The 72,089-nt window shown below is 38.4% G+C and overlaps 1 long non-coding RNA gene across 1 annotated transcript; it reads right to left on the bottom strand.

Annotated features, from left to right (window-relative positions):
• Window positions 1-22,044: 22,044 nt before the first annotated feature.
• Window positions 22,045-42,047, bottom strand: LOC144324387 (uncharacterized). The gene is made up of 5 exons (XR_013389937.1): window positions 41,948-42,047; window positions 35,052-35,273; window positions 34,104-34,170; window positions 23,803-23,937; window positions 22,045-23,657 (listed from the first exon to the last, which is right to left on the bottom strand). It is a non-coding gene; the product is annotated as an uncharacterized LOC144324387 (long non-coding RNA).
• Between the last annotated feature and the right edge of the window lie 30,042 nt (window positions 42,048-72,089).

The raw sequence follows: 72,089 nt of genomic DNA, 5'->3' as shown, positions 1-72,089 counted from the left end.
CCGTGCAAAGACAATTTTCTTTTAATTAGTTTTCTTTTTCAGAGGAGACTTATGCTTCCGATTTCATATTTTCTGTCTCAGAGAGGTGGCTTACACTATTCTATTCCCAAATTAACCCATGATGGCTTACATCGCATCCTCTTCAGAGTTTGGGGGGTCTTCAGGTCTGGAATGCATATCCTGCCCCCTTTGAATTGTTTCCATTACCACTTTGCATTAAGAAATGGTCCCTTGAGATAGCCATCTCAGGGAGAAGGAATTTGTTTCCTTCTCTGAAGAAACTTCAGAGTGCAAATTCAAGGCAAGTTACAGGTATGGAATATGGGAATTTGGGAGCAGTTTCTAGAAAAATCTAAGTTTATTTTTGTCCTTCCAATTTTCTTTTTTTCTCCAAGCAAGTCATATTGCTTCTGTGTTAGTCCCATCCTCACTTGATCTTGGCATTCACAGCATTCAGAGAAAAGTGCATATTGAATCTTGACCCCTACTGGATTCCAAGGTCTATGAAGGCAGAGAGGATGCTGTTTTTCTTGTTTATCATTCTCAGATACTATATCCAGCACATTTTAAAGTGGTCAGTAAATAATTTCCTGAATCTCATGGAAGCAAGCACTCTTTCTCATAGACTATTAGAACTAGATGTGTTTTTTTTTAAGATTTTATTTTATTATTTATTAGAGACAGAAAGAGAGAGAGAGGCAGAGACACAGGCAGAGGGAGAAGCAGGCTCCATGCAGGGAGCCCGACATAGGACTTGATCCCAGGTCTCCAGGATCAGGCCCTGGGCTGAAGGTGGCGCCAAACTGCTGAGCCACCCGGGCTGCCCTGGATGTTTTATTTTTTAAAAAAGTATTCATTCTGCTGTTTTAAAGTCTGTGTATGCTAATTTCAACATCTCTAACATGTCTGGTTTATTTCTATTGACTTTTTCTCCCTCCTCAACTAATGGATCATATTGTTTTGTTGCTTGTTTGTAATTTTTGATTGTGTGCTGGACTCTGGAGCCCAGGCTGGGTTTTGTTTTCTTCTTTTAAAGAATGTTAATTGTTTTTCTGGCAGACAATTTCCTGCAGATCAGCTCAATTCTTTCAGGGCTTATTTTTAAACTTTGTTAAGATGAGTCTAGGTAAGACTTACCACCAATGTATGTGGTGGTGTTCCTTTATGTGTGCCTCAACTCTTGGTCAAATTTTTTCACTACTGTGACTTTTGGTTTCCTTACCTCAAAATGCGGTTAATAATGTTGTAGTAGGCAGAATGCTGGGTCTCCCAAAGGTGTCCACAACCAATTCCCCAGAGCCTGTGAATATGTTACTATGATATGGTTAAATTAAAAATCCTGAAATGGAGAGATTATCCTGAATTATCTGAGTGAGCCCCGTTGTAATCACGAGGTCTTTAAAAGGGAAAGAGAAGGAGATGTGTTGAGGGAAGCTGAGGTCAGAACTATGTAAGGAAGAGGCCATGAGTCAAGGAATGCAGGTGACATCTAGGAGCCAGAAAAGGCAAGGAATTGGATTCTCCTAGAGCCTCCAGAAAAGAATGTAGCCCTGTTGACACTCTGGTTTTAAGACTCCTGATCTCCATAGACTTAGATAATAAAATTTGTGTTGTTTTAAGCCACTAAGTCTGTAATGATTTGTTGTAGCAGCAGTAGGAAACTCATACAAATGCCTTCCTTGAAGTTTGTAGGAAATATTAGAGATAGTGTATGCTGTGCATTGGTAGTTGAGGAATACACCAATACACTGCCTCTTCACAGTTACTGTGTGCTTCTGAGCCTGGTAGTAGAGTTCCCTGGCCTGAAAACATGGGCCATATTTACAAAAGGAATAATGGCTTAAAACATACATAATATGGTTTATAAAGCTACTCAATGGGCATTATCAAATTTAAAACTCAGAAGGTAATCGGTGTAAGTTAGAAATGTAAATAGAGAATTTAAAATTGTAAATATAACTAAAAAATTCCCTGTAGTACACATGAAAGAACGCTGGTTTCCAGATAACTTGACCCATCTTCTACAGGTGCAAAAGGAATAAGAACGGAATCTGAGATCCTATCTTTGGATTCTGCAATCAAGATCTTCTACCCACTTCTATCAGTCTTCCGCTGTTCCTGCTTGCCATGAAAGCCTGGTCTATAGCTTCCTTTTCGTTGGCACCTTTTCTTTTTATGGCAAAGATAAAAATTCAGAGACAAAGACCACAGACTCTGTCTTCCTTTCGTCTTGCTATCCCAACCCTAAGTCCTAACAAAAGATGTTCTTTTAGTGAGTTAGAAAAATTTTTTTCCTTCCAGCGTTTTTTTTTTTTTTTTTTCTCTTGGAAACCTTTCTAAAACTTGAAAGTAGCCTTCCTTCTTAATGCTATTCCTTCATGATTAGGTATCACATAGTGGCGGAACACAAAATAGCCGGTCTGGCTTCTATTCTGTTGCTTCCTTGCTATATTGGTGGAACAATTCATTCAACCTCACTCAGCTTCAGGGTCCCCCTCTGAAAGTCCAATGGCATTGCTATATTACTCTGAAATGTTATTTTCAGAAGAACAGCTTTGAATGGTTCGAAACCTTTTAAAACATTCTGCTTCCATTTAAATGCATGTTTCAAACCAGGCTTCCAAATGTCCAGTGATTCAAAAACACCTTTAGGTAATATCCTCAAAGTAAATTCTGGCCATTGATTGACAGAAATGAACTCCTAGGGTGTTGAAATATACATCTACTCTTTATTGCCACATCCACTCAAGCACTTCACAATGTGGAGTCAAATCTGTTAGAATAGCCCTTTGGACATGTTTGTCTTGTTGGATTCAGGATGTATTCATTTCTGGCTGCCAAGGGTGTAGTTTGCTTCTCTGTAGGGTGCTCAGTTTAAACTGACATCTGTTACAGATATTGCCTGACTAACGAAGCCTTTTTATTTTCTTAAAGCACGATGTGACCCAGGGCAGCTCGGGGATGAAAAAAAAAAAAAGACAAATAAAACAAGAAAGACCAAGGTTTCACGCCAAAATAAATTTTTAAAGGGATGCATGATGCATTTTTTTCATTACAGTTTAGCAATGCGAAACACAGATGCTGTGCTGTGTTAATCCTTAAATCGGGTTTTCTGCAGGTGCCACCTCCTGTCGCCCCATTGGGACCCTTAAGCGAGACTTCTGTGCTCTGTCCACTTTAACAGGAAAGATCAGAGGCTTGAGATCTTTTATGAATTTCCCCTGAGGGAGAACGTGGCTAGTTATACAGAGTAAATTAAACAGCCTAGGATATACAAAAGGGCTATCACCATTGTGATGATTCCATTTAGTGTGGCAAATTTGATTTCAGAAACCGTGCAGAGTTGTGAAGTCAGAGGTTAATCTTCCCCTGAGTCAGGCCCCCTCAAGAAGCCAAGGTGATTCATTATTGACTGGGGTGGTAAGAACAGTAGGGAAACAGCTGCTTTCTAACGCCTTACCTCCTGACTCCATTTTTACGACTCATTTCAAATATTTAGGGTCCAGGTAGACCCCCTTGACCCTGATAGAAAAGATTAGTGAGTATCTAGAGACAAAAAAGTGGATCACCATAGTCATCACTGACGATTGTCAACACTAGTCTGTTCTTTTTAATTATATCACGTGTTCACATGTCATCCTCCTAATGACACTTGGAGGTGATAGAGTAACCCTGTTATAAAGATGAGGAAAGAGAGGACAGTGTGTTAAGGAACTTGGCTGAAATTGTCAAGGCAATAAATGGAAGAATCTTAACGCTATTTGAACCTTGACTCTTGTTGTACTTGCTACGAAATAATATCATCACCATAAAACACTGAGGAAAAAATCTCTTTATGGCCCTTTGCAAGAAGAGTATGCTATAGCAGAGTGCAATATGATATCCACTTTATCCTTTCGTAGTCAATGCCTTTTCCTCACTCACATACCACCGTTGGAATTGAGAAATGTTTCAAGATATAATGGTATCATCTAGCCATTGACATAGAATTTCTTTTTATATCCAAGTTGATTTCTTTTTTTAAAAGATTTTATTTGTTTATTTGAGAGGGGGTGGAGCAGACACAGAGGGAGAGAATCCCAAGCCCATTGCAGGGCTCAATTTCCCGACCCATGAGATCATGAGCTGAGCTGAAACCAAGAGTCCAACACTTAGTATAACTGAGCCACCCAAGCTTCCCTGTCCAAGCTGATTCTAAGATGTCAATTTAAATCCTTGAGGATGGGACTTGGTCTTGTTTTATTGCTGACTTAATAAATGAATGGGAAAAAAAAAATCATAGGTTCTATCCAAACTGGAAGGGTGATAACAATTCATTTGGCCATCTCTAAATGTTTCAAATGCAATATTTAATTTTTCAAGGAATACTACCTTGGAATAAATGTTAATTTGAGGCGGTAAGTGACAATATATATTTGCAGACTGGACACTATTTGTATATCAAATTCAAAGGATTCTCTCTCAGCGACTTGGGCTTACTGGTATGCCCTGGTGGAGAAAACAGATTCAATGGGCCATCCAACTAGCCTTTGCTTTGTAAGATCAAGGAAACAGAGAATGATGAACAATGCCAAGAATCTCATCTATAGAGTCCTGGGATTGAGCCCCACATGGAGCTCCCTGCTTTGTGGGGAGCCTGCTTCTCCCTCTCCCTCTGCCTGCCGCTCCCCCTACAGGTACTCTCTCTCTCTCTCTGTCAAATAAATAAATAAAATCTTAAAAAACAAAAACCAGGATTACATTTGACTTGGATTTTCAGGAAGAATATTATTTTGACATAAGAAGAAACAGAGAAAAGAAAATAAAGATCACTCCAGACAGGAAGTAAAAAAAAAAGTGAAATTATTAGAGTAATGACAAGAAACAGCATCTTTGTCCCTCTTGAGAATCTGATTAAAAAAACAGATATTTGTCCCCAGAAAAATGCACATGTCTATGTCTACCCAAAGTTTACCATATAATTTCAGAGGCATTATAGTCTTTTCTTAAATTAGATTTACCATTTCTATCAAGATAACATTTTGCAGGATGTGGTGGGCACAGTGACTTTGCTCCCAAAGACCATGCCGATGCATTTCTGTTTACTGCACAGCAGCCTTAGATCTGAGAGCACCTCTCAGACAGAAATCATTTTTCAAATGCAGTGCATCATTTCTTTCCATGAGAGAATTTTATGTGGTTTTTTTTTTATTCCTCTCTGTTCACTTTGGGGATAATTGTTTGCATTTGTAATATGTGCAAGCCCAACATCTGCCTCCAAGTGAGCTCCTGTGTTCACTATTCAATGAAGCAATGAAGCATTTGAAATGCAAGAACATTTCTCAAAACGTTTTTGCTTGTTAATAATTCTTCATGCTCGGAATGTTGCATCTCTTGCACCCTGAGCCTATTAATCTTGAAAATAACACAAGTTACATGGTTCTCATTATGTGCTGTTAATACAATAGAAAAGTGGAGTGAGTGAGAAGGGAATTCAGTGAACGATTTCTTGTTGGAATCTTTCAGCAAATATTTTGGGGCGTGGATCTTACTCAAGGAATGGAGAATTTTATTAAAGTAATATTTTATTTATTGGATTAAAAACCTAGACTGCCAGAAAACTTATTCTTAAAAATCAATAAGCTAAGAGTATTAATTTAGTAGAAAAATGAAGTTGGCCCATACCACATGAAAAGATATTCAACCTCACCAGTAATTGTAGACAGTAAAAAAATATAAAGAAGGAAATGCCCTTATCTTCACTTAAATTTCAAATCTGAAAAATGAAGGGTAATACCAGCACTTGTAAGGGAGGATAAAAGAAAGAGTACAAATTGGTATGTTTTCTGGAGGGTAATTTCATATATTGTGCCAAAACTTGAAGAAAAAAGTCATAATATGGGCTTAGCAATTCCTCTTTTTTGAATGTATCTTTAGGAAGTATTACACCTTTCTAAATACATCAGGACAAAAATGGTCATTGTTAAATGTGTATCATATTGAAAAATTGAAAACTAAATTTCCTAAAATAGGGTTGATCTACTACAGGTATTACGAGGGTCCATGTAAAAGACCCTACAATCCTTAAATAGGATATATGTATGTATTTGTATATCATATATTTATGGGCACATACTTATTGTCATAGATAGAGGTTTACAATGTTCATTGGGAAAGCTGTCGATTGAAAAATATTTGTAACAGAAATTACAAGCATGAGTTGTTAAAAATTATTTATATATATTTCACTGAGAAAAATTTGCAAGCATATACAACAGAATGTCAATAGTTGTTATCTCTGGATAATAGGATTTTTAAGTCGCTTGTTTCTATTTGCTTATCTGCATTTTCTCAGCTTTTTCAATTAACATGTGTGATTTCTATAATACAAAATATGGGACATATATAGCATAACAACCAAAAGAAGAGCAGAGTTCATTTAATAAAAATAAGACCTGGATAAGATACAACTTGAAGTGTGAATATTCTTAAGATCAGTTTTCCTCACTCTTCACTCAACATTCACTCCCCCACTCTCCACCACTGTATGTAAGGGAAATATTCTACTAGATGAAGCAAACTAAATGAGCAGATGTGGATGAAACGTCTATGATAAATTCCATGTGCAGAAGCTATGGAGCAAATCTACAATGGCATATTGGCCAATTCAAGACTCAATTAACAGAAAATTTGCAATCTGGTCAAAATAAATGTTCAAATAAAATGGTAATATGCCTTACACTGCCTCATAACGAAAAATAAAATTTCATAAAAGAGATGAGTAGAAGGAATATTTTAAAATTTCAACTTTTCTTCCAACTCTCAGTGGGGCCCAAAAATGATTTTAATGGCACACAGCTGTAATTTATAAATCTAATCATGCCCCAACCTTGTCATAAAAGGATGCAGTGCCTCTCTGGCCCTGAGTCTAGTGAACTTGATGGGAATCAAGCTTCAATTCATTTGCTTTTTTGTGAGTCATTCACCAAGCATGTATGGACTGCCTGAAATATATGGAATGTACTCTCACAGTAGGGTTTTAGGTCCTGGAGGGGGATTAACATTATGGTCATGGTCATGGTCATCATGGAGTTTGGAAACAATCTGGAACGAAGACATCTGCATGAAATGTTAAGTAACAATACAGAGATATATGTTCTTACACATCCAGATTGCTGGTATAGGTACTTAGCAAATGGCTAAGAAAGCACATGGAAGCAGTTCTGATGAGCTGGATTTCAGGATAGAGAACAGAGGGGCAAAGGTCAGTCCAAAAAAAGGAATAGGTCATGTTAAAGGGGCAATATTTTAAGTTTCAATTATATTTTAGTTTAGTATTATGGGGCTGTATGTGTGGAAAACTTCAAATTTACTGTAGACAAAGCATAATCTTCTCTTGGACTGTTGAATGGAGAGATAGGAAAAACGAATGCCAGGATAAAAAGGAATGTAAATAGTTGACTCTAAGATGGCATATTTGCTGTGGTTATGTTTTATTTATTCATTAAACATATTATGAATGCCTGCCATGTCCCAGGAAGTATGCAGTGCGCTGGTGTGACAGTAGTAAACACATCGGACATAGTTCTTCACTCCTATAAAACTATTAAGAATATGGTTCTAGGGAAGTCCTGGTGGCCCTGCGGTTTAGCACCGCCTGCAGCCCAGCTCATGATCCTGGACTCCCGGATTGAGTCCCACGTCAGGCTCCCTGCATGGAGCCTGCTTCTCCCTCTGCCTCTCTCTCTCTCTCTATTTGTGTCTCTCATGAATAAATAAACAAAATCTTGAAAAAAAAAAAAAAGAATATGGTTCTGATAGGGGTGCCTGGATGGCTAAGTCTTTTACCTTGGGTCATGATCTCAGTTACTTCTGCCCACCCCACTCCCTGCCCTCTCCCTGCATTTTCAATCTCTCTCAAAAAAGAAACACCTTTTATGTTGGTTTATTGAGATTTATTTATTTGAGAAAGAGAGAGTGCACAGAGAAGGGAGAAGCAGATTCCCTGCTGAGCAGGGAACCGATGCAGGACTCAATCCTAGGACCCTGAGATCATGACCTGAGTGGAAGATAGACACTTAATTGACTAAGCCACCCAGGCGCCCCCAAAATATGGTTCTGATAAAACTTTTTATGATTAATTTATCTTTCACTCTGTATACATATAAAGGCAGCTAATTAGTACATATGTCCATTAAAATAAAGTTAAAAATAGTGGAAGATAGAATCTAGATGGCAATGTCTCTTGAATGAGTCCATCATAGAAATAAACATTAATATAAATTCTTCACATGGATCTTTTTTTCTCAGTCAGATACTGTGATGTGATGGCTTTCAACTTTTCCTTAACAGAACCCACAGTAAGAAATGTATTTTATATCAAGTCTTGGTATACACAGATACAAATAGGAAACAAAAGTTTCATAAGAAAATAAAGAAGTGAAATTATGAAGTGTGTAGAAAAGATGGTCTATATAATAGATGGTATCAGGACATAGAAAACAATAAATTTGTCCTTACTTCACACTATGGTAGAAATCCTGGTATGGTAGAAATCAACCATAATGATATTAGAAAGCTAGTTGCCAAATGAAAAATTTAACGTTTTAATTTAGAGGAGAATATATCAAGTAACCTTGAGCTATGGAAGATGTCTTAAACAATACAGGAAAACACACACTCTACAGCAAAGGATAAAAAATTGTCAGCATTAAAGTAAAGACAAAGAAATCTTTATATATCCAATAATCAAATGCAAAAAGAAAGACCAACACTTTCACTTTGTGTAGCCAACAAGAGCTTTTAAAAAGTCAACAATATATAGATTTCTTCAAATTAAAAAAAAAAACACAATGAACAATACATATTAATGGAAAAAGTATATGAGCAGGTGATTAATATCAACAAATCCATCAAAATGCAACAAATCCCTAAAAAATTAAAAATGCTCAACTTCCCTACTGGCCAAATATAGAGATGCTATTACATAGCTATCAGTTTGGTAAAACTAGTTTCATAGTACAGGTACTCATTAGAATGTGAGTTCTCATATATTGCTGGTGGAAATGTAAATCACACTTGAGGAGCAATTTGGCAAAATATAATATTAGAGATGTTCTTGCATATATATTTGAGTAGACATATACAAAAACACTTTTTGCATCATTGCCAAATCAAAATGTGAGAAAGAAGCTAAAAGTCTATCAATAGGATAAATAATTAAATCATGACATATTGAACAAAGGAATATTATATAGAAGTTAAAATCAGATACTTGCATCACTGTAAGTAAATCTCACGAAATAAGCCTGGATGATAGAAGCTGACTATATAAAAATAAAAGGGTAAAATTTATGTATTTCAAATATGCTCTGTTGTACTGTATTTACATGAACTGCAACATTTTTACTATAAATGTTTGGTAACCATAAACCTAAATTCAGAATAGTGGTTTCTACTTGTGTTGGATGATCCCAAAACCATCCTCAGACTTGAGGGTCTGCTCGAATGACTCAGACCAAGAAAAGCTTTTATACTCATGGTTGTGGTTTATTTCACAGAGAAAGGATCCAGATTCAAATCAGCAAAGGGGCAAGACACATGGAGAGAAGTCCAGGAGAATCCAGGGGCAAGTGTCCCTGTGTCTTCTCCCTTGGGTGACAACACATGTGAAGCATTGCCAATCAGAAAAGTTCACCTGAGTCTTATTAGGTGCCTGAGTGTCTGCATGAGACTCTAGCCCTCAGCTGCTTAGACTTGAGCCTCCAGAGGGGGGAAAAAAAAAAAAAAGTCCCTACTGATCAAATTGGTGCCACCTGATGAAAGACTTCAGCAACATAAAACCACTCTTATCAAATAGACTATTCCAAGACTCTCCTAGGAATCAGCTGAGGGCCAATCCCAAAGACAAGTCTTCCTTGGAACTGTGCAGAATTTGAGCAACACCACTTCTGCTGGGTTAATGCCTTCTCCCGTACTTCTAGAAAGGTAGGACAGGGCTGGGATCAGCAGAGGATACAAGGGCTTCAAGGTGAAATGGAGTTTATTCCTTAAGCTGGTTTAGACTGGGTAGACACGACCATGTCTGTAAGGGGTTCCATCACCACCACCACAGTAATAACTTCTAGTCTCTACTGAGTGGCAGGGAGCATGCTGGGGGCTTCACAGGCACTAAACCCTTCCATCCTCACAACGCACCCATCTCATCAGTGAAGGAAACTTAGCCAAGGTCACACGATTCCTAAATGGAGCATGAGGCAAGGGACAAGGCTGTATGAGTGCAAGATGTGCCTGTGTAACCATAAAGCTCTGCTGTGATTCACAGCCCCCCTTATCTCTAGCAATTTTTATGCTTCTATTGTGCCTTGTATATAACTTTATGGTTGCATTTGTCACATTATGGAATGATCTGTGGCTGTCTCCTTTACCAAGCGATATGTTCCTTGAGGTCTTATGGAATCCTAATACCCTAGTGAAGTGCCAAGTATATAGTAGGGGTTAAAGACATTTATTTAATAAATTACTTATAAGACTATAGATTTTACTATTTCCTTGAGGTATATAATTCAGTCTTTAAAAAAAGTAGTGTATAGGAAATCACAGTGAGAAATGCTGATGGGGGTGGGTGGTTAAGCCTTCAGATACCTTCATTTTATTGTATTTTAATGAGAACAACAAATGATTCAGTCAAATGTATAAGCTACTGTTGTTTATTTATTTGGGTAGTCACCAGATTATTTTCATGGAAATATATTAGCATTTCAATGTGGAAGTGGAAGCTATAAATTAAAAATCCAGTGTTACGTTTTTATTACATTTTTAACCAAATGAATAAATATTCGATAGTATTTTGATTATAATAATCTATAATACATATTAAGGACTCACATGCACTTGCTTATTTCTGTTTACTTTATAAACACAGTCCATACAAACACATTTCTATGTGTCTTCCTTCTTTCCTTCCTTTTTTTTTTTTTTTTTTATTTTTCCCATTTGCAAAGCTATTTTCACATTCTCTAAGAAAATGTCCACTATAGATCACTGGAGAAAGAAAACATACAACTTTTACCTAGTTAGTTCCTGTTTTAAATTATTGAATTGCATTGAATGTAAAACGAAGATGTATCTGAGATACTGTTCAAGGCAGACCTACTCAGCATTTAACTTATCACCTTTTAAAGGGGTTGCCAAAAAAGATGTTGTCTTTTGACAAAATAGCCTTCTTCCTTATTTGTTACACTCAATCTCTACAAAAAATTATTACCTCAACTTTTCCTTGTTTTTCTTTCATTTTAAACACTTTACCTGCTCATGTTCTTCAATTTGGGGTTTATTTGACTTCTATGGCAAAGAAAATGACCCTTTCTTACATTAAATCCTGAGGTTGGCAATGTAAGTTAACAAATGCATTTCCAAGCACTTCAGGAGGGACACATGAATCACAACAATAAACATTTGAGCCTTAAACACTGACTCTTATTTTTCTTGTTTTTAGATTCAACACTGTTATGGCAAATAAAAGCCCAGGCCCTTGGTACCAAAATTAGTATTAGAAGGAATTCATTGTAAGAAAAGTGCCCTCGTGAGTAGGTACATAGGGTTAGTCCAATACTGTTCCAAAAGGAAATCTTGCTTTGCATTCTAGCAAACACAAAAATATCCCACAAAGGAGGCAGACATCATCTTCTATCATCCCACCCTAAATGAAAGAAAGAAAGCAAGCTGAAAATTGTTAGAAGAGTTGATTTCACTACATGTTTATGTTAATAGGGTATTTGACTTTTGAATGCTTCATAAACCTTGTTATGCTCTGTGCTATTTGAGGGAGTAAAACAGCTGGAATGCTGCCAGAAGCCTTAATTGGAATCAGCTTAGCAGGGGCTGACAAGGTTTCCTAGTGTTTAGTTTCAAACTTATTATAAAAATGCAAAATTATGTGCCATTTATTTTCTATTCCTCTTTGGTTTATGCCTGTAAAGGTAAGACTTAGCTGCATTAGGAAATAAACTCATTTTTCCCTTGTCTGCCCTAGGCTAGTGCTCTGAATCCAGCAGCATGGGTATTGTTTTTGCTAATTAGCTATGGCCTCACTTCCGATGCAGCAGAGAATGTCACAGAGATCCTTCCCCCATGCATTTTGATTTTTGGCTAAATGATCACTCAACTGGCCAACCCATGGTTGAGTTACTGAGCTATGTGGTCAATCTGTCACCAATGTGGTGGGCAAGGCCACAGAAATATGGTCAAAATCACTCTGGGGGGCTCTTAGTTTTCTCCTACCAAAGGGTCATATTTGCTCTTGGTCAAATATCACAGTCAGGCTTTTTGGTTTTATTTCAAGCCATGAGAAATAGATGAGTTTTATGCTTTCTGCCAATTTTTAGGGAATTAAATTCTTTTTATTTTGTTTTTTAGTTGGGCTTTTCAGTTTCAATTGGCTCCAGTGTTTCAACCTGTCTATATTGCTTATTATACTCTTGTCTGGCATTGGAAAAAATAATTTAGTTCCTTAAAAAGAATGAAGTGCCTTTATGTGCTAATGACACCAACACATATATGAACATAATTCATGTCTTGAGATTATTAATCTGTTTGGGATGCAACAGAAGTTTGAACAAATAATTTAGAATTAATAATGATGAGGTTCTGATTCAAAATGTTGTCTGGTTAGCTGACCCAGAGGCAGCCTACCTTAGCTGTTTGCAAAAATATCCATGAAGGCATAGAAAAAGGATTAAAAACTCAACCTAGGTGTTTTCTTGTTCCACACTGGAATTCATAACTCCATCCTAAAAACAAGTTAAAAGCCAAAAAGACTAAAAAGTCAACAACTTCTAGATTCATAAAAGAAAGGTGCAGACTAAGGGTAATCCACTGTCATCCATGACTGGAAAGACAAACAGGTGAATATGGGTGTCATGGCTTACTAGAGCAGAGACTCACAAGCAGAAGCCACCTTGGAAACCAAGACCTGGGTAGAAAGCCTGAACTGTAATTGGTGATTGCTAGAGGCTCAGTGTAGATACCCCTGGGAGTCAGAAACTCAAGGGGGGATCCTGTCACCGGTGGGCCCTCACAATATTGTGAGATTTACCTCCAGGAACTCGACCAGGTTCCCAGAGTAAATATCCAGGAAAAAAATTCTGTTTCTAGCAGAGGAAGGGGTAAAAGGAATTTTGAAATACAGCAGAGCACTCTGTTCTTAAGTCCTGCCTGTAGGGCAGACTAGTTGACCAGAGCCTAACCTGCTGGGGTGTTTTCAGAGCCTGGCTGACCTGGGGAAGGAAAATACCCAACTCTAGCTTACTCTCACCATCCTGTCCCACCTAAGGGAAAAAGAAAAAACTGAGAAACACTTGTGTTGTCCATAGTCCAGAGGTACAGGCTCACTAGAAAACCTTTCATATCCCTGGACAACTCTTGACCTCCCCTGCACCTCACTACCATATCACTAAAGGACTATCCTAAGCAGTTCATTTTTACCCAGTACATCCTATCTGGTTATCAAGAAAAGATGGTAAGGCAAATAGCAAAATGAGACATCAGAACCAGACTTGGCAGGGACATTGGGATTATCAGACTGGGAATTTAAAACAACTATGATTAATATGCCAAGGGCTCTAATGGGTAAAGTCGTATGCAAGAACAGATGGGCAGTGTGAGGAGAGAGATAAGAATCTTAAGAAAGAAACAAAAAGAAATGCTAGAGATCAACAACACTGACAGAAATGAAGAATTCCATCTCTGATGGGATCATTAGTAGGATGGGCACAGCTTGATCACTCTCCTTCCAGTCAGGGTTTTGCTGCACCAGGCCTCAGCACGGGGGAACATGACTTCTGCATTGCAAAATCCAATGACCTCTTCTTGGCTTTCATTTGACCCGGGGCATCCAGTAACATTTTATACTGCAATGTTCATTCCTGCTGTCCTGCTACATGTTCTTCATTTGGCTTTCAGGACACTGTGTTCCCTTCCCACCACTTCATCACCCCTTCCCATTCTTCTTTTCTGGTTCCTACAACCTTTTCCTATCTCTTAATGTTGGTATGCCCCACAGCCCTTGGTCCTCTTCTCTCCACTATTTCTATTTATTATTCCCAACTTCATCCAGTTTTGTGGCTCAAGATACCATCTATGTTCTGACATGTCTCCAAAGCTTACACTCCAACTGAACATCCTACTGCACGCCAGTCTCCTCTATCCAATTTAGGTCAATGGTGGAAGGGGTGACATGGAGCATCTGTATTTCACGTAATTGTTCAAAGATACAGACTGATAGAAGTTCCACCATCTGTAAATGAGGAAGTCAGAAGGTCGTGCACCACATCTTATGCTTCATTCCAGAAGTGAGATGCATCACAGGAACACTCGAATGCCCTCACATACCTACCTGCAAGAGGCTTGGGAATATCCATGGGTGAGCATGTGATATACTGCTACATCAGACTATAGGTGATACTCTATTTATAAGAAAGAAAGTGTGTGTGTGTACACATTTATAAAATATATATATATAATCTATATATTTATACACAGATATAGGCAATAGAATTATGTTTTCATTTATGCTTTGTCTTTTTCTGCATTTTCTATTTTTCATAATGAACATTTATTGCCTTTGCAATAATAAAAATGTTAATTTTGATTCTACAACTAAAAGCAAATGCGGGGGCCAGAGTTTGGCAGTCCTCTGTACAACATTAGGCCTTAATGAAAGGGATAAGGAAGATGAGGGCACGGAGATGGAAAGACAATGGACACAGGGCTGGAGAAGATTTACCAGGGAAGGAAATGTGGAAGATATTTGTGGAGAAAATTTTAAGAGAAAAAAACTAATTTGCAGAAGAATTCCTAAGTGCCATGGGGGAGGAAACTAGGAAGTGGATTTGGGACTGCTGGCCCAGCTTTGCTGGGTATGGCTTGGCTCCTGTGAGAGGGGAGGAGTGGTAAATGTAAAGAAGTGATTCACAGATGTGAAGAAGCAGAGATAAAAAGAAAACGGTGGCCATGCAAATGGGGCTGCAGCGGTGGACAGAGATTATATTGTGTAGAAGGTGAAATGTACTGAGCTGTTATCTTAAGCAGATAAGCCTATGAAAGAAGCTGGTCTGGGCTGTAACCTCAGTATTATTAAGGAATGTATAAGTGTACACACATGTTGCTAGCTCCAAGAGATAAAACAGGTAATCGTATAAAGTGCTATATACTTAGAGGAAAAGCTACATAAGTGATTGTAAGACAGATTGGTTTTAGGATGGTGATACCTGGATATGACAGAGGGTGATGCAAATGTCACTTGAATTTATAAGACGAGATTTGATACTGATTCTTTTCTTGGTGGCAGAAGGAGTGGCTCTTTCTGTCATACCCAAGGTAGAAGCTGTGTACTGATACTGGCAGCCTGAAGTTGAAGTGAGGGCCATTGCCATGTCTTGATGCAAAAAAGATGGATCCCACTGTCCAATACAGGGCAGTTTATTTGATTCTGAAATTGGCATCTATTGATTCTCGGATAAATCTATTCATATTACTTGAATTTATGAATGTATTTTTTAAATAATCCAACAGACCTTGAACAATCACTAACACGAGGACACACCATGATCAGGAAAATGTCCTCTGCATTTGGCAATTTAAGGACAATTGGTCACTGTCTCCTGAAGAGTTTCAGAAGATTAATGTGATGGAAGCCACTTTGATAGGTTGGCTGAGGAGTAAATCTGAGGAGAGGATATAGGAAAAAACTAGTGTGCACAGCTCTTTTAAGAGGCTTCACTTCAAAGGGACTAAGGGATATCTCTTCATTAAGGGAATGTGCAAGTGTGTATTTTTTTTTTTGTATGTACACATGGAAAGAGTTAAAAGACTTCCACATCAGGTATGTATTTCTCACATTAATTTTATCAAAATTTTTTTAAATTTTATTTTATTTATGATAGTCACACAGAGAGAGAGAGAGAGGCAGAGACATAGGCAGAGGGAGAAGCAGGCTCCATGCACCGGGAGCCCGATGTGGGATTCGATCCCGGGTCTCCAGGATTGCGCCCTGGGCCAAAGGCAGGCGCTAAACTGCTGCGCCACCCAGGGATCCCTCACATTAACTTTAAATATTTGTGTAAGTTGAACAGTTGTTCCTTTTGGCCCTTTAGAATTTTGTAGATGTAGAAAATGTAGATTTGTCTTTAAACGGTGGAAGCTAACCTAAGGTTAGAAGTGTCTTGGAAACTAAGGCAAGACCAAGCAATCTTCAAACTTATATTCATTCTTTAATTATTTTTCAACATGTCATTTATAAAGAGAAATAACACAGTTGAAGGAATCCAAATAAGAGGGGGTCTGCTGGAACAGAACTTTTCTTTAGAAGCATTTTGTCTCTGGCCCACAATTTTGCACTTGGGCCAAGAAGGGCAGAGTTGCAGCTAACTCCATACCTTCTTGACTAACTCTCAATTGTTCTACCTTGAGCATGTGTCTTAAGGGTTCCACCTTCATCCCAAGTGCCTACAGAGCAGTCCTTCCAAAAACAGAGTCATGTTCCTTAGAGACTTCCTGGCAGATACATTTTTCCCATCTCATTAAACTACCTGTGAATTTTAGCTCCCTCCTCTAAATTAGCTTTCTGAGTATCTGACCAGCTCCTGCCCCCCAACATATGCCCCTCACCCCCAATGCAGTTTTGCTCACAATCTCCAAACTTTAGATTGTTGGATTTTGGTTGATTAACTCTTTGTTAAACACATACTCCTTTATTCATCTACCCTGTTAGCAAATCCTCTGGTTTCATATTTTGCAGGAAGTTTTAAGATGAGATGATGAACTGACTGAGCAAGAGGCATGGCTAGGCAGTCGTAAAATACAAGATCTACTGATTTCAGCCACTTTGCTTACAGTACTTACAACCAGGCTCTAGATGAGTGATTAAGCTACTATCACCAGTACATGGAGAGACTCTATGGCAAACATGAGGAATAATTCAACAGTCAAACACTGATAGTGAACAGGAGGAGAAATACCTTCAAATTATTCTGGCTATAAAAAAATCAAGGGAATGAAACAAACCAGAGAGTCCAGACAGGATAAGCATGTGGAAATTATTTTCTTTTTCCTCTGAAAAACCGTATTGTTGTTTTTGCCCTTTTAAAGAGTATAAGCTAAAGGCCCCTTACTAAGACCTCGACCTGACATTGCCATTAAAGAAATGGATTATAAAAGAGCAGAAAACGCCAGCCCTGGAGGTTCTGTGAAAATACTGGTCATGGGGAATAGGAATTGGAAAGCAAAGACTGTTCGTGCCGAATTTATCTTCTCCGGTGCAAAGGCTTTCTGCTTCCTCTCCCCCTCAAGCCCATGGGTGGAAGCAATGAAATTCACTGACATAACTGGGCCAGTTGCTTTTTATTTCAAGTATGCTGTGAGGAATACTTGAAAGCAATCATCTGTGCTCAGTAATTGGCTGATAAAGCTCAATATCCTCAGCAATTACAGTCACTGTTCATTCAGGAAATCCTCCATACATCATTTGAAAGCAGGGCAAAATTGTAAATTATTCTAATACCAACCTGTGTAACACAAGTAGAACATACTGTTATAGTGTGGGGAATAGCTTTAGATGCCAAATGGAAATTCTAGTCAGAGAACACACAGGTCACTGCAGTTTCAAGGGGAACCGTGACGGACAGGAGTTTGGGGAGGACAGATGGACGCAGTGAATGTGGGTTAGTCCCAAAGCAAACTGGCCTGCAGGAGAGGTCACCCAGGAATGAGATGTTGAGGGCCACGGTGAGATTTACAAAAAGAACAAACCACCACAGATACCCGACCCAAGATTCAGACTCCAGAAGTGGTGAACTGAATATGCCTGGAAAGAACATGATTGAGATGCGGAGAGCAGATTGCTAGAGTGACACAAACGAAACAGTAAGTGACTAGGTGTCTCTTAAGAAGAGCCAACTGAGTGTGTGGGTACAAAGCACAAGAATGAGAAGCGCTTAATTTCTCATTATGCATTTAGTGCAGAATAGTTAAAGCTGGGTCGTATCAAGGTCAACTCTGATTTTTCAACTTACAAGTCAAGTGTCTAAGGCATGAGAAGCTAAGAGACTTGTCCAAGGTAATACTACTAGCAACTGGTAGAGTTGAAAGGAAAACTCTAGTCCTGAAATTCAGTCATCTTTTCAACATAATGTGTGGCTTTCCTTCTCAGTGTTTTCCTACTCAGTGTGATTATTATTTCATAGATATTAATCAGGTTTGTGGTCACCAGACCTGTTTTATGGGTCTACATTTTAGTATGTTCCTTGTCCACTTCTTCCTAGGACTATCCAATCAGTTAAATAGTCCATCAAAGATCCCTGCTTGTTAAAATATTATGAACAAGATTTTGTCCCTGCTGGACCCTCTTGTCTTTGGATAATTACTGTCTTTTGCTCTCTGCTATTCAGGGAGTCAATCTCACCAGGAATTACTCGGCGTCTAACCCCCACCATCATCATACCTGACCTTCATAGGGGTGATGCATGGAGCTTTGTGGAGCCACTTGTGTTTCTTCCCTAAGATATTTCTAGGTGAATTAATGAAGAGAATGTTCTTTGGACCCTCCAGTAATGTGTGTGTGTGTGTGTGTGTGTGTGTGTGTGTGTGTAGGGATGATTTAGCAGGACATATCCACTCTTATATTTTTATCTTCCTAAGTTTGGCTTTCCTCTTCTATCTCTATATAGGGACGATCTGGCCTCTCAATCAAATTAAATTTAACCTACTGTTAAGTCCAGGTTTTGGTCAACAAACCGAGAAAAAAAGTATTACAACTAGTGACACAGTCCAACATGTTAAATCCAGAACCTCTAGTAAGTGCTCACATATCACTAAATTCTTTTTCACATATCAATAAATCTGATGACTAAATATTCTGTCCTCCTAGATCAAACTTCCTTAGAATCCATTCCCATACGTATTTCCTGGGTTCATGCCAAAAATAATTAATGAGATAAATAAACAATAGAGGTTAACAAAGGTTTGCAATTCTCTTGGTGCATAAACTATTTCTCTCCATATTTGTCTTTGAACTTCTCACCCTGAAGCATACTGATATCTGATCCTAGCTGTGGGAAAATGGGGTGCCTAGAGTGAGTCTTGAGAAGAGTAAGCATCTACGTGGAAGACAACTGCTCCAAGAGGGGTTGCAATGTTGTCTTTAAGAAGGTACCGGTGTTTTTAAAACTCAGGAGGGCAGCTTCTACTGCCAAGGGAGGACGAAAGATCCCGTATTCTCTGCTTTCTCTCAGTCCATTTGTCAATTTTGAGTGTAAGATCATTATGAGGAATAAGTGTGTTTTTTATGTGTGTATATATCTGCCTTACCAGATTAAGTTTTTTGAGTGCTGAGATTATATATAATTCAGCTGTGAATCAGTGTCTGGCAGATAGAAGGCACTAAATAAATGTTGATGGAATAATGACACTGAAGAGGTCTATTGACTTCTAAGTGCTTTGGCAAATATCCACTGTTTATTATTCTGGAAATGTATAAATGTCCACTTTTATAAGTCTGCTATGGCTCTCACTAATCTTTTCCCCTCTACCTCCTTGACTCTCTCTTTTTCTCTTTTACATGGGTCACTGATCCGTGGTGCTGTACAGAGACATTTCTAGTCTATTCTATGACTAGAAGGAAATAACTTACAGAATGAGTGTCAATTTGGGGAAAAAAGGTGTCCCCAAATGGGAAGACATTATTGCTTATTTTCTATTTTGGAACATCAGGACATCCACTGGCTTCAGGAAAACAAGCCGTGTTCCTTGGCACTCCTGTGATATGTTTGCCACAGTGCCTTAGGTCCATGGCCAGCCAGAACAGATGATGGCTGTATCTGAATTCTTTATGGAGTTCAAAGGCTTCCTTATAATCCCACTAGAAATCTCCAATAGTAGCAAGTATTGCAGACTCCAGGAATTTAATTTTGACAAGCGCCTCTAAGCCTTTGGTGACATGTCTGTGAGAGAACCTGGGAACCTATTGCCCTTGGTGGCTCAAGTGGAGTCCCACTGACAGGGAGTTCTGGAGTCTGTTAAATTGGGAAAAATTTAGCAAATGAATTCTGAGACACTGTAGAGAGATGAAATCTTCAATAAAGAGTCTTGGAAGGAAATCACTCAGGTCAAATAGAAGGGATGAGGCAGGAATAAGAAAAAGAAGACACCAGTTCTTTTTTTTATTTTTTATTTTTTTAAAATTATTTATTTATTTATTTATGATAGTCACACACACAGAGAGAGAGAGAGGCAGAGACACAGGCAGAGGGAGAAGCAGGCTCCATGCACCGGGAGCCCGACGTGGGACTCGATCCAGGGTCTCCCAGATCACGCCCTGGGCCAAAGGCAGGCGCCAAACTGCTGCACCACCCAGGGATCCCAGAAGACACCAGTTCTGGTCCCATTCTGTCTTTCCCATCTGCCAGTAGGGAACTGGGGACATCCCCCTGAATCAGGAGCAGGTCTTGTGATGGTTTTCTGCTACAGAAATGTAAGAGGATGTTTTAGGGAGGTTTCTAGAAAATATTTATTTTCTCCCTAACAAGAAGGAGAAAGCTCTAATCTTGACTCTCCAACCAGCTTCTTTCTCCTACCCCTTTCCCTTTTCCTCTCTTCAGATGTGGTCATGGTACTTGGACCTATAGCAGCCACTGCAAAATCATGAGGTAACATGTTTAAGAAATAAAAAAAATTACTAAAGATGATAAACAGGAGGATGTGAAGAATCTGGATCATGTTAAGCTACTATTCAGTAATAATAGCTTAACTCTGACGATCATTTTCCTACACCTAAAGAGAGTGTTTTTTTTAAATCTAAAAAGAAAATCAATAAATATGGTATGCTATTTGATCTACTTGCAGGATCTTAGGAAAATATTCAATTTCCCTGGACCTCAGTTTCCTGAACTATAAAATGGAAATAATGAGTTCCTCACAAATATAAATCAAGTAAGATATGCAGGTAAAGATGCTAGATGAATATAAATTTCTTCCCAAGAGAAATAAGTGTACTCTGCATAAAAATACTGCATTTCAGAACATGAGATTTTTTTTTTAAATGAGAGAGTGACATTCACATTTAGAAAGCAGGAACTCATGAGACAGTAATTATTATATTCATTCTTTCCAAAGATTCACTTATTAATCTTTAGCAAATTATTTAACCTCTCTAACCTATTCTTTCACATGGGTCAGATTAGAGATGTAATGCTTCTCCTACCTGAGGAATGGGGCTGTTCTGAATATTGAAGCTGGCAAAATATTGAAAACTGAAAGGAAAATACTGTGATATGTAAATGTATAATGTTAATATATTATTAATATAATATATATTTGTATATGAGACTAGCATGTCCCTTTTTACACCTTACATGGAGTTCAAATACTGAACAATTATTTAACAATTTATCCCTTCAAAAGAAACTGTTCACCAGGGATTATTTTTATCTGTACATTTTCAAATATCTATTCTCAGGCAGATGAGGGGGTCAGATTATTTTAAATTTCATGATATGTTATCATTTTATTTTTTAAAGAATTATTATTTTTGTGTTTAGTATTAATAAAATAATAATCATATTTATTATTTTAAAATTACTACCTTGTGGCCCAGGCGGTCCTTAGGAAAAATTGGAAGAATGTATGAATAGAGAAAACTCTGAAGATACTTTACAGAATAAAACATAACAGCAATGTTTTCCTTGCAAATTTGTTTTTTATTGTAACAGCAATTGGGAAAAAAAGAAATCAGATTTGTTTTGAAAAAAAATTCTATTTTGTAAGTATTAAGAACTGTCCAAAGTGTTATTTTATGTGGGAAAATTATTAGTTATCTCTGTCTTCCTGAGACTGGAAGAAGAGGAGATATAGGGATGCACACATGCATGCACAGATAGACACCTACACGGATAGATGTGTATTTATGCATATGCATATGCTTCTACATATACATTAAAGCATTTTTTTAAAAGATTTTATTTATTTATTCATGAGGGATACACAGAGAGAGGCAGAGACATAGAGCCACCCAGGTGCCCCACATTAAAGCATTCGGGTCTTTAATAAGTAAGATTCTGTTGCTGAAGTTTGAGAGATTGTTATGGCATCAATTAGCTAATTAGATATCCAGATATTTGGTTGGTTTAGAAGTTGAGGTGACCTTTTTAAGTTTGTTTGACCATTTTGTAGAGCATTATTGCATGTCTACCATTTGTACAAAATCCTGGATGATGTTATATCCATGTACAAGGGGCTGTAATCCTTTAATATAATTAGTGTTATTTTCAGTCTGGGCTGACAAAGTTCTAACGGCAACTGAAGCTCCCTCTCTCTCTCATCTTCCCCCAAGCAGTGTCCTTTCCAGATAGAGATGTCTTTCCAGATTTAGCCGCCCTTTCTTCTAACAGAGCTGACAGCCCCTGCTCTGACCATAAATGTTATTTTTAAACCTTCCTTTGCTTACTGTTACACGTTTTGATAAGGTCTTGACCACTAGGACAATTACTGGTTGCTGCTGCCTGTCTGTATTCCTATCAGACTGTTTCTAGTAAAGTTTCTACTTTTCTTATTACCTTCCTGTCTGCCTTGCACTCCGGAAGCTTTGTCATTATTAGAGCAAGAACTTAGCTTAGGCAGAAAAACTTATCCTCTCCAAAATCCAATCAAATTCAATCCCTAAAATATGATGATTACCACTGTTATAAGGACCACCAGAAAACAACTAAAAAATTACAAATTAGAATTCAGACTTTCCAGGGGTACCTGGGTGGCTCAGTCAGCTGAGCGTCTGCCTTCGGCTGGGGTCATGTTCCTGGGGTGCTGGGATCCAGCCCCATATTGGGCTCCCTGCTCAGTGGGGAGTCTGCTTCTTCCTGTCACTCTCCTTTCTTTCAAGTAAATCAATAAAATATTTTTAAAAATTCAAACTCTCCGTTTGACACCAGTTAACTCATGGTACTGGCCTATTGTCTTCCTACTGGGGGGAAAAACCAATCAAACAGGGAGAAGCATCTGACCCCAATGTGATCTAGGTCATTAGGTCAGAATGCTATGCTTCATTTTTCTTGTAAGTCTTGTTAGTTTCTTTGATGGTTCCCAGCTCCTGGGTTTTCCATTCTGATTCCATTCCGGCCCCCAAACCAACCAAGTCAGGGCTTGAAGAACACAGGTGCAGTCAGCCAGCAACAAGCACTCTGAAAACTCATGCAGAAAGGGTCCTTAGTTCTGATGTTTGAGCCTTCCCCGAAAAGTAGAGGTACAGATCAAGGAATGTTCACATTGCACATAGCAATGAGCTGCTCTGTTTTTAAGCTTTACTTTCTTTAAATTGGGAAGTGTGGTTTGAACTCCATTCTTACACATTTCCAACCTCTCTTACCTTTATGGATCATACTGATCTTCTGCAGTCCCAAGACCTCTTGACTGAAGAAAGGAAAGCCCAATGAATGTGGAGGAGTAATAATGCAGTTTAAATGCTGATGTAAATTTTCAAGTTTGGCATCTTTTAAAGTCTATTCCTCTCACTTCCCCTGGCAGGGGATTATCCTGGGCAACCCCCATCAATGCTGAGTGGAGTGACGCACAGATAGCTCATCAACATTAATGGGTGAATAAACCTTACAGTTTGTGAAGTACTGTAAAACCTATTAGAGAAGGGTGAATTGGTTAATGTATGTGCTAGGTTCTGAATCTACCTGAATCAAACCTCTTAATGGACTACTTATTTTATGCTTTGTGCCAATAAATAATTAAGTCTCAGCGTGAGCACCCTCAAGCAAAACCAATTACCGATTAGTGGTGTTTGGGAAATGACGTCAAGTATTCTGTCCATGTCCACCTCAGAAATGTCTCTGTAGTCATCTTCAAAACAATTCCAAACAGAAATGATGGAATTCTCTTTATTAATGGAACTGAGAGGGACAGCTGGAAAAAAACCAAGTTTAGATGTGCAGTATTAATTTTTACAACGGAAGGCAGTTTGTATAAGAAGCAACAACGAGGCCACATATTAGTGATTATTGCTGCTAATTTTGTGGTTTATGGAGCTTGGTTTTAATTTTTATATCCTATCCAATGAAGCATGGTAGATATTCATATAAGTTACTTTGCGTGAGACTTATTACAAGGCAGGCATAATTTCTTAGTAACAAACTACTTGGGTCCACCAAGAAAATTATGATCAAGATTTCTAAACTCTAAGGAAAAAAAGACACTATTTTCTTTTTTTATTTTCTCCATCAGTGGCAACAGGAGGCAAATTTCTATAATGTACATGTGACTTTTTTTTCCCACTTCAGTGCTATTGTGTTGCAATTATACTATCCCTAGTTGGAATAGCACTGGCCATTTTTCCAAGGCCAGTTGTAAAAAAAAAAGCAATATTATTGAGACAACTTTCCTTTCAGGAAATTAGCTTCTGCCTAAAATGTGCTACTACCATTTTTAACACAAGCTTTCTTAAGAGCTCTGGATATTAATAGCTGAGATTAAAACTGATTTCTTATAAAAGAAAATTGTTCCAGAGTTGATATAATTTTCTCAGGGAGTGGGAGAGTCTCTTTAACAAGACATGCAGAAAACAAATGTATGATTTCTTTTTGTTTGATGAATGGATCTTGGTTTAAGTATCGTTTCTATTAGCCGAAAGTGTCCCTAAAGAGATTAGTAAGGTTCCTGGCTTCTCCCTTCTTCTCTTGAAACTCACCCAGGAATAATACACAGAATAAGAAATTGAAACAAAGATTCCATGTTCTATGAACCTTGGAGACATCTGTAACCCCAATTCACAGTATGCAAGGAGAGAAAACTGATGATAAAGAAAGAGGAAATGACTGAGGGAGACGGATGAAGGCCAACCCTAAATGTCTGCAGAGGGAGACACTGATGGGCAGCTAGTCTATTTACCCTATGGAATGCTGAAAGGCTTCTGGAATCAGAGGCACTAGATTAGAGCCTGTAGGGAAGGAGAGATTGCCAACACTGCTTGTTGCAGTGTATGTCTAAGGAATCTTCTATTCCCTGGGATCCCACTCCCACTGAGTGGTTGGCGCCCCCCTAGACGCCTCAGTAAATGTTCTTTTTGATTATAGGAATTTCAGAAAGACAGCAGAGCAAACAGCAGAAATGAAAACTTTAAGCACATAATGCAAGCAGATTCCTTGGAACTGATGGGTGCTCACTCTCTGGTAGAGAGGCCTCTCCAGATGCCAGTAAGATAAATGAAAATAAAACGCACCAGTGTTCATCATGAAACTTAAAAATATGCAGAGAAACAATGATCCTCAAAAAAAAAAAAAAAACACCCCAAGACAGTAACAGTAAAAGCAAACACATGAAGAAACAGACTTTGCAATACAAAAGCACTGCAAGCCCACTCAAAAAGTAATGGACAAACCAGAAAGAAAGTATTTGCAATTCATACCACAAAGAGTTAATATTCTTAATATATGAAGAGCTCTTAAAAGTCAAAAAGAAAAAGCCCAACTATACTATAATACAAAAATGATCAATGTCTAAACAGAAAGAGGGCAGAAAGGAAAATGCAAAATACTACTTACAATACGAAGAAAGGCTCAACTTCATTCATAGTAAGAGATGCAAATTAAAATTAAAATGAGATCTTTTTAAAATCTAGCAGGTTAGCAAACAGAAAAACTTTACAACTCAACTTGGAAAAGCTTGAGGGAGCTTTGATTGGTGTATAATTGGTACAACATTTATAGAGGGACAACAGTATCAAAATTATATATGAATATACATGATGGTACAGTACTCATTGGTTCAATGGCAATATATCTTACAGATATATTTGCATACTGGTTCACAGTTTGGAACCACAAAAAATGAGCAAAAAATTGAAGCGTAAGTTATGAGTAAATAAATACATTATTGCCATTAAATGGAATACTATACAGACACCAAAACAATGTGTGCTTATATGGAAACGTCTTCAAGATTAAATTATCCCTGAATAATCAAGGAGCAGACACCTGTGCAATGTGTTCTCTTTTGTATTAAAAAAGAAAATAAAAGATAAACTAATGTTTACATTTACATTAACTGCAAAAATATATACGGAGCTATTAAAAGTGACTAACTTCCTAGGTCAGTGAGGGTTTTTTGCTTATTGTTTGCAAATGTTTTTGTAACCTTTGGTCATTTAAATTGTTTGAAAGTACTTTTGGAATACAATAAAGCAAAATTTAAAAGTTAGTGTTTTTTTTCAACAGTCTTTTCCTGATTATAAAAGCAACCTATTTGTTCAATATTTTCTTTTTATTATAAATAAATTTATGCCACCTACTACCTTGGGTGACCACCAATCTATTCTCTGAATCCATGAGTTTTTTTTCTCTTTTTGATTGCACATACGAGAGATCAAGCGTATTTGTCTGTCTTTATTTGGCTTATTTCACTTAGCATAATGCCCTTTGGGTCCACTCATGTTATTGCAAGTGACAAGATTTCATTATTTTTCATGGCCAAAAAAGGGTGGGGATACTAGCCACTTATTAGATATATAATTTGCAAATATTTTCTCCTATTCAGTTGGTTGTCATTTAATTTTTCTAGTGGTTTCCTTTGCTGTGCAGAAGCTATCTTGTATCATATAGCCCCACTTATTTATTTTTGCTTTTGTCGATTTGCTTTTGGTATCAGATTCAATAAATCATCATTATGACCTATGCTGAGGATCTTACCTTCTGTATTTTCTTCTGGGAGTTTTGTGGTTTCAGATCTTACATTCAAGACTTTAATCCACTTCGAGTTAATTTTTGTGTATGTATAAGATAGTGGTTGAGTTTCATTTATTTGCATGTGGCTGTCCAGTTTTTCCAATAGCATTTATTGAAGAGACTATCCTTTCCTCATTGTCATAAATTAATTGACCATATGTGTGTGGGCTCTCTATTCTATTTTATTTCTGGGCTCTCTATTCTGATCTATTGATCTAAATGTCTATTTTTATGCTAATATCATAATAACTATAGCTTTGTAATATAGTTTATCTAAGGGAGAGTGATATCTCCAGTTTTATTCTTCTTTCTCAAGGTTGCTTTGGCTATTCAGGGTGTTTTGTAGTTGTATTCAAATTTTAGGGTTAATTTTTCAATTTCTTTGAAAAATATACCATTGGAGTTTTGACAGGAATTGCATGAAGTCTGTCAATTCCCTTGGATATTTTAAATTGACATTTTAACAACAGTAATTCTTCCAATTCATAAGCATAGAGTATCTTTTCATTTATTTGTGTCTTCTTCGATTTCTTTCATTAATGTTAAAGTTTGTGTTCTTTAACTCTCAAAGTTTAGTTATTTAGACCTGATCTGCTTTTGGAATCTATTCAAATGTATTGATATATATATAAAACTTTTACTTTGAAGAAGAAGTAGGAGTTGGGTTGGGGGAATGGTATGACATCTATTGGCTGTCACTTCCCTTGGCTGGGGTTGAGTTTGATGGAGATAGGGTGGGAGAAACACAGTGCTTTTAATAAACCAAACAGCTCAGGTTCCAACTGGAGATTCCAATCAGCCATACTATTAAAATTATACCTCCAGCTTGGAATCCGTATATTTTCTTTGTAGCTAATAATCAAGGTAATTTTTTTCCAGCTTTATCCTCCATGGGTGCATTTAAAAAAAATGATAGGTGATTTGTGTTAATTCCCAAATATAAAATTGTACTGTAATATTAAATATACTTTTCAAAGTGCAGGTATCTCTCCTCCCAACGCTCCCAATACCGAAATGACCTGTCTTCCATGTGTATATTGTTCACCATCCCCCTGTACCCCTACCTCATTTTAAGAATAACTGAGTCATAGGCAAAACCCCAAAGAATCCTGCCCATAGTCAGCTTTGGGAAACTCTAGATCCAAGCATTACAAGAAGGGCAACTTCATTCAAGAGTTTTGTAGTGTCTACTCTACCATGGGCACCAGCGTCACTTTGGCAAACGGAGTGCCATCTGATGGCTTTGAGAACACAAGCACTTGGCACCTTTGCAATGCACAAGGGCCTTCTGAGCATGGCCACTATCTGCGGTGGGGATGGCGGGGGTACCTCACTGGGGAGGATCACTCCTGAGGGGAGAGTCGTCACAAGTCAGAGCTAGAGCCCTGGGGTGGATGCTAAAAACACTGTGCTGTGTCACAAGAGGGGCTAATTGCTGAGAAAGCACGTGAGACAACACTTGTATTCACAGAGAACGAGGGGGGAGGTTGATTTCAGTGAGCAGGTGGCTCTGACTCTGCATAGAAAGATAAGGGCAGGAAAATGTAAATTAATGTAATCCTCCCCATTCTTCACTTGTATGCTCAAACTGGCAATATCTGGGGAGAGGTAATGTGTGTTTAAGAATGGAAAAAATGGAGACAACATGAATGACCCATCCTAGAGAACCGGTTAAATATGTTATATATCCATGATAATTTATGCAGCCTCAAGTGTGTTCTGTTGGGATTCTTTTATTATGTAGAATGTTCTTAACATATTCTTAACACATTTCTCTGTCATTTATGGCTCTCTGGTTACAGCAACACCAGTAACAATGACAAAAGAATAGAATAAATAAAGAATAGAATAGAATAAAGATTCTAAGAAAACTTAAGTGAAAAAGGACATTTATTGGTAAAATATGGAGAAGCCTATGTAATTCAAGGAAAACTTTAGGAAGAGCAGAAAGCAGGGATGCTGAAGGGCTCTCAAGACTAGAAACCAGTGAACTTCTTTTCAATCTGTTACTGTCACAAGAATTCATTTTTAACCCCTTTACAATCTCATTTGTTCCAGGAATAGTATTTCTTTCCTTAATTCATATCCCAGGCAAATTCTTAGCTAGAGGAAGACAGGATCTTCTAAAGCTGTATACAAGAGGAAAAGTAGAATGGTCAATTCTCAAAAGAAAATTGGGGCACTGATCATAGAAGGAAGTGTGTTCATGTGTGTTTTATCAGTTTTCCTGGTTAAAATGCCATTGCTACTGGCCTAGCTATGTGACCTTTGCAATGTATTATTCAGGGTTCTCCCAAGAAATAGTATGTGTATATATATATATATATATATATATATATATATATATATAGAGAGAGAGAGAGAGAGAGAGAGAGAGAGAGAGAATGAGGCCAGCTCAAGCGATTATGAGGGCCGGCAAGTCTAAAATCTGCAGTGGGCCAACAGACTGAAGGCCCAGCCAGGAGTCAATGTTGCAGTTCAAGTCCCAAGCCCACTCACAGGTGGAATTCCTCCTTGCTCAGGAGAGGTCAGTCTTTTGTTCTATTCAGGCTTTCAACCAATTGGATGATGAGGCCCATACACATCATTCAGGGCAATCTGCTTTATTCAGAGGTTACTCATTTAAATATTAACCACACCCAAAAACACCCTCACAGAAACAGAAGGGATAATCACACATCTGGGCACCATGACTCAACCAGGTTGATCCATAAAATTAACAATCACAGGCAAATTACTTAAATTCTCTGTTTCTTCCATCCCTCACCTGTAGAATTGTGATCATAGTAACACTAATCTCTCAAAGCTGTTAACATTATTAGATGAAATATTAAATATAGAGCACTTAGAATAAGGACTCAATAGCTCCATAAAAATTTGAAGTCGTGAGTAGCTATTGTTATTCTGTAATGAAGAATACCTTTTGCAATCAGAAAATAAATGCTTTTGGATGGCAGTGTTGGGACTTTCTTCAATGTTTACGGTTCTTGAAGTTTGGGTGGAAAATTTAGTTTGCAATGATTTGGACCTAAGAGAAACTTGGGAACAAGCAATACAGTATCACAAATATGCACTTTTTAAAATTTTTTTTTTTTATTTATGATAGTCACAGAGAGAGAAAGGCAGAGACACAGGCAGAGGGAGAAGCAGGCTCCATGCACCGGGAGCCTGACGTGGGATTCGATCCCAGGTCTCCAGGATCGCGCCCTGGGCCAAAGGCAGGCACCAAACCACTGCGCCACCCAGGGATCCCCAAATATGCACATTTAACCGAGGCTTATAGGAGTCATGAGACTTGTCTCTCTCACTGCAATGTTTCATGATCCTCCCCTGGCATAAGCTCTGAGCAGTCCAAGAGCCAACCATGTTCCTGATAATAGGAGGATGTAGGGCAGGTGTCAGAAGCACCACTGCAAAATTTGCCCCTAATTCAAATACTTTTGTATTCATGAGAATCTTCATCTTCTTTATGAACTGCTGGCATTTACAATTCCTTTTTAAAGGATGTCATTTGCCCAAGGCCACTGATCTGGATACTTATTGCATAAAGGAATTTGTCCTCCTAACCAGTATTAATAGAACAAACAAAGGCCGCAATTACATAGATCCTACAATCAAATAGGATAAAATAAAGTTAAAACATTCTGAAATGTTAGGCTATTCCTGAGCGGTTTTGCTTAATCAACAGGGACAGACAGGCTGGGAGATGTCTGTAGTATTGCTCATACTCAGAGAGTCAAGGTAGGGGAATAGTCAATAGGTTAATTTCTGTGTCAGGTTCCATCTATGAAATCAGTAGCTCCAGCACGGATTTCTCAATTGTGACTGATTATTGCCCTATCTAAGCTTTCCCAAAATTTATTTTTATTTTTTAAAGATATATTTATTTATATTAGTGGGGGTGGGGCAGTGGGCAAGGGCCAGAATCCCAAGCAGGCTCCAGGCCAAGCTCAGAGGCCAACACAGGGCTTGATCTTCCTGACTCCGAGATCATGATCCCAGCTGAAACCAAGAGTTGGACACTCAACTGACTGAGCCACCCTGGAGCCCCTTCCCAATTTATTTTTAAAATAAAGCCTCTGGGTTTAGGCTTTTCTAATCTTTCCTCTATGGAAAGAATAGTAGATTGTACTTGCCCTCTTCACCTTCCTCACCTCCCTTTCTGTGCTCCAAGCCCTCCAGTCAGGTGTTCACAAACGTGCACCATTGAAACCACTCTTTTCAAGGTCAGAAATCTTACTCAGCTTATGAGCACTATTTTCTTTACCACTATCTTCTATTTGAAATGTTTATCTCCCATACTATGATACTGCACTCTCCGTGTGCTGCCTTTATCTCCCTGGACACTCTCTCCATCATATTTTTTGCCTCTACTTGATCCACCTGGCCATGATGGAGAACCCTAGACTCAGCCTCTACCCTTCTTTAGCCTTGCTGCATGCTGTCTTTTCAATCTCATCCAGTCTCATGGCTTTTGGATGCAAACTCTATGCTGAGTCTCAGATTTTACCACCATCTCCTCTGTTCCCCTCAAGCTTGAACCATATGCCTAAGCACCCATGGACATCTCCACTGAGCGTTGTACAAAGCCATGCAGCTGAGCTGGCATGAGGCCAAGCACCAGCACAATGTATCTTTGTCCCTCTCAATTCGTTTCCACATTTCAGCCTCATCATCTTCAAGTGTGTTAATCTCCCCTTCTTAAACATGTCTGTGCTGCCCCATTGCAATCAATACAGATTCCAAACTCTATCCCATGATATCAGTGGCCTGACCCCAAAGTCCTCTCTGACTCCACCTCCATCACATCCCCTTGACACACTCCAGCCAACCGACATTCCTTCTGATTCACAAATGCACTAAGTTCATTAAAAAGACAGCTCTATTTCCTCTAATACTGACAACACTTCTGATACCATATGTGTGGGCTTTCCACATAAAGCAAATCTGATACAAACTACTTAGAGTGTGTGCAGACCTCACATTTTAAGGCTCAGTACCACAAGGCTGTCCCCAGTTCAGAAATAATAGTAAGTCCAGGTCTCCTGGACTTCTGACTGATAGACTGTTAATCAGGGGTTCCCACAATGCCTTCTTCCTGTTGGATAATTTGCTAAAATGGCTCACTGAACTCAGGAAAACACTTTAGTATTACTAGTTTATTATAAGGGATATGACTCAGGAGCAGCCAAATGGGCATGTGGGAAGGGGTACAGAGTTTCCATAGCCTCTCAGGGTACAGCACCCTCCCAGCACCATGATGGGTCCACCTACCTGGAAGCTCCCTGAACCCCTTTGTTCTGGGTTTTTATGGTGGTTATGTGATGTAGGCATAATTGGTTAATTCATTGGCCACTGGGGTTGAACTCAACCTTCGACTCCTCTCCCCTCCCTGGAGCTCAGGGCTGAGAGTTGCAGCACCCTCATCACAGGATTGGTTCCTCTGGCAACTAGACCCATGCTCAAAGAGTCAGGTCTTTAACATAAATGCTGGTATGGTCGAAAGCAACTTATTATGAGTAATAACAGATGTGCTTCTGACCCCTATCACTGAGGAAATTCTAAGGGTTTTAGGATCTCTGTGCCAGGTACTGGAGACAAAGACTAGATATATATTTATTATTATATTACCATTTCACACTCTTTCTTTCCTCTTCCTTTGCAAAGTCCCTGGGACTTTGAATTTGTTCCTTTTTTGGAAACTCTCCCCTCTGGCTTTTATATGCCTGACTGGTCAGAAATGCCATCCCAGGACAATCCATCAAAGACTGGATTCATAGTCCAAGTACCCTCTGTGATACCACTCTTCTTTATTTAGTCAAGAAAATCATCAATATCAGAAATAAGTTATGCAGCATATTTATTATTCATAGTCTCTTATTATTTATACCTAATTAATTATATCACTTTATATTACATTATATTAATTATATATTATTATCTGCTGCTCCCCCTATTGACAAAATATAAGCTCTACCAACTGTGTTAGTTTCCTAGGGCTACAGTAACAAAGCATCACAAAATGAGTGGCTTAAAACAGTAGAAATCCATTCTTTCACCGTTCTGGAGATTAGAACCCTGAAATCAACATGTCTATAAGGCCATGCTCCCTCTGGAGGCTCCAGGGAAGAATCCTTCCTTGCCCCTTCTGCTTTGGCTGGTGGCTGGCAATCCTTGGCTGTAGCTTCTGCCTGCCTTCCTATGGGCATCTTCCCTCTGTGTTTGTCTCCAAATCTCTCTCTCTTTATAAGCACACCAGTCAGTGGATTTAGGACTCACCCCAATCCAGTATGACCTCATCTCAACTTGATTACAGCTACAAAGATTCTATTTCCAAACAAGGTCCTAATCACAGGTATCGAGGGTTAGGACCTAAACATAGGTTTCGCAGGGACATAATTCAACCATGCACTGCTGTGTGGTAAGCACTATGTCAGGTGCCTCGACTGTAGTAATTGTTCAATAAATATTGCTGACTGACGGACTGATGGACTGCATAGAACACTTGCTCCCAATCTGCTCCCAATCTGTCCACCTACATCACCTGCTGTGTGTAAGAAGTATAGAGTGAGGAAATGCAGGGATTTTAACTATGTGTTGAGATGTTCTGAATGCATGAATCTACATCAGGCAATCTACATATAGCTTAAAACACTATATATTGTTTCTGGTTGCTATTACTCTTACTTTTGGTCATGGATCCTTTTCTGTGGGTTATTATTCTTTCTGCTACTGTACATTTTTTGTACACTTCAGGATCCCGATCAGACTCTGTCTGGGTCTCAATGACACACAGCTAGACTTTAAACATCAAACTAAATTACTATTTATGAAGTCACTTCCTTTATCGCCCCAATCGTTGCTTGTTTTCCTCATTTCTACACCACCTTGCTTTTCCTCCACTGTTTTACACTGGTGTGATTTCAAACTGTGGACTTTGCTTTACTTGTTTTCTTCATGTTGTTTTTTTCCTCCCCCAGCCTTCTCAGCATTACTTAGGCTCTAGTTGCAGCCTATTTTGCTGACACAGACACACAGATCCCCTACTACCTTACACCCCCTTGGGAATTCACAGTGCATGCATGGATGTTAAATCAACCCATCAACTTGCATTGCAGCATTTAAAAAGTATCTTGTTAGATATTTGAAAAAAAAATCTAGGCAAAGAAAACATTACAGTGTTGACTGTGTTTAGATTCTAAAGGTGAGATTGTGGTAGATTTCAACTCTTTCTTTCACAAATCTTTTAAAGTATGATTTCTATCATCTGGTTGCAGCTGCATAATGTCCAGTCCCAGAACAACACATCAACGTACCTGTTTCGATCATGTCACATAAATGAAAATAACTTACCGAGACCTAACTCTGTCCCATCCAATTTATTGGTGAGTTGATGGTGTTTAATTTAAACTGTCAACAACTAAAAAAAAAATAAAAATAAAAAAATAAACTGTCAACAACTTGGATGTTGCACTATTATCCCCATTTAACAGAATATGAAAGGAAATTTTGAAAGACTATGTAATTTTAACAAATCTCACACAGCTAGGTAGCAGTGGAATTAGGACTTGGAACAAGCTCTGTCAGTCCCCAAAGTCCATTTATTTCCATTTAGCATGCCCTCTTCATTCAGCAGCAAGTTTTAAGGAAGTACAGAATTTACACTGACTTTAAATAATGTGTATATAATATATCCAATGAATATTTAATAGATGGGTGTACTTGTATTCACTCTGAAATAAAGAGATGATGAATATTCTGATATCACTAGACTGTCTTTTCAAACATTTATCTATGTTTTCTGCCACAAGGGGTTCAAACCCATCATTTTGCCCAACTTGTCTTTTGTATGTGAACTTACAGGCTGAGCCAAACTGCAATCTCCAGCTCCCATGGCCACCCCGCTCTGTCCCTTTGCTACCCCACTGCACCTTACTAAATGGTTCTGCCCCAAGACTCATCAAATTCCTAATTTTTGTGTCACTCAGACAGAATTTGAACTTCAAAGCTCTACTTTTTAAGTTGCCTGGTCCGCTGCAGATACCTCCTCTCAAGTTTCTAAAATCCCATCATATTTTCTTTTTTTTTTTTTTTTAATTTATTTTTTATTTATTTATTTTTTTCCCATCATATTTTCTGCATGAACTGCCTACCTGGGACTTGAAAAGTGGCTTTTTCATTTAATTATTCATTTTTAAAAAAATATAGGAGCATGTGACTCTTAATTACAGTGGGAGTATTATTAATATATTGGTATCTCAAAGGCCTCCCCCCAAAGCATGATTAATTAGAGTTTAGGACCTTGGACAGTGGTGAGCCCATGGTGGCAGGGGAAGGCCAGCTACAATTTCTTTTCTTTCTTTCTTTCTTTCTTTCTTTCTTTCTTTCTTTCTTTCTTTCTTTCTTTCTTTTCTTACTTTTCTTTCCTTCTTTCCTTCTTTCTTTCCTTCTTTCCTTCTTTCGTTTTTTCTCAGCCTGGACAGACTAGGGCATCTTTGTGTCTTCAGTGTCCCAGCATGCTGCCTAGAAAATAGCAAGTGGTCAATAATATTCATTGAATTTAACTCAATTAGGACACTTTTGTGGAAAAGGTGAATTTCCAGAGCAGTTTGAATAATACAGAAGATTTGATAGGCTTTTAGAAAAAGAATGACATACTGAGCGCATTCCTCTTTTCTAGTGTGCTTTAAAAAGGGATAAAAAGGGCAGCTGGGGGTGGAGGAATAAGGTAGAAGTAAGTGCCTGGATGCAAAACTAAATAACATACACTTTAAATTGCCATTTGGAGAATTATAGAAACTCCCCTTTCTACAATAATTCAGTCATATCATTTCAATTTTGCCTTTAGAACAATCTTGCTGGATGCCTAAATTTATGTTTTCATCTTAAGGAATTTCAAATGGAAATATTGCATCCTATGAGCTGAGAGATAAAATTCAAGAATATATCTCTAAGAGAATGCATTATTTTATTCACATTAAGTAGAAATCACAGTTCTTTAGATAGCATCTATCCTATGATATAAGAGTGCAGAAAAAAATCAAACTTGAGGTTTCTAGTTTCATATCTATTTTTTTAAAACCAGAAACAGCCTTATAATTGCTCTGCTAGTTTATGTAGTGAAAGAGAAAAGCGATTATTTTCAAAGGGTATTTATTTTTCATAAAAGTCACTAGGAAACAAACACTAGTACTGGCATAATTTTATTGGGATTGAAAATATAGTCAGAATATAGCTGCTCAAATGCAGTTTAGGGAAGTTTGAACAGGAATAGCAAGCAAAACAAGATCAGGCCAAAACATTAAACATGACTTGGAAAGTTTAGAAATATATACATGCACACTATAAGTTATACCAGAATCACAGGATGTTAGAATTGAAAAAGGACACCAGAGATAAGGACCCAGACTCATTTATGGAAGGAATTTGCCAGAGTCAAAACCAGCCCTAGCTCTGCCAAAAGAACTGAAAGGAAAGGAGCTCAGAATATTTGTACTTGGAGTTCAAAACCACGCATCTCGGTTTTGTAATGCTTGATAATGAATGCAGAGAGATGATAATTTACTTGTTTTATGGTTTTCTCCCCTCCCTTTGCAAAATAAGCAGATTAAGCCAAACTATATGTACTACAGTGTCAACTTCTTGAGGGCAGAGGCTGCAGATGATCTCTTTCTACATCTTTACTCCCCGACATAAGGTCCAAGGCATATCAAGAGAAGTTGGATCTAGTAATCACTGACTACTTACCATACTAATTACCTTCATGGTGTGGTAAATATATTAGCAAACTATTACTGTTATGGGTTGGATTGGGTCCCCCAAAAAAGATTCATTTACATTCTAAACCCTAGTACCTCAGAATGTGAGCTTATTTAAAAACAGAGCTGGTGAAACAAAAAACAAATAAACAAACAAAAAGAAAGAAAGACAATAAAGCCAGTGCAGCTATAATTAGTTCAGATAAAGTTCCACTAGAATAAAAGAAGGCCCTTAATCCTACATGACTAGTGTCCTTATAAGAAGGCAGCCACAGAAGGAAGATGGCCATGTGAATTCAGAGGCATGGGGTGAGCCCTGAAAATACAAAGACTGGAGTGATATGTCTACAAGCCAAGGAAGGTCTTGAGCCACTGGCACTAGAAGAGCAAGGAAGGATCCTCCTCTACTGGCTTCAGAGGAGCATAGCCCTACTGACTTTTTGATTTCAGACTTCTAGCCTTCAGAACTATGAGAGCACAAATCTCATCTGTGCTCTGTTTTAAGCCACGTAGTTGGTGGTACTTGGTTACAGCAGCACCAGGAAACTAATACACAAACTTAATCCTCACTATGTCCTACGTGGTTCAGGGGCTCACATTTAATCATATAACTGATAAAGAAATTGAGTCCTTAAGGCAGAGTAACATGCTGAGGGTCACAGTGGCAGGGCCACGTTGGCAGGTCACAGGCAGTGTGACTCCAGGACCCATGAATATTACAAAATGTTTGCTGGTCAAGTGAAATAGTGCCTGGATGTGTAGTATTGCTCTATAGTGCACGGGCACAGGCAAAATGATTTATTCTCAATATATTGTGCTAGAATATGTACTGCCAAAGTGTGCACATGCTAAATCATATTTTAAATAAAACAGCAAAACCTCCTGTAGTGGGTTTCATGACCACTGTACCCTACACCCCACTTCCTACCAATTAATTGCTAATTAGATGATTAGCTCTTGTTCAATACTAATAGGATGTCTTGCATCTAATTTTTTTCAAACCTTTATGTGTAGAAATGTAGAAAATGGTACTGTCAGAGCTTTTAGAACCTGTGCACCTCTAAAAAAGTCTATTTCAGGGGCACCTGGGTGGTTCAGTGGTTGAGCATCTGCCTTTGGCTCAGGTTGTGATCCCTGGGGTCCTGGGATCGAGTCCTGCATCAGGCTCCCTGCAGGGAGCCTGCTTCTCCCTCTGCCTATGTCTCTGCCTCTCTCCTTGTGTGTTTCACAAATAAATAAAATCTTTAAAAAAAATGTCTATTTCTTTTTTCTTAAAACAACAACAACAACAACAACAACAACTTGTTGCAATTGAGTGACAAAGTTTCCTTTTTGAAAATAGTAAATACTCCAGTGAGCATTAGTGGACCTCTCTATCTTTGGTCAAAGTGTCTGTTCATGAGCATCCCGGTTTGGGAAACTGTGTCGATTGCTTTGCTAGGAATTCTTACCTTTTTTTTTTTTTTTTTTTTTGAAATTATAGGACATTTTCTATCTAGACCCAGGGAAATGGTCGGCATTGCAGGAGAACCAGTTCCTGAGTGGCGATCCTCAGGTTAGGGCAGAAGGGAAGAAAGCCGCAATGAAATGACTCCTACTGGTAAAGTGGCTCCCTGTCATTACCCAGTTAAGTGGAGAGATGTTCTGATGAGCTGGCCTAGTGTTACACGAGCAGCTGGGAGCGTGACCAGAACAACTTCTGGTGTCCTTTTAAAACATCAAATGACTAGCAATTGCAGTAGCACTTAGTCCCTATCGCTCATATTTAAACATTTTAAAACCTAACTACTATTGAGGCCGTAGGAGTATTAAGCCTTCAAATGAATAATTTTTCCCAGTGCAGAGGAGAGGCCTCTTAGAGAAAGGTTGAAAGAGAAAGTTTAAGCTCCATTTTACAAAGGTCAAGCCACTTAAAGCTTTGTCAGGTGCAGATGGGTCCTGGGCTCCCCTTTCAGGGGGCCTGGCAGGTATGGTGTCTTCAGGGCAGAGTGAAGTCAATGGGCTCTTGAGTTTTAGGCAAGTGGAAGCTCCTTCTCCTTTGCTTCTTCCCTGGGGACCACGAAGACTGCTGACAATGGCTCATGTGTAAATACAGACCGTGAGGTCAGCAGATGAGGTTTATTAGGGAAAGTAAAAGCTGAAACAGAGATCAAGACCATTCCTCAGATATTAATGACGATGTTATTACTCCATATGGTGTGGCAGCGTCATTTTAAAGTTTTGCTGGCTAGCTGGCAACCCTGTTGACTCCACTGGAGCTTATTTTTCTCATCATATAAAATGAGGAAGTGGTACATTTAGATCCCTTATCTTTTTGATTCTGTGAAACTGTCACAAAGTTAAAGGCCACATGGCAGAGAGGAAGAAGTCTGGAGCCAACAGAGCTGTCATCAAATGTCAACTGGGTGGTTAACTCGACGACATTGGACAAGTTATTGAAACTCTGATCTCTAGTGTCCTCATTGGTAAAATAAAGATATTTATATTGACCTGTGGATCTGTTATGAAAATTCACAGAAATAATGAACATCAAGCAATCAACATCTACCTGTTGATAATGGTAACTTTTACTATGTTGTCTTTATCTGTCTAATCGTTTCCACTAGACCCGAAGAAATGAGCCACATTGCAGAAGAACCAATTTCTGAATTATGGCAAAAAGTTTTAGATTTTTTCAGGTGCTGTTGTGACTAGCTTCTACCATAATGCCAGCTTACTCCTAGTTTCCAAAAACAAGTGGCTGTTGAAAGCTAGCCACACACAACGCCCCTCAGGCACCCAGCTCTGTCGGTGGCCAATCACTCACACAAACCTTCCCAGTAGTCACCATGCTCTAGTAACCAGAAGAGAAGCTAATTATTCAATAAAATGTCTTTTAAAAATTAACTTGTTCTTTCAACAAGAAACAAAAGAAAAAAAAAAGAAAAGAAAAGAAAAAAAAGAAAGCCTATAATACAGAAACTATTGTTCCATTACAAAGCTGAGCAAAGTGAGACTTATGGTAATTAAAACATTTTTTTCAGGATGCTTGGGTGGTTCAGTTGATTAAGCCTCTGCCTTCAGTTCAGGTCATGATCCTGGGATCCTGGGATGGAGTCCTATGAGCCCTGCATTGAGATCCCTGCTCAGCAGGGAGTCTGCTTCTTCATTTGTCTCCCTCTGCCTCTCTCCCTGCTCATGCTTGCTCTCTCTCTCTCTCTTAAATAAATAAATAAATAAATAAATAAATAAAATCTAGCCGCCCCCCCCCCCCCAGTTTTTTCCTAACATCATTCAAGTAAGAACTAACAAAACCAGGATTGAAACCTTGAGCTGCCTGAATCCAAAGCTACTAATATCAATTGCTACATTATACTGCCTAAAATTGAATCTCGACATGTTCAACATGTACACACATAATTGTATAGAAGAAGGAAAACAACCTAAGCACCATGACAGTTCAGAGGAGAGATGGTCCTACCAGGTATCAGGTAATTGCTTTACATATTTGTTGATCTTTGGGTTTGCCTTGAAGGATAGGCAGATTTTTGACAGGAGAGAAAGGGAAGAGAAGCTTTAGGTAAATTAGCTGTAAGAAATGGCATGAATCATACTGTATGTTTATGTAATGTCCAATAATTGGTTTCAAGTGAAGCACAGGGTAGGATATGGGGGCACCTGTAGAGAGAAATTAGGAAATTTCTCTCTGTAGGCTGCAGAAAGAAATTATGGAGTCTTAAATCCCAGTCTGAGGAGTTTTGGTTTCATTGGAAATACAGAGAAGTGCCACTTGTGGTATGTGATCCAGTGAATGATGTGCTCAGAGTTTGTTCAAAAGGAAGGATCTGCCCAGGGTGAGGAGGAATGAGGGGGAGAGGAGACACTCATGGTGAGGAGCCAAGTTAAGGAGCAGTTGCAGTAATTATAATGAAGGAAAAGAGGAAAAAGTCCCCAAGCATTTGTTATGCACCTGCTGGGGAAAGACACTGCATTAGACACTTGACTCATGTCATATTATTAGTTTTCATAATACAATAAAGAGGACAAACTGACTCAGGGTTACAGGTGAGAGGATTGAGTCTTGGGGATGGAATGGTCAGATACGGTCAAGAGCAAAGACAGTATGAGAATCTCGGACTCTGACTCCAAAGACCACTGGCATTACTGGAAAGGACTGGGCTGCGATGGAGTATTTGGGACCTCTGGAACCAATAGCTGAAGACTACCAGGTTGCTTGTGCCTCTCTCTATACTTTGGAGTCATTTCCACATATAAAGTTCCACTTTCCCAGAAACCTGGTGATCATAGCTACTTGCAACACCCAAATTTTGCATCTTACTTTGCAGCCACTAGATGAGTGATAACATAGCCCCAAAAATCTTGTGGGGAGAAAATAATTCCCCAAGTTAGGTGCAGCATTCATCTCTAAACCAATGAACTCTAGGCAAAACAGCATGGCCCAATAGGAGCAGGACAGTTTGGTCAGGCCCACCTCTGTGGGTAGAGGACACAGTCACACTTAATTAATATGAAATCTCTCTCAATAAACACATGGATGGGAAGAAATCCAGTTTCTGTTTAAAAACAAAAAAAGAAAGATACCAGATCGTCCCATTGGTAGCACTGTATGCATTCTTTCTATGAATAAATCATTTAGGAGTGAAATTTCATGGCCTGAATCACAGGAATATCATTTGAGCTGAAATGAAGGAGGTAGATGCAGTTGTCAGTAGCAGTCTGTATCAGAGACCCCATGATAAACATCTCCTAAGGGTCTGTCTTATAAAAGGGCTTGTCCAGCTAAGTGCCACTGATATTAACATGGGCAGCTCTACTGTTTTTTTTTTTTTTAAAGATTTTATTTATTTATTCATGAGAGACACACAGAGAGGCAGAGACATAGGCAGAGGGAGAAGCAGGCTCCCTGCAGGGACTCCAATGGGGGACTTGATCCCGGGACCTGGGTCACACCCTGAGCCTAAGGCAGCTAGCTGTTCAACCCCTGAGCCACCCAGGCATCCCTCTCTACTGTTTTTATCTTTATGTCATGATGTTATCTTATAAAAGCAACAGATGTAAAATCAGTGAATTTTTTAATATGAGGATCAACTATCCACATATTACCATTCCATTAAAAAATGATGGCCACATTGCATCTTCTCTATCAGAGATGAAGATTTTTCTAGAAGCTTTGACAGAAAGCAATAAACTTTTTTTTTTGTTCCTAAGTACAGTAGCCTCCTAATCTATGAGGGATATGTTCCAAGGCCTCCAGTGGATGCCGATAGTAACAAACCCTATATATATGTTTTTCCTATACATATATACACCAATGATAAAGTTTAACACATAAATTAAGCACAAAACTAAGAAAATAGAACAATTATGATAATGTACTATAATAAATGTTCTGTGAATGTGCTCTGCCCCTTTTGAAATATCTTACTCTATTGTACTCACCTTTCTTCCCGTGATGATATGAGATGATAAAATGCCTGCGTGATGAGATGAAGCTAGGAGAATGATGTAGGCATTGTGACGTAGCGCTAGGTTACTATTGACCTTCTGATGCTAAGTCAAGAGGATTGTCTGCTCTCCGGCCATGGTTGACTGCAGGTAACTGAGACCATGGAAAATGAAACCACGGAAATGGGGGCGCTGCTGGATATGTTGTTCTTTGAGGCTAAGTTTATAAGGGATGATACAATCAAAACACCAAAACCCATTTATCAGGATAAAATGTATTACCCAGAAAATCTAAGAACACATTCATGATCCATTTTGTGGAGAAGTTAAAACATTTATTTTTCAGAGTACTTAAAGATATCTCCATCCCGTCTAATTGGATTCTTTAATAATTATCTAATATGTTTGCTGAGTTTTACAGTATTGTATTTTCACATTTATCATCCCTTCTGAGATCCACAGCAACTTGTTGAGGTAGTCCGAGAGGGCATTATTGTTCTCATCTTGGAGATGATGACATAGAGGGTCAAATGAACTGATTTTCCAACTTTCAGAGGGTATCAAGCTTGATGCTTACCAAGTTACTCTTTTCACTCTTAGGAAGGAAAGGAATGTGTTAAGGACATTTCATAATTCATGGAGTCTCTGAAGTGGCTAAATACCCAGTTTTGATGGCTAGATAGCCAAAACATTGCCCAAATTACACCAACAGACCCACTCCAGTGAGGACAATGGCATGATTACAACTTCAGGACGCAAATAGCACCTCTTATGCCTGAATTATGGCAGACATGGATGGACCCTGTCGGTTCTGAACAGTGTCGCTTTGGGATGCTGAATGTCTTCAACATCATTTGCACCAGGATAGATTCTGTGCTTATAATGGACTGAATGTTCATGTTGCCCCCAAATTCAGATGCTGAAAACCTAACCCCCAAGGTGATGGTATTAGGAGTGAGGCCTCTAGGAGGTGATTAGGTCAAGAGAATGGAGCCTCCATGAATGGGGTTAGTGTCCTATGAAAGAGAACCCAGAGAGGTCCCTCACCTTTTAGCCCTGTGAGGACAGAGTGAGAAGAAAGCATCTATGAACCAGGGATTGGGTTCTCATCAGACACTAATTGTTGGCACCATGATCTTGGACTTCTCAGCCTCCAGAACTATGGGAAATAATTGTTTCTAAGCCACCTAGTTTATGCCATTCTGTTACAGCAGCCTGAACATTAATTAAGCCAGTGCCTCACCCACTTCTGCAAATCAGACCCTCTCAGATTCAGTGTCCTATATGTATGTTTGAGTAATAGAAACTGGGTCATTCTGCTCCTGGGGTGACCAATCATCCCAGTTTGCTCAGGACTATACTGATTTCAAGACTGAAAGTCTCACGTTCCAGGAAGCTCCTCAGTTCAGGGCAAGCAGAGATGGTTGGCTGCCTTACTGTACTTCAGTTACCAGGGAGGCTGAGAAAGCAAGTTTCACTACCACGAAGGTAAATAATACCTTAAAACACATCAGAAGTACTCGACGTTATCAGGCCACCAAGAAACAATGAAAAATTCCACCATCCAGTGATGATGAATTGCTAATTCTAAATTACTAATAGGAGCTTAACGTATTAGAAAAGTAATATATATTTAGTAGTCATCTATTTTTTAGCTCTGGTCAGTGTAGATACTATCCACTGATCTCATTGATTGATTCATGAAAGGTCATGAGTCTCAAATTGGTCTATGTGTGTTCTCCAGGAGTGGACTGGGTATACAGAGCGGGCTATCTGGGTTTCTCTCCTTGCCTCCATCAGAGAGGAAAGCAGGAACTTCTTAACAGGGGAACTGAGTGAACTCATTCTATGGAGAGGAACAGTGTCAAGGGCAGAGAGAACGGGAGTGTTTGAGAGAACAAGAGAGCAGGAGAGGGAGAAAGAGCTGAGACTGTCCTGTGAGTCCCTGAGAGCACTTTACTTCCTGGTATATCACACTGAGAGCTCTAATAGTCTCCTTTTGTTTAAGCCGGTGTGGCTTAGCCTTAGGATTTTTTTCCTTTTAAGGTTTTATGTTTTGTAAATGGGAGAGGCTAGTTGCAGACACATGTTGCCTGAATGTGTAGCTCTGGGAAAATAATTAGAAAGACTCTAGTTTCAGTTGTCTAAGACACAGGTTCATGCACACAAAATTATCACCTGCTTTAAAATATGCAAGTGTGTTGGTTTATTACTCTTAGATTTAATTTATTCCTAATTAAGTTGTCTTATCACCAGCCTATTATATATTCCGTTTTCTAAACACCTACATTTGTTTATTTCTCTGTATCTCACAAAGTATCAGGTCCTAGTCATAATTCCTGGCATCATGTATTCCAGCACACTCTACATTAGTGTTTTCTGAAATTATAGGAATAACTTCTATGATTAAGGTCTGTTTCTTACTTTGGGACCAAAATGCCAATGATCTAATTAATGTCTTTCTTCTGCTCTTCAAATCTCCAAGCCTGTATCCATGAGACCTCTCTTTTTTGGCCTTGCATTTAAGATAAAAGAATATGCTTCTCCTGAGCTGATGTCAGTGCTTAGATTTTAAGCACTAGAAAGTGAGAACAAGAAAATAGAGTACATTTAGTTAACAAACACCTCTAATGTCTCTATGGCTCAATTATTTTAGAAATCTTACAGTAAGATTTCTATGTACAATCTGCTAGGTCCACAATGTACCTGTAGATTGTCAAGCATAGATTTGGTGAGGAATAAACAATCTTGTTCAAAGATCTGGTCCAGGGCTAGAGGCTTACGTCAGAGTGAGCAACAGTGAGCCAAAGGTGGACTAAGGTGCTCCTGGCCAGTCCTTTCAGCACTGAGGCAAATCCCCTTCCTAACCTACATCTCAAGTCTCCTAATGTTGGCTACTCTTGATTCGAGCCATTGATTATCAGACAAAAGAGGAGTAGATCTGTCATGAGGAACTCAAACCTGGGTGCCTTCCCTTGAAAGCAAAGAAACCCCCTTCTCAGCTTGTGTACTATTCCAATGGTTATAGATAAAGTTTAAGGTCCATGTATAGCTCTGTCATGCCCTTAAAGCACCTACAGGGTATTAAAATCCCAGGATTAGCAGCACACTTTCCCTTTTTAGGCTTATGCGAATAAGAATTTGATAGATCATATATGTATATTATGTCAGTGCCCTACCAACAGTTCCTTCTGCTTTATAAAAATAGATTTGATTCTTCAGAGCAGTTTTGGGTTTGTAAAATTGAGCAGGAGGTTAGAGATTTCCCATATATCCTGTACCGTCACATATGCATACCCTGCTCCATCATCACCACTGTCCTCCAGAGTGGTACTTTTGTAGGTTGGATGAACCTGCATTGATGTGTCACTATCATTCAGAGTTTATAGTTTATGTTAATTTTCATTCTTGCTCTTTTTGGTTCTACTGGTTCAGATGAATGTATGAATGACGTGTATCCGCCATTATGGCTTCATACAAAGTAATTTTACTGCCCTATACATCCTCTGTGCTCCATCTATTCATCTCTCCCTTTGTAACTCCTGGCAACCACTACTTTTTTTTTTTTACTATTTCTATAGTTTTACCCTCTCCAGGATGTCATATAGTTGGGATCATACAGTATGTAAGTTTTTCAAATTGGCGCCTTTCATTTAGTGATATGCACTTAAATGTCCTCATAGCTTGATCATTCATTTCTTTTTAGTGCTAAATAATATTCCTTATCTGGAAGTACCACAGTTTTTCCTTTCACCTACTGAGGACATCTTCGTTGCTGCCACGTTTTGGCAATTGTCAATAGAGCTGCTTTAAACATCTGTGTGCGGGGTTCTGTGTGGGCAAAAGTATCAGATAACTCCTTTGGGTAAATACCAGGGAGCACAACTGCTGGATCATATGGTAAGAATATATTTAGCTTTGTAAGAACCCACCAGACTGTTTTCCAAAGTGGCTGTGCCATTTTGCATTTCCACTAGCAATGAACAATTTGTATATTTTTTTATATTTTTAATTTGTGCATCCTGCTGAGTCTTTCTTGTCTAAAAACTTGATATCTCATCCTGTTTCCATCCAATTTCAACTGAAAATCAAACCTGTCTACATTTCATTTCTTCTTATGATTGCCAAACTGCTTTAAAGAAAAATCTGCATGTGCCTTCTCCCTTCCTGCTTACTACCTTGAAAATCACACCATTATCTGGAAGTTTCTTTCTCCTGCAAAGAAAAATATATAAAGCAATGGTATTGAAGGTAGTAATTATAATGGATTATTAGTTCCGATATTTTTAAATTTCCCTCTTACATTGGGCACCCTCTTGTGGAAACTCCCTTTTTTTGCTTTGAGGATACGATTTTCCTGATTCTCCTTTTAGAACTGTTTATCTCCACCCTTCTTCCAACCTATAAAATAAAATTCCCTAGCAGTAATTTTTTCTTTGTTTTCATTCTTTTCTTCATTTTCAATATTGTGTATCTTAGTTACCATATGTTTCAGTTATTGCAAATCTGTGAACAAACTCTAACATCTTGATTTCCAAATTTGACCATCCACTAAATTCCAGTTTTACTTCCCCAATTAGATACTCAGAGGATCCCCAGATATAAGGCTTGGTATTCTTTTTTTTTAATAAATTAATTTTTTATTGATGTTCAATTTACCAACATACGGAATAACACCCAGTGCTCATCCCGTCAAGTGTCCCCCTCATTGCCCGTCACCCACTCACTGCCACCCCCCGCCCTCCTCCCCTTCCACCACCCCTAGTTCGTTTCCCAGAGTTAGGAGTCTTTATGTTCTGTCTCCCTTTCTGATATTTCCCACACATTTCTTCTCCCTTCCCTTATATTCCCTTTCACTATTATTTATATTCCCCAAATGAATGAGAACATACACTGTTGGTCCTTTTCCGATTGACTTACTTCACTCAGCATAAAGGCTTGGCATTCAAAAGTGGATTGACACTTTTTTCCCTTTAATCACTCCTACTATGTGCCTTCTATTTCTTTTTTTTAAAGATTTTATTTATTTATTCATGAGAGACACAGAGAGAGAGAGGCAGAGACACAGGCAGAAGAAAAAGCAGGTTCCCTGTAGGGAGCCCGATGAGGGACTCAGTCCCAGCGCCCAGGGATCACAACCTGAGCCCAAGGAAGATGCCCAACCGCTGAGCCATCCAGGTGTCCTTGTGCCTTCTATTTCTATCTGGGCCACAACCATTGCCATTGCCTCCTGCCCTAAACCTCTAGGTACCTGGACATGAAAACTTGATACTTTAAATTTTTTTTCCCCTTTGATCCCACAAGGAATCATTTGCCAAGTTAAGTCAGATATGCTGCCAGTTACTTTCTTTTTTCCTCTCCTCCCTTTTACAAGCTTCTAGTTTTTTTATTTCTCACCTGGAATTCTGCAGGTATCCTTCCATTCAGGGATTTGCAAGTGTGAGTTTTGCCAGAATGTAGGGTGGGGGACAGAGCACATCCTGCTAGGAAGTCCTGTCAAGACATGGTTGGCTGAGAAAAGGAGATGTTTGCAGTGCGCAGACAAGGTGCTTTATGAGACTTGGACATGAAAATGCTTCGTGTGGTGTTCTCCTTCATCTGTATCTTGGAATTCGTATATCCTAAGGGGACACAAAAGATCCACACAGAAGGAGGAAAAAAGCTTTAGATATTCCACTTTCTATTGATACTGATTCTGTGTTCCAAAACAAAATAGAAAGAGAAGATAGGCTTTACTAGTGCCTAATGTATATCTCTATGCTGGCCCCTCCCTTCCTCTCTGGGGGGAGCCACCTGCTACCTGGCAAGGCCGACTAGTGGGAGCACCCCTGCAGGGATGCACACGGTGGCCTCATTTATTCCTTTTTTGCAACAAAATGCATTGTGTCTCAGGTATATGCAGATAATGGCTTCACAGATTATTTTATCTAGCTCTAACTAAACAAGCCCTCACAAAATAAAGTGCTTAAAAATGCCAGGAAAATTACAACAAAATATGAGTAATTAAATAGAAGCAAACCAAAAACCAATGGCAGAAACAATGCTTATCCTCTTCTTAATATAAGCTCTTTGTCACCTGTATTATAATACAACATAATGATAATCTAGCCAGATAGACAAGAAATAGGCCTCAAACTCTCTAAATGAACAAAAAGACTATTTGATATTTGGCTATAGCTCCTCTTTAGTTGGGGATGAAACTTGCCTAAGTGTATATTGTACCTTGAGGTACTAGCTAAAGATGACATGTAGCTGTCATGATCAGTAAGACAGAAACACAGCTAAGCCTAAATAACACATTCAATTATATATATGTATGTGTGTATTGTAGTGAGAGCAGAAGGATTTATTAAACCATCAAAAATTTTATAAATACATCTTTTAAATATTGTTTATTTCACTTTTTAATTTCTATATTTGAAAAAATAGTATAGTATATATTAAATACATTTATAAAGGTAGACTTTAACTTTTCTACCAAAACTATGCGTGAAGAAAAAGTCTGGAGACAAATGTCCTTAACCAACTAAGACAGAAAATCTTGACCCAAGTAAGCAAATTCATCACTCAGATTAGTGCCCATGATTAAAACTTATATTATGTTACATTTCAAATGATGTAATTTTTTCTTAAACAATATCTTTTGCTTGCTGTTTGGCCAAAACAAGTTATTTTAAAAGTTCTAATAAAAGAAAAAGAAGAAAATATTCTCCTTCTCAAACTGGGGCCTGGGATAAAAAACTTTGAGAAACATTTAAGAAACAGTATTCTCAACGGGTTTTCTGTCTGTAGTCTTCCTCTTCTGTTTAGTTCTCTATTTGTGTGTGATTGTGTTTTGTGAAATTTCAAACATACGAGTAATGAAGAGTTTTAGCATTACAGAAAATACAACACACACAAAAATCAAAGAGGTTAAGTAGAAACCTTAAATTCTAAATTTGAATTAAGAATATTAGTATAAACTCATAATATCTTTTCTTTTAAAAAAAATGTATTTTTTAACTTGGGCCATTAAATGGGCCTAAAAACAGCATGTCCATGAACAGACATTTTTCCAAAGAAGACATCCAGATGGCCAACAGACACATGAAAAGATGTTCAACATCACTCATCATCAGGGAACTGCAAATCAAAACCAAAATGAGATAGTATTTCACATCTGTCAACATGGCTAAAATAAAAAACACTAGAAATAACAAGTGTTGGCAAGGATGTGGAGAAAAATAAACCCTCGTGCACTGTTGGTGGAAATGCAAACTGGTGCAATCACTGTGGAAAACAGTGTGGAGGTTCCTCAGAAAGTTTAAAATAGAATTACCCTATGATCCTGTAATCACGCTACTGGGTATTTACTCAAAAATACAAAAATACTAATTCAAAGGGATACATGCATTCTTATGTTTATAGCAGCATTATTTATAATAGCCAAATCATGGAAGCAGCCCGAGTGTCCACTGATAGATGAATGGATAAAGAGGTGATATATATACTTTTTTTGATATATATAATTAAATATTATTCCACCATAAAAAATAATAAAATCTGCCATTTGCAACAATATTGATGGAACTAGAGAGTATAATGCTAATAAACTAAGTCGAGAAAGACAAATATATGATTTCACTCATATGTGGAATTTAAGTAACAAAACAAATGAACAAAGGAAAAAGAAAGTCAAACCAAGAAATAGACTCTCAACTATAGAGAACAAACAGATGGTGGGAGTGGGAATGAGTGAAACAGGGCGGGGTGGGGGAGAAGAACAGTGGTGAGTCCAGTAGCAACGGGCATCCATATTGTCTAGATTACAGTCTCTAAATTTTCTGGAGAAGTTACTGATTTTAGATATTGCAAAAGAAAAGGACTAGATGAGCCTAGAACATCTTGTTGTGCCAAAAAGTAAGAAAGTTATCAATAAAATCAAAAGGATTCCACTGCTACTGGATTAAAACACATCCACTCTTACATACTCAAGTGGGATAGATGACGTGTCAAAATCATCTCTTTGGTGACCTATGGAGGATCATAGAAAATCAATTTATTATTTTAAAAACTGGTAAATAAAGAGAAGTAACCAAGAAATAATTTGATCTTACTGTATGTACTGTATCTCAGAGTAATGAAAAACCATTGATGGAAAAGTCCTTTTTTTTTTTTAATAGAAAGGCCAGCTATTAGAATATTAATGGGAAATTGGAACCAAGCAATGATCAACAAGCTAAAAAGCCAGTAGAGTTTTTATAATGCATAAATCACACTGACAACTCCTAAATCAACTGATTAATCTTAACGGAAGACAGACACTAATGCCGCTCTTGATGTGGTTCAATAGAAAGTATACACCACCACCTATGGAATATTCTTTTTGAAACAAACAAGCTAACCTCAAACATCAATCAAATGCAATCAGCAAAATTTAGAATGTTAGAAACTCTGAAGGACAAATATCCCACTTTCTTCAACAAACGAATTTCCAGGGAAAAAAAAGAGCAGAAATCATAGATTAAAAACTTGAGAGGCATATCAATCAAATGCATTCTGGCACTATCAAGCAAACTCCAAGCAAAACCAAAACCAGACAAAATTATGGAACTTTGACCATTGACTTGATAATACCAAGAAATAATCTTTAGTTTTTATTGTGTTTTGCAATCATAATGTCAACAGTTTAAAAGTCTCCATCTTCTAGATGCACGTAGTGAAGTTTTCATGGAATTAAAGAGTATCTGAGATTTGCCTCAGAATAATCTAGGACTAAAGAGAGTGAGAGGAATTTTAGAAGAAGCAAGACTTACTCTGTATTAATTATTATTGAAACTTGGTAACGGCTTTATGGGGGCTTATTAATCTATTTCATCTATTTTTGATATGTTTAGAATTTTCTGTAATTAAAGGACTCAGGCATACAAGCAGGTAGGAGTAATAATTTCATGCTCAACCATATACATGTCACCTAGCTTAACACGTACTTTACACATATCAGTGAAGATCTTGGGGTGCAATTTTATAAATAAGGGTTTATGTAGGTGTGGTTACACTTTCTGGATTTTTAGTTCTGTTTCTTACTGTCTTCCTTCACTGGCCAATGGTTTTCTTTGTTAGGCTGCTCTTTTACTGAAAGATTAGCCCTCATTTCTTCAGGCTTTCCATACAAGTGTGTAAGTCACCAGCTAGGAAGGATGGCAAAGTTTCCTGCTGGCCTCTGAACACCCGTGGTGAATCAAGCCCCCTTGAGGGGTAAATGGTTGCTGATTCAGCTTTATCTACCTTTGAACCCTGTAGATTTCCCTTACTTTCTTGCAAGCTGGATATATGAAAGAAAGTTTGTTATATTTTATTCAGCATGTTCAGACATTTTGCAGACAAAAAGTTGGTGGATTATCAGACATATACTTTTCCAGAAACAGAAGGCAGTATCATATTTCATCTATACATATTTCATACATATTTCATTCATAGATGAGTCTCTTCGGAACACAGGCCTGTATAAAATTATGCATTATTATCCCACCGTCACTTGTTTGTTATTTGCTATCAAATAAAAGCATAAAAAATAATGTAGACTAGCTTTCAAGTTCCTCCAGTATATAATTGCCACATTTGTCTAAGATTTTATGTTCCACACATTTTCGCATTAGGCAAATTTTTAAAAATTTCTCACAAATTAATTTTGTTAATTTTTTCTCACAAATTTCTCTGTTCTCCTTGCTCAGGCTCATCCATCCACTTGGGTGTCTCTCTCATCTCTGCATGCCCCATTCTCACTTCCTGCAGAGGTTATCACCTCTTCTGCACAAATATCTCCAAATCTCTCAGATGATAAAATCTTTTGCTCTTCAGAACTCTCCTTCAGGAATTCATCTTTTTGTCCCCCTTTAAAGGCACCAAATTCTTACCTGTGGTTTTTTTTTTCTGATTTTATATTTATTGCTTAACCTTCTCAGTGTTCTGACTCATAATTCATCTTGGCATTCCAAGTTACAGACAATGACTCTCATGTAGGAAAACTTAATAATTTTTGAGGGTACAAATAAATATGTTACAAGAAAGAATGTCTATTACGTTAACAGCTGTATTTTTGCAAACCAAAAGATGCCTATGAACTGAGATTACCTGTTAATAAAATGTCAATGAGACTATAGCACACCTAGATAAATATAACTTTGAGACTATAGTACACCTAGGTAAACATACTTTGTTGTTTGCTTCAGGAATATTTTCCTGGGAAAGAGAAGACCATGAACCAGTAAATATTTTCAGTGTTTGCTTCAGGAAATGCCTATAGATCAACTTATTGGAGACAATACTCTTCACTTGGGCAAATGGCTATGGTCTTGTGTCCACTAACCCTAAATTATGTCGGAAATTGTGCCCACTCCCCATTCATTTCCTGTGTTAAAAGATCTGCCTTAAAATGACCTGAGATCAGAAACTAAGGCTCAGTAACTATCCCACTTCTGAATCCTCTCTTCTGAGACACTCCTAAGATGGCCAATGGTGTTTCCCTCACTATTTGGTGATATTTAGGGAGTTAGTTTGATCTACTCTATAAATGTTTCAGTCAATCTATGTTATATGTTATTGCAAAATCGCATAACAATACATACTAAATTTCTCATAATCTGAGATGATGTGTTTAAGTTGACATTCATGGCTCTGATCTCAATGCTCAGAAATAGCAAACACAATTTGTTCTTGAAAACCTACTTTCCAGTGTGATAATGTTGTGTATAGGATTCCCATTTGAAAAACAAAAACAAAAACAAAACAAAAAACAAACAATAAAAAAACCTTTCACATAAAATTCAGCTTTTTTGTACTGATGGAAAACACTAATCTTTTTCCTTCCTCAATTCACTCATTGGACACCAGTTGGTTTGATAGTTGTTTCTAGTTCACAGAGTCACTATTAAGTTGAGATATTTATTTTTGTCCATTTCAAGTCTCTTTGCATTGGAGATCTGATTGAAGCAATCTTGTGATTTTGAACTTCCTTATGAAATACACAACAATGATCACTGCACTCAAATTATAAAAGGAACAAAGCAAGGACATCACATAGTAGCTCATGACTCTTGGTTCTGAACTGAACTATGAAAAGGTTTTTGTAAATTTGTAAAGCACTCTACAAAGGTAGTTTTTGCTAAGTCCAGAATGGAGCTCAGTGAATGACATTTAGGAAGAATGCAGTGATGTTTATTGAGAGAATGACAACTTCCAGTCTACAATCACAAGGCTTTAGAAATGTCTCTGAATAATTTGGCATCAGCTTCCATTTTCAGTGTAGTAAAATTCTAGTATCAGATCCTTCCTTAAGGACAGGTGGCATTGTAAGTCGAGGAAAGAGAGCAAAGGGATATGGGATATATGTGACACCATTTGTGAAAAAGAGGACATTGGGCTCGCAGGACTCCCATAGACTGTGTGTACCTCCTAGTCTACATGAATGGTACCCCAGACTTGTGCAGCAAATAATGTCACAGAAGCTAACTTTCACTTTTTAGGACTGGGCTGGTACCTGCCCTGTCAGCATGGAGCAAGTAACCAACAAGTCTCATTCCAAGCTTGGGTTTGCTCAAAGATTTGCAGAGTTCTGTGGTAACTCTGAATGAGCAAGCCTGCTGACCCCTCTCATTCCTACCTGGCATGTACGTCCCTTGAGTGTGCAGAGTTCTGAGTGGCTAGTGCTCTGGGGTCAACCTGCCGAAAGGGTGTTGGAAAAAGGGCCATCCACACAGATTCTAGTCAGGGATGTGAGGCGACAAAGAGACAGCCATCCACGAGGGAACTACAGCCAGAGCAGATTAACTGTGAAAGAAAGAAAGATCTGGTTTTCCTGTTAATGACTTCAATTATGAAGAACAAAAGAAGAGCAATAGAAAGTGTTGCTTATAATAAGATTTTTTTTCACCCAAATGGAACATTTTTTTTTTCTGGCTATCTCTTGTCTTTGTTTCTTAAGCTCTTTGTAAAGAGATACTTACACATGAAATCTTCGCAATATGTGAATGTGCAGGATCACACACACACACACTCACACACACATCCATCTTCAACACCATCCTGCAGCAACAAGAATGTCCTGTCTTGCCTTACAGAAGGACATCACACCACAGAGATGATGGGGAAGAAGAAATCACTTTAATTCCTTGGGTAGGAAGAATAACGATAGTGCATAATGAAATTATTTCTTTTTGACTTGAAGAGGGAAACCCGGACTGCCAAGAGTACATCCTAATATTAGTAGATTAATCTGTAGCAGGGTGTGGATGGTGCAGATGGTGGTAGGAGTCTCAGCAAAGGAATTGGTTCCCTTGGGATCTCCAGAGAAAGTTGGCAAACTCCTTGCCATTTATTTGTGGAAGCAGGAGGAAGGGTCCACTACCAGCAGAAATATCTATCTCTATCTCCTTTAAAACTAGGGAGCATCATTTTGTTCCATCTGAGGGACAAATCCCTTATGATGCAGGTGAGAAGCTCTGGGAGGGCACAGTCAGTCCTTACTGACAGAGGGAAACAAAACAGAACACGAAACTATGAAATCACTCAAGAAATGCTTTATTTTCTCCTACTGTGTTTCTCCTGCCTTCCATTCCCACTGTAATCACAGCTATCCTTGGATTATAAATAATGTGGGACACGGTCATCTGCAAAACTTCCTGTGCTGTAGAGTGCACAGGACTTGATGTAAGTGAAGTTTAAAGCAGTGAGCATTAATTATCCAACATTCTACGCTGCATCTCATAGCTTACAAGGAATTTTAAAGTCACATTAACTTACTGGTCCTTTTGTTTTCTTTACTGTCTCAGAAAAGCACCAAATGCTAAGCAAAACTGCACACGGCTGAGAAAAAGGGAAGCAAGCAGTTCCTGAAATGAGTAATGACCCGAAGATGTGGGATGATTATAGAGACACAGGATGAGAGCATGAGGTGACTGGAGGCATAAGAAATGTTTCTTTTTTTTTTTTTTTTAAGATTTTATTTATTCATGAGAGACACACAGAGAGAGGCAGAGACATAGGCAGAGGGAGAAGCAGGTTCCCTGAGTGGGACCTGATGTAGGACTAGATCCCAGAATCCTAGGATCACAACCTGAGCCAAAGACAGACGCTCAACCATGGAGCCACCCAGGTACCCCCAAGAAATATGTTTCATCTTGATCTTATGGGATGCTGATTTTCTCATGTTCCACAGAAAGAATCAGAATGTCTATGTTTTGAACTTTGAACTTTGTAGGTCCTCATAACAATAATGAATACTCGTGGGATCTATCACACATTGGACAAAGTTCTCATAATAAGTCTTTCAATCCACTGGGGAGAGAGTGGAGCTATTATTAGACCTGTTTTCCAGATGAGGAAACAGAGGCCCCCAAATCTACACACATCATCCAATATCCCATAGCGACTGAGTAACAGAATTGGGACTTGGACCCTGGAGTCTGGCTCCAAGGTATGAGCACTTTTCATTCACATTGTGCTGCTGAAATTGTGGCACCTGGGCCAGTGGGTTCCTGATCCGCTCTAGTTGGGTGAACCCTCACCTTCGTGAGTGCCTGGGGCTTGAGCAATGCCAACTGTGGGTCCTAGCTGGTACGTGGAGTTTTCATATGACTTGATTCAACTCTTGCCTGCTAACTTCCTGTGCACCGACATGTTACCATCAGCGTCCTGTACTTAGATGAAGGCACACCCAGGCTGGCTTGGTTTTCTTGCTCTGTGCTCCCCCAGCCTGGTGGGCCCCTGTAAATATTTGCCACATGAATGAAGGGTAGTGACACCTGTTGCTGACTGATGTCCCCAGTGAAAGGTCTTGTGTCCTAAATGTCTTAGAGAAGAACCGAATTTTGGAGCAACACTCTCACCAGACTTTTTGAAGTTTCTAATCGGTTTCCTGCTCACATTTGTCAGAGAGGATACAAAGAGGAAAGCAGGAAGACAAAGCCCCACTCCACCTCCACCTGCCACGGACGTTCCTGCTATAAATGCTAATAAGCCTGTGCGGTGACTCCATCCCCACTGCAGCTCCTGAATTGGTTTGAAAAGGAGTGGAATGACCCTTGGAAATTAGTTTAACTTGCTTTTTCACATGGATAGAAACTGTCAGTTTTCTGTCATCTAAGCTGCCCTGAGAGGCTCTCCCTGTTCTGTGTCAGGTGACACAGTTGTGTTTTTTTTTTTCTGATTTCATACAGCCTTTCTAATTTCCTTAGAAAGACGCTGCTGTGATGGACACAGAACCTGGCTCCTTCTTCCCCTTTTTGCCTTCAGCTCGCTGCCAAGGTCCTTGTCTTCTCCTTGCTTTGTCTTAAATGCCTTTAATTTCCCCAAGAAATGGGAAGCCTGAGCCTGCCTCCCATCTACATTTGTCATTGTTCGGCGTAGAACTATACTCAGAGTTCTCAGAAGAGGCCACCTGGACTGGGGGGACAATCACGTATCCAAATCTGTTGAAGAACCACACAGAACACCTCTGTGGAGCACATGGGTGGCTCAGTGGTTGAGCATCTGTCTTTGGCTCAGGTTGTGATCCCAGGGTCCTGGGATTGAGTCCCACATCGGGCTCCCTGCATGGAGCCTGCTTCTCCCTCTGCCTATGTCTCTGCCTCTCTCTCTCTTTGTGTCTCTCATGAATAAATAAATAAAATCTTAAAAAAAAAAAGAAACACCTCTGTAAAGGCAAGACATCAGCTGCAGTGGGTTACAGTCCCAAGGTCAAGTGCCGATACCAAGTGGGGTGCTTCTGCCCTCTGCCTGCCTTCCTTCTCTTGTCCCAGACAAGGGGTCTGTGATGGACAGTCTCTTCTCCCTGAGGCTCAGGCCTGATCCTGCAGAAGGTGCCACAAGCCCAGACCTGGAGATGATAGCTTCTGCTGCCCAGAACCAAAGGTCAAAGCTCATAGCTTTGTCTCTGTCCAGGTCTCAGGTCAGAGAGAGGACCACTTGGAGGGCGCCACATTGAGCAGAGGCAATTTCTTTTAAGGCTGCTCAAGGTAAGGGCTCATTTCCTCAGTCTCTCTTTCTCTGTCCCTTCTCCCGATTTTTAAAAGGAACATTATCTGATTACTAACAAAGAGCTCCTCTCTTTAATGCATCCTACCAATCGCACATGTAACTAGATCATACAATTTCAGGCAAGAAAAAGAGAATTGATGATTTCAAGCACAAGGGCCAATAATTAACTGTAATTGTCTCTTCCTTGGATCTGTGATTGCTGGTATCTTCGGATGGCTTCCAATGTCATTTTATGGCTTCAGATACAGCTTCCCTGATGCTTTTGAATATTCCAATAAATATGGAAAAATTTTCTTTGTTTTTTTTTTTTTTTTTAATTTTTATTTATTTATGATAGTCACACAGAGAGAGAGAGAGGCAGAGACACAGGCAGAGGGAGAAGCAGGCTCCATGCACCGGGAGCCCGACGTGGGATTCGATCCCTGGTCTCCAGGATCGCGCCCTGGGCCAAAGGCAGGCGCCAAACCGCTGCGCCACCCAGGGATCCCGGAAAATTTTTCTTTGAATGGACGGTAGTGTTGTAGTCTTATTCAAATAGAAGAAAACAAGAGCTATTTTACACTTGGAAAGGGATGAATATTCCAGGCAAACAGTTCCGGTTATGGGGAGATGGGAGGGGAAGTGGGTTCCTATCCCCTGTGGATCAAGTTTGCAAACAGCGCTGGTCCCTGGGAAGGGCTCCTGCATAAAGGTACAAAGAAATTATACAATGCGGGTATTTATCCTCTTTACAAACTTAGTGGAAAATGGGGGAAGGCCACCACTGTTAAGGGAAGTAATAGGGAAAAGAAAAGCAACTCCACATGCTATATGCTGCCCTCAATCTGTTCAAGAACTTCTCTGTGACCTCCAGCAGAGATTGAGGGCACCTGCAGGCTTACAATTCCCAACCCCACTTGTTGGCTTGACCTTATCCCCTTCACCAGCCAATCAAGTTCCCCAAATGCTTTCCTTTTGAGCTTCTCTGGTTGGTTGGTCTGGTCAGTAGAGTGAAGAAATACTTGCCTTCTATATTTTCACTGTTCGAGGGTGAGACTCTAAACCTACATAACTGTGCTGCAATTATTGTCTGATCAGTTGTTGTCTGACCTTGGCAATGACTTTTTCAGATAATATTGTTAAATGACAGTGGCAGTTTTGATGCTAATGTTGACATTTCGCTAGTGTGCAAATTATTTTGGGGATCAGAATTGCTATTATTTTTATATGTCAGTCCCAATTTCTTTCCTTTATTTTTCCTCTGCATCTTTCACTTCTGTTTAGAGTCCCTGAATCCAAAGGAACTCAATCTTTCCCTGCTGATGTACGGGGTGTTTTTATTTTAACCCTGGACTTGTGATTTCACGGCAAAATGATTGCTTGCTAGTAGATGCTAACAATTTTCTAGTTTAGAAATGCTTACCAATCCTATTTTGATTTTTTTCTCCATTTTTCTCCCCTTCCCACCTGTGACAGTTCTTTTTGTTATTTAGGTGCATTTACATGATACCAGAACCTTTATTTATTAGGAGTTCATCTGCTCTCTGCTGCTGCTTCTCCTCCCGAAGTCCTAATCCTCTGTTTGTGACAACATAATCATTTCCACAGCAACCAATTGTGAAGTTGCAAAGCAAGGATTAGACTTCAGGTGGAGAATAAGCAACCAGGGGTTGATGAACTCTGGAGAAATAAAAAGAGTGCCATTTATATGCAAATCTCAAAGGTGGTGAAGGGGAGTTGAGAGGCAGTGGGCAGAAGGGGAATGAATAATAAAGAAATAGCATTGTTTTAAATAGACTTGGAAAGATGATTTTTTTTTCTTCTGGGAATTGAGTGGGCCTTTTGCTGGAGCCGCAGGTTGACTTGGTTTGCTTGTTTTGCTTTATTTATGTATGCATTCATTTTTAGTGCCTGAGGACTGGACTTGCAGCCCCAAATATGGGTGTTAAAAGAGGGATGTGTATGACATAGAACCTGCTTAGCAAATGTTCCTATTTTTAAAGTAACCTTCAGGAGGAGTTTTCTAACCTTTATCCTGCATGTGGGGACAGAACACAACGGTGAGCATCTCAGCCTCCCTGTTTCAACTCAGGGTAGCAAGACACAAAAGGAATCATGAGGCTTATCTGCAGAGATTGCAACAAATTCACATGGATTTATGGGCTTCTAGGAATTTCAGAAATAAGAGAGGGCAAGAGATTATCATTTTGATTCTCTAGTCACTTGAAGATTTCTTCACCTGAGATTCTAGTTACCATGTTTCTTTTCTTTTCTTTTCTTTTCTTTTCTTTTCTTTTCTTTTCTTTTCTTTTCTTTTCTTTTCTTTTCTTTTCTTTTCTTTTCTTTTTCTTTTCTTTTCTTTTCTTTTCTTTTCTTCTTTTCTTCTTTTCTTTTCTTTTCTTTTCTTTTCTTTTCTTTTCTTTTCTTTTTTTCTTTTCTTCTTTTCTTTCTTTTCTCTTTTTTTTCTTTTCTTTCTTTTCTTTTCTTTTTTCTTTCTTTTCTTTTCTTTCTTTTTTCTTTCTTTCTTTCTTTCTTTCTTTCTTTCTTTCTTTCTTTCTTTCTTTCTTTCTTTCTTTCTTTCTTTCTGATTTTACTTATTTATTCATGAGAAACACAGAAAGAGAGGCAGAGACAGGTAAAAGGGAGAAGCAGGCTTCCTGTGGGGAGTCTGATGTGGGACTGGATCCCAGGACGAGGGACCATGACCTGAGCCAAAGGCAGATGCTCAAACATTGAACCACCCAGGCAACCCTGTTCTTTCTTTTTTTCATGAGCAACACTAATTTACAATCTTTATTTCCAGGTTTTCCTGAATCTGGAACTCAGACCTATTACTGATTTCTCATGTTTGCAGAATGTTAGAACAACAAAGAAATGTGGCAATAAATTAATTTAGGAGTTGTGTCAAAGAAAAATTGAACCAAACAGTTACATACATAAAGAAGACTTTACTCAAGATTGTTGTAGTAGTGGAGAGAGAGTTAACTCAACTGCTTTGAAAGGAGAGGTGAAAGGGCTTTTTCATGCTGGGGTGAGCTGGTGGAAAACTAATGGAGGACAGTACTGGTGTGGTTAGTTAATGCAGCAGACCATCTGTGTTTGCTAATTGACATTTATTGAAGTTAGATTCCTACCCTACCAGAGCCTGCCAGATAGGGGCAATGTCTCCTTCAATAATTACATTTCAAAGGGATGTATCCCAGTTCCTTGAGAAAGACATCACTGGCTTGAAAACTTGGTAAAAAGGCTGGAAGAAGATCTGTCTACACTTTAAAAAGGAAAAGAAAAAAAAACCCCACACAATTCTAAGATGTCTAACGTCAATGGTTAAAGAAAAGGGAGGTCAAGGCTGAGAGTCAGGAGGGGGCCTGTCTCAAGTTGAGCCAAGCTAACTGACCAAGTTCTAGAGCCCTTACAGGGAGCCAGGGTGCAGGGCTGGGGGTACATTGTTGTGTCCAGTGGAGAAGCTCCCACCTCCCTCTACCATCATAACAGAGCATTTGCAATTTAATCTGTTTTGCATATAGGATTTCCAAGTAAACTTTATTTTAAGAAGAGTTTATTGGTAAAGGAAGTTAGTAAACTACCAGTCAGATGCAGCGTTTGTTTTGTGGGTGGATAAACTAAAGCTGAGAAGGAATAGACTGAGGACAATATTGAACATGAGTCCTGTGATCCTGGAAAATAGTGAATATGTGTGTTCAGGAATCCCTTGGTGTTCAGGAGTTGGCTTAGTGCAAGAAACCACTCTTAAACATATGACTTAGATAAGACCCATGGGTACCACCCTGGTTCCCATATGGCAAGGTCAAACACAAACTCTTCAAATTCCCATTTTTTTGGCCTACTAAATGATTGGCTGAACTGTTTTGTCCCTGTGACCAAATTGAACAGAAAGGTTGTTAAGTAAATGTCGGTTGAGCTTCTCTCCTTCCCCAGGTCTCTGAACTTCACCCACTCTGAGCCTAAGCTGCTTACTGACCCTTCTTAAAGGTACATCCAGGAATAGGGTAGGTATAAGCTTAGGATAAAACAAAAAGCTTTGAGTTTGGTTGACTCACTAAGGTGTGAAAGTGCCGAGTTTGGGAATAAAGTTAGGAAAGTGAACACTGAAATACACTTAAAACATGTACATGCATTTCAATCCGTTTTTATGAAGGTCTGTGAATTTCAAGAATTACACATCAGCTGTTCACCCCAAATTTGAGCAAGCTGAGTAACACCAGCATTCTTAATGTACAATTGTGGCTATGAACATTTAAAGTAACTTGCTTTATATATTGCTATAATAAAGGTGTGTATTGCAAAAAAAAAAAAAAAAGTGCCGCAGAAAAGGCTTAGTTCAGAGTGTGTCAGGACCAGCAATGACCAAACTAAATTTTCGATTCTCAAAGTAGATTTACCAAGACTCTTATCACAGGGTATTCTAGGCACGTGTTGGGCTGTGATTTGCAAGTTTCGTGACTGAAGTCATTTAAGATGAAACACAGCCCTTAACACAGCCATTCTCTAAAATCGTTTAGTGAGAAGATGGGTAGGTGATGGAGCCCTGTTTATTTTACCTTATTGCAGGAGGAAAAAGTTCTCTAACATCTTCTATCTAAAGTTCTCATCTAAGCATATTTGGATAAAATATACATTGATTATAGCAGAGAGGATCGATTGTGTCACGACTTTAGAAATAGAGTATATGGAGTACGAGGGGCAGTTAGATGTAGACTCTTATCTGACTTGCTTATTGGTAACTCATGTCAGCAATGATGGACATATATTAAGTCAGAAAATGATGCCAGCTTATCCTTGATACACAGACGAACAGTATTTTTAACAATCTTAATCTTTTTTTTCTCCCTGGAAGTAATTTTTTTTTATTGTATTATGTCTCATTGATCAAATCACTAGATCTTATCATAATTAGTATCCTATAAAATAAACAGGCATGATTACAAAATTAAAAAAAAAAAAAAGGTTGACTGAAGAGCTCCATCTTCCCAATCTCATCGATGACACACACCCTCTGCCCTGGGCCACTGCTGGAACCTGCATTCCTCAAGACTGGAAGTGCCAACAGCTCAAAGGAAGTCAGATCCACCACATACTGTCCGACTTGGCATTCACGTTTTCCAGGTGGAGGCTCTGACCCAATCAGAAATGATCTGTTGGCTGATTCGTTACATTCCCACACTGGTTGTTTCTGGCCTCCTTACTATTTACTCCTCCTTATACAAGAAAAGCCCTTTTCTCCCTGACCTTGGAGACCCTTGCAGATCTGCTCAGAGCATTCTCCCCAAGGCAATGGGCCTCTTACCCAAAGTAATCCTCTAAGGTAACATCTCCCTTATAGCCAAGTGTGCTTTTATTTGACAGTGATATGACAAATTCAAAGAGATTTTTAAAAGATTTCTTTTTGAGTCAGTTTTAGTAGTTGGTGTCTTTTTAGGAACTTGTCCTTTCTTGTACTGTATCTAATTTATTGGTGTATAATTGTGCATAGAATTTCCTTGTAATCCTTTTAATTTCTGTAAGGTCAATAGCAACGTTTCATGTTTCATTTTTGATTTTAGTGATTTGAGCCTTCTCCCTCTCTATCAGTCCAGCTAAAGTTTTGTCAATTTTGCTAATCTTTTCAAAGCCTCAGCTTTTGGATTTGTTATTTTTTTCTCTATTGTTTTTCTATTCTCTATTTCACTAATTTCAACTCTCATCTTCATTATTTACTTCCCTTTGCTATTTTTTTTTTTTTTTTTGTATTTAGTTTGCTCTTCTTTTTCTTGTTTCTTAGGGTGGAAGTTTGGGTTACTGATTTGAGAACATTCTTCTTTTGTAAATTGTTATTTATAGCTATGAATTTCCCATTATGCCTGGCCCTCGCAGAGTTTTGGTATGTTGTGTTATTGTTTTCACTCACCCAAAAGTCATTTCTAATTTACTTTGTAATTTTTTTCTTTGCTCTTTTAGTTATTTAAGAAACATTATACGTGTTATTGTCCTGAATTTCTGCTCATTGTTGACTTCTAATTGTATTCTAATGTGTCAGAGAATATGCTTTGTATAATTTCTATCATTTTTGAAATGTATCAGTAGTTGTTTTATTGCCTAATATGGTCTTTCCTGGAAAATGTGTCAGGTCTATTTGAGAGGAGTGTGTTGTTGGCTGGAGTGTTTCATAGGTATGTGGGAAGTCTAGTTGGTTGATAGTACTGTTCAGGTCTTCTGTGTCCTTGGGATGTATGGGTGCAGGAGTGAAACACTGACAGTAAATGCCACAGAAGGCAACCCTGATGTCAGAATATGGAGACAGTTTAATATGATAATATCTTTCCTCTTCTGGGATTTAATGTCTTTGGTTTCAGGATCCTGATATGAAACATATTGACAGAATGAAACAATGGTCTAAATCTGGTAAAATGAAACTTAACAAGGATATATATCAGATATTGTACTTGGGTTATTGCAACTGTATATGTGGGGATGCTAGTTCACCAGAATGTTCTGTGAAACATCATAGCACTTCAGTTGCTCCTACAATCTTAGAAGGAGCCTACTATGGTAAGGATTGCCCCCTCCCCCCCAAAAAAGAGGAGCCCATTTGGGCAATATAAAGAGAACAAAAGCATTCAGTTGGTGGGGGGGGGGGTACCTGCTATCAGACCACATTCACATTTCAAAAGGGGAGTTGAAAGAATGAATTCTATTCGGAAAGAAGTTGAATATCCACGGATGTAACAATTCTAGAGTCATCTCATGAGAAGTATTTGAAGGAACTCTCCACTCAAAGGAGTAGAACTTGATCAGGAAGCAAGTTTCATGGTATTACATTTGATTTATGAAAAGGATTTACATGTGTACATGATTTCACTCATATGCAGAATCTAAAAAACAAAACAATGAATATGCAAACAAAAATCAGAATCAGACCTATAAATACCAAGACAAAGTGATGACTGCCAGAGGGAAGAGTGGAGGATGGACAAAATGAGGGAAGGGGAGGGAGAGATACAGGCTTCCAGTTATTCAATGAATAAGTCACAGGAATAAAGGGCACAGAATAGGGAATATAGTCAGTGATGTAATAGTGTTGTTAATGACAGATGGTATTAGCATAGCATAACATATAGAGATGTTGAATCACTATATTTTACACCTGAAATGAATGTAACATTGTATGCCAACTATACTCAAGTTTCAAAAAAAGAAAAAAGGAAAAAGAAAAGGATTTTCATGTTAAAAGGGGTAAGATTTTGTGTCCCTCATACCTGGAAATATAATCTAGTTAATAATTATAGACACAGATTTCAGCACAAATATTAGAGTTTTCTCACAATTAGATATGGTAGATGAAGGAGGTTTTCCTGAGGGTTAGTGAATCTTTTATAACCAGGGAAGCCTGGATGTTCACTTGTTTGGCTGTGTTAGGATGTACCCTCTGTGGGATGTGAAATGTGGCAGAGAAGAAGTGTTAAATTGTTTCTATTATCCCTTTCTAATGGGTCATATGTGGTAGAGCTGCTAATTGTCTATGAAAATCCTTTTGAGTTAGGGACAAATGAGGGTAGGCAGGGCTAGGTAGGGGGCCATCGAATCAGACTCACAAAAATCCCCAAAATGCTGATGTGTAAGGAAACCAGAGATTAGGGGACAAGCCAGACCACCCTGCCCTAGGTGTGGGTGGGGAGGATGTCTTTTTAACAACCGTCATCTGTGACCAACAAAGAATAACCAGACCCCAAGGAAGTCGAGCATTAAAGATGTTATCCTAGTCCTTACTCAATGGTAATATCAATAGATAATGTTAAAAAGATTTAGGTTCCCTGGTTGGCTTTCAATAAAAGACCAACCCTACAAGCCCTCAGTGGCAACCCTGTCAGGATCCCTCTCACTTCTGAGAGCTTTCTCTGTATCCTCAATAAACTTCTATCGCTTTATTCACTCTCCTTTGTCCGTGAGATTCATTCTTTGACTCCGTGAGACAAGAACCAAGCTCTCCCATATCACTTTCCTCTTATGGTAAGAAAGTCATAGCTGAGCATATGGTCTTATAGAAAAGACTACATGGAGAAATTTCTTGACAATGGCATGAGATTAGAACTAACATACGCAACTTCTGGGCTGTGCCCTTATACCACCAGATGTGCCTCATTCCCTTCCCTCGGACTGGAGGCAGAATGTGGCGGGCACATCCCTGATCAAGCAGATGACCGCCAAAGGGTGGCAGAGGCTCAGGATAGGGGAGGGAGGACTGTTTAAGAAAAAAAAAAAAAAGATGGCAAAATTACAAATAAGAATTCGATTAGGGATCCCTGGGTGGCTCAGCGGTTTAGCATCTGCCTTCGGCCGAGGGCATGATCATGGAGTCCCAGGATTGAGTCCCACATCGGGCTCCCTGCATGGAGCCTGTTTCTCCCTCTGCCTATATCTCTGCTTCTCTCTCTGTCTCTCATGGATAAATAAGTAAATAAAATCTTTAAAAAAAAAAGATTTAAAGGTAAATATTTAATTAGCACAGGAAGTTACAAATTAAAACAACAAACAAAATTGAGTATAACAAACATAAAACCACAAAGTCAGCACTAGATTTTTCTTATCAGTACATCTGAAACACTCATAAACACTTGTTTCTATATATTTTTTTCAGCTGGGTTCTGTTCGTGGCTTCCTAGAAGAATGATTTTCTAGTATCATTTTCTACAGAGAGAACAGAAATATAGGGAGGTACTTTTTCTAGAATAGTTTACTTTTTATTTTAAATTTTCAGAAAGGGAGACAGAACATGAAGACTCCTAACTCTGGGAAACGAACTAGGGGTGATGGAAGGGGAGGAGGGCAGGGGGTGGGGGTGAATGGGTGACAGGCACTGAGGGTGGCACTTGACGGGATGAGCACTGGGTGTTATTCTGTATGTTGGCAAATTGAACACCAATAAAAAATAAATTTATTATTAAAAAATTTTTTCATTGTTTGAAAAAGTTTAGTTTCACAATTCCTTGTTGGTGTTGCCATATGAATATTTAAGATAGATGTCACATATAAGAAGACATGGATCATGTTTCTTCCATGTATAAACTGTATGATTTCAGGCATTTCAAGTTTTCTTGTTTGGGGGCAGAATTTAAATCCTGGTTGAAATGATGAGACTCACAGACATTGTCATTGTGAGATTCTGATGAGTTCTATTGTGGCTGCATGCTCCCCAGGTAATGATGCCAGAAGGGTCTGCAGAGGGAAGTATATTGTGGAAGTCTTCCCTATACTTTAGAGCAATATGCTAAAGTGACTGCAAGCCTTATAAAAACATTACAAAAGTGAAAAAAAAAAACAAAAAAACCCAGAACTCAACATTCCCTTAGTAGATTCTTGAGTAGATTCCAAGAATTTCTATGGCTTTTGCCAGTTGACCAAGATGGGAAGGAAGTGTGATAGGAAGGAGAGGAAGAGGTGTTGGTCTGAACCCTTTGACTTTTTGCAAACTTTACACATATTACTTGTGAATCCATCACTTTGTCTCACCCCAGTGGGCCAACTTCAATTGGAAATCTACTCCTATCTTTATTCCCAACAATGCAATCCACAAGTTCTGGTCTTGAATGTCTCAGTATTATTAATTTCTTTTTATTTATTTATTATTAATTTTTAAAAGGTTTTATTTATTTCAGAGAAAGAGAGAAGGCATGAGCAGGGAGGAGGGGCAAAGGGGAGGCAGGAGGGGCTAAGGGAGAGGGATAAGCAGACACCCCACTGAGTAGGGAGCCTGACATGGGGCTAGATTGCAGGACCCCAAGATCATGACCTGAGAAAAAGGCAGATGCCCAACTGACTGAGCCACCCAGGTGCCCCACAGTATTGTTAATTTCTGAATAAATGTAAAACATTTAATATTTTGTCCTACTTCCTCAGCTTCCTGCCATTTATAGATTCTTGCTTTTGCTCCTTCCCTGTGGCACCTCTCTTAAATATGGGGATAGAAGAACTAAACTCTTGTCTTCAAACTGTAACTAACTGAACTTATACCAGTTACCAATAATTTTTTAAGGGAAACAAATATCTAGTGAGCACCTACTAATGTTCTTTGTTGTCGGCAATTCAGCACAAAACAGGATAGTGTCCCTGCCCTTGTAAAGTTGGCATTGCAGCAGGGGAGGCTGAAAAGAGCTAAGAAGATTCAATATATGCTAAAATAATTAGTACATTTTGAACAATTGTAGTTATAAAGCCCATAAAAGAAAGCAAACAGAGAAAAGTGGTGGAGAGTGAAGAAACAAGACAGATTGGAAGTTTGGTTTATTGAAGCAAACCCAACTCAACCTCATTCAGCCTAAATGAACTCAAAGGTCCTTTCTTATTATATCATTTTCTGACTCCATGATGTAGTAGGGAAAAGAGAGTTTGTTCACTTGAGAGATTTTCAGTGATTTTTAATCAGTACATTCAGCCAAAAGGGTGTTAGATGACCTTGAAAATATTAATTTTCAGGAGTCATAAGGAAGGCAAAGACAAGCATAGCAAATACAGGTTGGTGATTTTATTCTAATCATCTTCTCTCTGCCCATGTCCACTTCTTTTAAAACAATAAATAGTAGAAACAGTGAAGATGAACAGGGAAAATAGGAAAAATGTACTATTTTTGTTGCCACTCCCAATAGTGGCAATTTCCTCAAGGACAAGAGAAAAGCAGAAGAGCCTCAGACTAGAATTAGTATTCAGAACATATCAAGACATCCTAAAAATCAATATTTAAAAAGACTTATAGAAAAATCGACAAAGGATATGAAGGAAATTCAAATCAATAATAAAGATGCTGAACATCATTAATAATCAGAGAAATGATAATTGCATATATAATGATCCAACAGATCATAAACATAAAATTGAAAAAAAACCAGAAAAATTGGAAGAAGCATAGAAATCAAATATTGTGGGGGACTGAAGGAAATTCATTCGACTGCTCTCAGGAATTCCCTAGTTCTTGGAAACTACAGTTGTGCACGATATAGGGTAGAAATTTCTTTTCTAGGACTATAACTCAGAGAAATCCTCATGTGCCACACACATGGAAACGTGAACAAGAAAGTTCACTGCTGCATAGTTAGTATAACAGAAATGAAGTTACCAAGTCTCCACCAACACGAGAATGGGCACATGAATTCTGGTGTTTTCAGACCACAGAATACTGTATAGCATTTAAAATGAGCTAGGTGGATAAATCTAAAAAAAACCGCATAATGGTTAGAAAAAAATTCGCAAGTTAAAATGATACCTTTTGGGGGATCCCTGGGTGGCTCAGCGGTTTGGTGCCTGCCTTTGGCCCAGGGCACGATCCTGGAGTCCTGGGATTGAGTCCCGCATCGAGCTCCTGGCATGGAGCCTGTTTCTCCCTCCTCCTGTGTCTCTGCCTCTCTCTCTCTCTGTCTATCATAAATAAATAAATAAACAAACAAACAAATAAATAAATAAATAAATCTTTAAAAAATGAAAAATAAAATGATACCTTTAGTATCACACAATTTATATGAAGTTCTAAAATATACAAAATAATTATCTGTATTTATATTTATATCTATATTGCACACACATGAAACATAGAAACTAAAATAGTCACCAAATTCAGGAACCAGATTGTTGGAGGTGAAGCAAGGGGAATGGGATCTGGTAAACACACACAGAGGGCTTCATCTATATCCAACATGTTATTTCCTTGAAAAAAAAATATGGGACAACATTAAGATTGGATAAAGCTGGATTGTAAGCATTTGGGTACTTCTTTCATTTGTTGATATATTTTCTGTATGCTTGAAATGTTTCACAATGAAAAAGAAAAGGAGAGAATTTCGAATACATTTCTTTTTATTAATCTGGCGCCCACTGGGGCCATGAGAGCCTTCCTGAAACTTCAGTGGAACATTTGTACAAAATATGTGGTGAGGCATGCCTAGTTCAGAACAGGAACATTCCATAATTGGGAGGAGAGCTTATTTCTTCTTGAAATGTATTATTTTGTGGTGAAGCAACTGAAAGGCTTTTTCTTAATCCTAAAACCTTTCAGATCCATGCACAGTGAACTTAGTTGAAGGTAAAAGATCTTTAGGCTGAACTGGATCCAAGGACAAGGAAGTGACTGGAAATTACTCTTCTGAGAAATCTGGTGATGAAATGAAGTCACGGGAGTAGTAGCCTGAGTCGGCAACAAGAACATTTTGCTTTGAGAAAAGGCTTGATATTATTTGTAGGCAAAAATAACATTAATTACAAGAAAAGCTCCATCTGTCAGAAGCATATTCATTAATGGATTAACAACAAAATTGCCTGGAAAATTTTCTTGCCAATAAAAATTTAAATTAGAATATTTACAGAAGAATAAGTTAGAGCATTTTTTATCTTTGAAGGATGCTGAGAGACATCTATAAGAAAAATAAGTAATTCGGTCACCCTCCTTTTCATTATAATAAATATTGAATTATATAAAGTAAATTCCAGGAAAAATAACATAAATCCAAATCTAACATTGTCATTGAAATTAATTTGAAGCAAATATCTGCTTGGACAGCTGGCATATAACAGAATAAACATTTACTTCAAAGTGTCACAAACACATTGGGTTGTATTTAGTTAACTCCTTGATGAGTGATTCAGAAATAAAGGTCCCCTGTGTAAGCCAGCGAGGAAACACTATAGCACCACAAAGACTGCTGAGGGCACTCCGGACAGTCGTTAAGGAAATAAAGGCGATTGCAGATGACAAGATGCAGATATAAAACTCAGTCCACATTTTTACTGAAATTAGGTCCCTTGGAAGAAAATCATATTTTCGCTTTTATTATTTTAGCGTCCTACTGAAGATGTGCATGTGTAACTGTAGGTCAAGGATAACTATGTGAATGTCACGGCAGTGGCATCCACATTAATAATGTACAAATGGCTGGAGAAGGAACACATTCAGTATGACAATTGGGCTTTTCCCCCCCCAAACAATGACATATCACTGATAATTTTTTAAAATCTTAATTGGAAAAATGTTTCTCTAAATGGGTGTATTACTTGAGCGTGATATAGACAGCTATTAAAACCCCTTCTAACCTTGGGTTGTCATGGAAGGAAGCAATCTTTATCTGATACTCCACATATGTCAGGAAGAGAACAATTTGCTTTATAGATGGTGTCGCATTTACTCTTCATGGCAATTATCTATGATGTGTATTACTTTCCCTATTGAGAAGTTGAAAAAACCTGTAATGGTGCTCAACATGCCCTGAACATCATGCTGTTGGCAAATGATGGAACTGAGTGGAAGTCAAGACTACGCATGTGGTCTATGTTCTTTTCTCTATCTTATGGTTTTTGTTTTTTATTTTGAATAATGTTAGAAGGCATGTACCTTTTTTCTTTAACCTTTGGCTATAACTAATAATTACAGAATGTGGTGTTTGCATTGTCACTACTTAATTTTAACAAAATGCTATTGTTTACTTTTTATAAAGACCACTGGCCACACTCTTAGCCAGAAATGGGTCTTAATTTATTTAACTATAGACGAATCCAGAATAGGCATTCAACCCAAAGCTGGAACCAAAGCGGGCTTCTGGAGGAAGTAATTTAGGAGAGGCTTGAAGGAGAAGTTTGAGTTAGGTAGGTGAAAGAAATAAAGTAGAAAGATTTTCTAGGCACATAAAGTAGTGTGAGCAAAGTTGGGGCCATGATATTATATGTAGCATGGTAAGAAGTAAAGATGATTCATGATTACTACAGTAAGAAACACGGAGGAAAGTAATTTCAATTTTCTAGTTTCTTCTGTCATCAGGGTCATGAGGAAAAAAAAGGGGGGCTTGAAATGATTCCATGGGTAACAGAGAGAAAAATATAATACAGTATAATACAATATATAATTTAATAATAACTTACTCCTTCTCCTCTCTTTAATGGGTGTCCTAACACTGCCCACTGGCAACTCCCCTTCCTCTGGCTGTTAACCTCATCATGTACATGGGTAACCAGCATGTTGGGAACTGTTGGAAGAAGAAACAAAGATCTAGAAAGATTAATGGAGGAGCAAAGTGAGTGAGAGTCTGGGTGGGTGAGCGTTTTGGGGAGTGTGACCTGGGCATTTGGAAGTGAGCAGAAGATTGTTGGGGAACCACAACCATCTATTTGAGGGGGTAATAATTAGGCTGGTGTTTTTAATGACATTTTACTATATGACATTCAAGTTCCCTCTCACCCACTTATGACATTTTTCTGCAAGACTGTAGAAAAGTCATTGAGGGTTTTTCTCTTGGACTCTTTTTACTAGGAATGAAACTCTTTCACATATATATATATTATATATATATATATATAATATATATATATATATTTTAACACATATTTTAAGCTATTAGGAGCAGTTGTTTACTAATATATTTCCCACATTTTACCCAGAGTCCCAGTTCTCTATTACTCTGATAATGTCCATGAGAAAGTCAAGTTCTTTATCAGAAGTGGTTAAAAAAAAGTTTCCAATAATTTGAACCAATAGTTCTGATTTCATTTATCTTCAAAGTCGATGACAAGGAATGCATCTAAGTAGTCAAACTACTTTGTACATTAAAACCTGAAAGAGAAGGGAAGACATTCCCCTGCTTATAGATACAAATACCAGTCCACATATTTGAGCTCAATTCTGCTTCAATGAACTGAAAATTGCATCTACTATGTTGAATTGCATTCAAAGCTTTGAATCATTTTCTCAACATCAATACATCTTCAAAGAAACTGGCATGGGAAAAAAAATCAGACATGTGAAAGTCATTGAATTTCAATCAGCAATTCATTACACAAATTTCAAATGTGGAAGCAATTACCTCTAAGTTTTCTTGGAATTGAACTTTATCAGAGAAAGACAAATGATTTTAAACAGTCTTAAACCATCTTATGGCCTTTAAAGAAACCCACCTCCTGCTAGAAGTATTCACATTTAGTTAGGACTGCTACTCCACCTGTGGGCTTTCTAAAGGAAAGATTCCTCTTTGTTGACAGACACTAAGTCTCCCCACTGGTCTCTTTTGCATCCTAATGTTTTATAGAGAAGGTGTGATGTATCAGCTACCTATATCTTTAAGTTCATTCCGATGACATTCCTGTAAAACCTAATAACTACTTTTATTTGATCAGT

The sequence above is a fragment of the Canis aureus genome, chromosome 1 (assembly GCF_053574225.1).
Source record: "Canis aureus isolate CA01 chromosome 1, VMU_Caureus_v.1.0, whole genome shotgun sequence".
NCBI classification, from domain to species: Eukaryota; Metazoa; Chordata; class Mammalia; order Carnivora; family Canidae; genus Canis; species Canis aureus.
This window is presented reverse-complemented; position numbering and strand designations above follow the sequence as displayed.